General features: G+C 50.4%; 1 protein-coding gene and 1 long non-coding RNA gene across 11 annotated transcripts; one reads left to right on the forward strand and one right to left on the reverse strand.

Annotated features, from left to right (window-relative positions):
• Window positions 1–8888: 8888 nt before the first annotated feature.
• Window positions 8889–29999, reverse strand: LOC105494741 (uncharacterized). Its single transcript, XR_011622945.1, has 7 exons — window positions 29573–29999; window positions 28456–28545; window positions 17884–17987; window positions 17430–17565; window positions 16362–16441; window positions 15431–15619; window positions 8889–8957 (listed from the first exon to the last, which is right to left on the reverse strand). It is a non-coding gene; the product is annotated as an uncharacterized lncRNA (long non-coding RNA).
• On the forward strand, window positions 28968–51282 carry LOC105494742 (R-spondin 1). Of its 10 annotated transcripts, none has more exons than XM_071095923.1 (7): window positions 28968–29295; window positions 31437–31571; window positions 33904–34285; window positions 46822–47013; window positions 49151–49300; window positions 49592–49780; window positions 50562–51282. In XM_071095923.1, the coding sequence occupies exons 3-7, from the start codon at window positions 34192–34194 to the stop codon at window positions 50723–50725; spliced, it is 789 nt and encodes a 262-aa protein (XP_070952024.1). In that variant the 5' UTR covers window positions 28968–29295; window positions 31437–31571; window positions 33904–34191; the 3' UTR covers window positions 50726–51282. The 10 variants fall into 10 exon arrangements, with proteins under 10 accessions (XP_070952024.1, XP_070952033.1, XP_011761795.1 ...); XM_071095932.1 differs by having other exon boundaries at window positions 31505–31571; window positions 33709–34285; XM_011763493.2 differs by having other exon boundaries at window positions 31505–31571.
• Window positions 51283–64441: the final 13159 nt, after the last annotated feature.

A 64441-nucleotide genomic window follows, 5' to 3' on the forward strand; every position in this document is an offset into this window, starting at 1 on the left:
CCAGAATGAACCACCCATGTAGGGAGAGGTGAGGCCGGGGCCGGACTGAAGGATGCTGTGACTTGCTTTCTCCATCTTGGCCAATGCTGGCCCTCAAGGAGGCAGAGGCGGGAGGCCTGGTAACCTTCTCCCTCCTGGGATCCTGGGCTGTCTCTGGCTAGAAACCAATTAGGCACTTTGGCATCAGGTGCCTTTGCAAGCCAGGATGGGGGTGGGAAGGCCCAGCCCTCTCTGTACCGATGTTGGTAGGGGGCTGGGCACGGCCTCATGGGGAGCTGGCCTGGACACAGCAGAGGCAGGCGGCTGCACCGCCTGACCTCCTGTGAGTCCAGAGGCTACCATTCTGTGATTGATTCTCCCCTCGGAGCCTCTGGGCTGCTCTCCTGGGAAAGCCGCAGGTCTGGGTCAAGGGGAGGGAGTCTGGTATGGACCATATTCAGGGACGGATTAGCCGGGGGAACTGCTCCCACCAGCAGGGAGGGGAGAGAGAAAGCTTGTGAGCTGGAGAAGGGGGGCCCAGCACCGAGACACTCCCTCCATGACCCCAGGCCCGTGCAGAGCTGGTGTCTGTGGTGGGGGAGGGGGCCGCCCCTTTTCCCAGGGTACTGGCTGGCCGTGGAGCCCAGCACTTTCTCAGGCCCTTTATTAAATTTCTCAGGAGCAAGAGGGGAGGTTATCCCTCCCCTTCTTCCCCGGGCTCCCCTCCTTTTGTCTCCCTCCCCAGGAGGGTCGGGAAGGAGCTTTTCTCATTATTGTGGTTATTAAAAAATAAATGAGGCAGAGACAGAGACACAGAGGGAGAGACAGAGAGGCTGAGAGACAGAGGCAAGCAAAGAGAGACAAAGAAAGACAGACAGATAGAAGACGGAGCTAGGAAGACAGATGCAGAAGGAAGTAGACACAGAGAGACCAAGAGAAATGGGGGAGAGGTCCAGGGCAGCTTGGCATGGTGGGAAAAACAGGTTTGGGGACTTTGAGCTGCGTTTAAAGTCACACCTGGTACCCAGTCGTGTGGGCTTGGGCAAGCTACTTCATCTACTTGAGCCTCAGTTTCTCGTCTGCAAAATGGAATAATAATCCTTACTTTGTAGTATCAGAAGCATAGACAGAGAGACAGAAGGGAGAAGGGACAGAGAGAGCTCAGTGGTGCCTGGGAAGCCCCCACTGCCCATGAGCAGAACAGGACTCTGAGTTGCAGGACCTCTTCCCTGGAGATGACTGTTTCTGGGGTCCAGGCTCCTCTTCCTTATTCATCACCTCACTTCTATGAGCCAATTCATGGCTACTAAGTGGAAAACAAACTGGAGTCCTAGAATGTTCACCTTGACCAGGTGCTCACACCTGGAATCCCAGCACTTTGGGAGGCTGAGGCAGGCAGATCACTTGAGATCAGGAGTTTGAGACCAGCCTGGCCAATATGGTGAAACTCCGTCTCTACTAAAAATACAAAAATTAGTCAGGTGTGGTGGCATGTGCCTGTGGTCCCAGCTACTCGGGGAGCTGAGGCAGGAGAATCACTTGAACCTGGGAGGTAGAAGTTGCAGTGAGTTGAGATTGTGCCACTGCATTCCAGCTTGGGAGACAGAGTGAGACACCGTCTCAAAAAATTAAATTAAATTAAAGTTAGCCGGGCGTGGTGGCGTGCGTCTGTACTTCCAGCTGCTTGAGAGGCTGAGGTGGAGGTGGGAGGAGGGCTTGGGCGCGGGAGGTCGAGGCTGCAGTGAGCTGTGATTGCACCACTGCACTCCAGCCTGGACAACAGAGTGAGACGCTGTCTCAAAAAAAAAAAAAAAAAAAAAAAAGTTCACCTCACGTTGTTGTTTTTCCTTTTGTCTCCCAAACTAAAGAACCTGACCATGAGCTTTGGAGGCAAACAAACCTGGCACTGAATTCCAGAAACCTACTATGAAGTTTTTAAGGGCAAAGGGCTAATATATGTCGATCTCACAGCTTTTTTTTCTTAAATAACTTTCTTCAGGTATAAAATTCACAGGTAAAATGTACCCACTTTAAGTGCACAATTCAATGAAGTTTTCGTTTTTGATTTTGAGACGGAGTCTCACTCTGGCACCCAGGCTGGAGTGCAGTGGTGCAATCTCGGCTCACTGTAACCTCCGCCTCCCGGGTTCAAGCGATTCTCCTGCCTCAGGCTCCCAAGTAGCTGGGATTACAGACATGCACCACCACACTCGGCTAATTTTTCTTTTCTTTTCTTTTTTTTTTTTAGTAGAGATGGGGTTTCACCATGTTGGCCAGGCTGGTCTCAAACTACTGACCTCAAGTGATTAGCCTGTCTTGGCCTCCCAAAGTGCTGGGATTATAGGTGTGAGCCACCGCGCCCAGCCCTATTTTCTTTCTCTATAGATTTGTCTTTTCTGGACATTTCATTAAAATAAATCATGCAGCATGTGGTATTTTGTGTTTGGCTTCTCTCAGAATGCTTTGAGATTCCACCATGTGTGGCCCACTTCATCCTTTTTCACCGCTGAGTAGTAGTCCACAGTGTGGATGGCCGTGTACTATCCCTTCACCCACTGATGGACCTCTGGGTTGTTCATAGGGTATTTTAAGGGTAGAATAAGACACTGTGTGTAATGCAATTGGGTCAGTAAATAGGTCATCTTACATGGGTTGAGGAGAGAGAAGGAGGGGAGAAATTTCTTTGCAGACTAACTACGAGGCAGGCACAGATGGAAGCACACTATAGCCATTTCCTTCTTACACCACAACTTTGGGGTAGCAGTAAGTACTATAATCCTCTCCATTTTGCAAAGGAGGCACGCATGGCTTGGAGAGGGGATTGTGACTGTCTTGTCTGAGGTCACACCCAGTAAGTGAGGAGCTGGGAGCTGAGCCCAGGCGGTTGGCCCCCACCCTGCAGCTTCTCCTTGGCTCTGCCTGCCCCACACCCTAGGGAGCACCAGGGGAAGAGCTGGAATTCCCGCAGGCTTCCTGCACTCAGCACCCAGCTCTTGCCTCCACTCACACGGCCTGCTCCTTTGCCTTTGCTTTTCTTCCTCAGCATTGGCTAGGAAACTCCCCCGTGTCTTTTCCCTCCTCGACGTCCCTGTAGCACCTCCAAGTGTGGAGCACCTGTGATATGCCAGGCACTGCTTCCCAGGTGTGGCCTTAGGGATCTGCTGTCATCCTCAGGTCATCCTTGGAGGTGGTTGTGTTGGCACAAAGGCCCAGAAAGTTTCAGAAACTTGCCCAGGATCAGAGTTCGTGAGCAAGTTGTGGAGCCCGCATTCCAATGTCTACATCTGTTTGATTCCAAAGGCCACTCTCTCTCTCTCCCCTTCTGTGCTCCTCCCTCCCAGAGGCTGGAGCTCCACATCTGGCTCCCAAATGACCCCCCAGGAGGGAAGGCGAAAGGCTGGGGACCCTGTGGTAAGGGAAGACAGAGCAAGGGAGGGCGGGGGATACCAGAAGGGGTGGGCAGAAGGGCCAGCTGGCCTTCTTCCCTGTAGCTTGGAGGCCCTCCCTGGGATGGCAGAGTGCGGGAGCTGCCCTCTCCTCTCCTCCCAGCGTCTTCTGGGAGACAATGTGCTTCTCATTAGGCTGGCGTTGGGTTTTGCAAACCGGACCTCTAAGGGTGAAGGTTTGGGGGTGTGAGGAACTGCACATCTCTGCACCTCACATCTCCTGAAGGGGAGAGCAGTCAGGCCCCTCCTACTTCCTGGGTGGCTCTCAGCCACGGGAGATGGCTGTGCCCTCACCGGCACCGAGTGCTAGCCCGAGGGGAGAGGAGTCCTTGAGAGGAGGGGCTGATCGGCGCGGAGACAAGTGAGATGAGGCCATGCTGACGTTATCTGCTTCACAGGATGGACTGTCCACCTCTGGAATCCTCTAGGACCACCCACTCTTCTTATTAGGCCTCCCCCAAAGCAGAGTCATCTCTCTCCTGACACTGGGGTCCCTGAGGGCTGAGGGCTCTCCCTCAGTCTTCCCCACACCCCACGGGAGGGCTGCGGAGCTGCGGTGGAGGGGCGCATGCTGCACCCCACCCTGTGCCAGCAGCATTGGGCTCACAGTGGGGAAATTGAGTAATGAGCGTGTAACCGAGTTAGGCCCATGGGAGCCTCTGAAGGCTCCGGTTTCCAGTTTCCTCCCCACCCAGTGTGTCTGTCTGGGTGACTGCAAGGGGCCAGGATGCCACCTTCTCAAACCTTCCAAAATGCTCTCCGAGAGTCTGAGCCCTGCAAGGCAGGGCTGCCAGGGGCGGGCAGGGTGTGAATGTCAGGCTGCCGGAGCTCCCGGTCACATCTCACTGCACATAAACACGCCCCGTCACAGTCACGTAGGCACACGGAGACCCATGTGAGACCCTCCCTCCAGTTACTGACATGCACACACTTACACTCACACACACACGTGTGCCCCCCAGGTACTAACACATGGACACACAGAGAGAGCCACCCTAGGGAGGCACTTGAGAGTCTTACAGCCAGGTGCGGTGGCTCACGCCTGTAATCCCAGCACTTTGGGAGGCTGAGGCGGGAGGATCGTTTGAGGTCAGGAGTTTGAGACTAGCCTGGCCAACATGATGCAACTCCATCTCTATTAAACATACAAAAATTAGCCGGGTGTGGTGGCGCGCACCTGTAATCCCAGCTACTCAGAAGGCTGAGGCAGGAGAATTGCTTAAACCCAGGAGGTGGAGGTTGTAGTGAGCCAAGATCACACCACTGCACTGGGTGACAGAGTGAGACTCTGCCTCAAAAAAATAAAAATAGAGTCTCTTACACACTCACGCACACTTCTGTGGGCACACTCAGGCATGTATATGTCAACCCACAACTGGCACACACACACACACTGACACCTGTTCACAGTCCACATGGCTGGGGCACACCACTTCAGACACACTCGGGCGTGTCCTCAATCTCAGTGCAAGCTCAAGTGTGAAGAACCCTCAGGTTCCCGGCTGGGAGGAGTCTTGAAAGAGCACCATGCCCAGGCCCTGCCTGGCAGGCCCTCCCTCCAGGCCTTCCCAGCTGTTGTGACATCACCCAGGGAGAGACCTAGCCTAGTCCTGGCTCCAGCCTCTGGAAGTCCTCATGGCATCTGACTTTTGTCAGATGGGCCTTGTTGATCTGGTCCTTTGGGAACCACCTCTGGTGACTTGAAGTCTCAGGTGCTGGAGCCCAAGGCTGACTCTCAAAGGGAAGGGGCTCTGGGAAGGGGTGAGAGGGCAGGAAGACTCTCAGGGGTGGCGGGCAGGGGCCTTGCCAAAGAGAAGCATTGGCTTGGATTAGGGAGGACACCTTCTCCCATGCAAACTGAGAACCTTTGGTTTATTTGTTTACTTAAGCAGAAGGAGCAAGAAGCCCAGGCGCTCTGACCCCATGGTGTCTTCAGCAGACAAGGAAGGTGCAGGGGTAGAGACCAAGGCCACAGCAGGTTAGGGAATCCGAGCCCCAGGAAGGCTGATCTGAACCCCCTAGGCTGGGCAGGATGGCTTTTGGTTGGTGGCCGGGGAGGGGTCCTGGGTTTTGAGGGAGGGAAGAGAGCAGGAACCAGGGCAATGTGAAGAGGAGAGGCCCCATCATGTTCCTGGCTACAGGGACCAGAATGAGCAACTTGAGGAGGAGCCAGAACAGGATCTACCAGCTGTTGGGGCCTGGGGCCTGAGCTCTAGGCCACTCAGTCTCCATGAGTCTACCTTTCATTCAATCCTACGTTAGAGCTTTCCTCTGGCTCCCAGAGCTGCTGGGCTGCAACTCGTCTCTCTCTATCCTAACAACTACCTGTCTCCCTCACCAGGCGGTGACCTTATTTTATGCCATTCATTCATTCGTTATCAGCTAAATAACCTGAGGCCTAATTACCTTCTCTGAAACGTGGATAATAGTATCTTTCTCATAGGATTATTATTTTTTTCTTTTTTTTTGAGAAGGAGTTTCACTCTTGTCTCCAGGCTAGAGTGCAGGGGTGTGATCTCAGCTCACTGCAACCTCCGCTTCCCAGGTTTAAGCAATTCTCCTGCCTCAGTCCCCCAAGTAGCTGGGACTACAGGCACGCGCTACCACGCCCAGCTGATTTTTGTATTTTTAGTAGAGACAGGGTTTCACCATGTTGGCCAGGCTGGTCTCGAACTCTTGACCTCAGGTGATCTGCCCGCCTCGGCATCCCAACGTGCTGGGATTACAGGCATGAGCCACCGCACCCGGCCCCTCATAGGATTTTTAGATGGAATGAATTATTATGTAAATCTCATAGAATACCACCTTCACCAGGTGCAGTTGACTCACACCTATAATCCCATCACTTTGAGAGATCAAAGGAGGATTAGTTGAACCAAGGAGTTTGAGACCAGCCTGGGCAACATAGTGAGACCCCATTTCTACAAAAAAATTTAAAAATTAGCTGGCATGGTGGTGTGCACCTGTAGTCACAGCTACTCAGGAGGCTGAGGTGGGAGGGTGGCTTGTGCCTAGGAGTTCAATACTGCAGTGAGCCAAGAGTTATGCCACTGCACTACCTTCCAGCCTGGGTGAAAGAGCGAGACCCTGCTTCTAAAAAAAAAAAAAAAAGAAGAAAGAAAGAAAAAGATAAATCACCTCCTGGCCCAAAATTAATGCCACACATATATTAGCTTTAAAAACCTAACCAGCCCTATGCCAAACATTTGATAGGCACCGGGTATATGGCAGAGAATAAGGTAGACACAGTGCTGCCCTCAACAAGCTCAAAGTCTTAGGGCCTCGGGGACAGGGTGGGGAGTCATCCTTGACCAAGTGACTGAGATAATGTGTAATGACTATTGTAATGGGAGAAGCCAGGATTTTTACGGGAGCACAAGGCAGGAGGTCCTAGCCCAGGCAATGGGTTGGGAAAAGGCTTCCTGAGGCAGGAACTTTCAAGGTGAGACCTGCAGGGATGAGTAGAAGTAACCAGGTGAGGATGAGGAGGAAGGGGCTCCAGGCAGAAGGCACAGTGTGCACAAAGGCTTTGAGGTCATTATCAACTCCAGGGTCTAGCCTATGGCCTGGCCATACCAAACTGCCAGTCAGTATTTGTTTTTGTTTTTGTTTGTTTGTTTTGAGGCAGGGTCTGGCTCTGTCGCCCAGGCTGGAGTGCAATAGCATGATCTCACCTCACTGCAACCTCTGCCTCCCAGGCTCAAACTATCCTCCCATCTCGGCCTCCCAAGTAGCTGGGACTATGGGTGCACACAACCACACTCGGCTAATTTTTGTATTTTTGGTAGAGACAGGGTTTGGCCACGTGGAACTCCTGGGCTCAAGTGATCCTCCCGCCTCGGCCTCCTACAGTGCTGGGATTATAAGCTCTGCTGCGATACCAGACCAGTCAATATGTGTTGACTGGAGCATCGATTGCTTACCAGCTTCTGCATTTCATCGCATGGGATCTTTGTAGCAAAGATGGGAGTTAATGTACACCAATTTCACAGAGGTGATGCTCAGCAGCTTACAGAGGTGGCCAAGGTCACATAGCTCCGGGATCTGTAGTAAAGTCAGGACTGTCTACCTTCTGTCATCTGGCTTTGGGGGTTCAGGGGAATGTTTTCTTTGCTGCTACTGTAGAGAACCACTGAACAGAAAAGACCCGGGCAAGAACTGGCAGGCTAGGGACAGGCTCCCAAGGCTCTCTCCTTTGAAGCACAGCCCCTGGGGTCTCTGAGATCAAAATCCCTGGAGCCCAAGTTTCTGGAAGACCTTTGTCCATCCTGAGCCCTGTGGTCTGTCCTTCTCCCACACCAGTCTCTTGGGGGCCTGGACTAGAGACCCTGGTTCCCTGGGCTCACTTCTGCCCATCTCTCCCTCTCTGGGGTCCCTGGGTGATGCATCTGGCTCCTGTGAGAATAAAGCCTCTGGGTCACCACTTCCTGGGTAGTTCTTAGGAATGTGCCTCTGCAGCAGTGGCAGATGTGGGCTTGGGATGCAGTCGTGATGAGGGTGGCGGTGAGGCCTGGCAGAACACCCTCTGTCTGACACAGCTGAGCTCCCTTCTCCAGGCCCCTGCCTGCTTCCACCAGCCCCAGTTGTAATAGTCTCACCAAACCCTTCAAACCAACACATCTGGGGGAGGCGGACGAACAGTGCATCTCGCTTTGGAACATTTAAGGCAAGTAAGCTCTAGGGATCTAGGAGGCCCCATGTGTGCATTGAGAGGTGTGGGGGGTGGGGTGGGGCGGGCAGTGCAGACGCCAGGCCCAAGGAAAGACAGGGGCAGGGGGCAAGAGCCTGGTTTCTGACCCTCAGCCCCATTGTCTGGTTGACTGTCAGCCTGTTTCCAAGTTAAAAATGCTTCTTCCTGGCCTGGCGTGGTGGCTCACACCTGTAATTCCAGCACTTTGGGAGGCCGAGGCGGGTGGATTTCCCGAGGTCAGGAGTTCGAGACCAGCCTGGCCAACATGGTGAAACCCCATCTCTAAAAATACAAAAATAAGCCAGGTGTGGTGGCACGCACCTGTAGCCCCAGCTACTCGAGAGGCTGAGGCAGGAGAATTGCTTGAACTTGAGAGGCGGAGGTTGCAGTGAGCCAAGATTGTGCTATGGCACTTCAGCCTTCTCCCTTCAGAGGGAGATTCCATCTCAAAAACAAAACAAAACAAAACAACAAAAAAAAAAAACAACTTCTTCCTTAGGGGGCCAGGTCCCAGACCAGGCCGGCTACACAGACTGAACACCAAGCCCACTACACAGATAGGAAAACCAAGACCACGTATGCTAGGGGTGCTAAGGGCAGGTCTGTCTTCCCTTCCTCCCAGGGTAGTCTGCCCTCCCCGGGAAAGCGGAGACCAGTCTGTCTGTCCTTCCACTCACCCATCTTCGGGCCACTCTCAACCCCCAACCCCTCTAAACGCCCCCTGGAACCTGTCCCCAGCGACCCCCTTCTAGGGAATGTGATGAAAGGTCTATTTATTATACTTCAGCTCGGACAGTTGTTTCAGATGTTTCCAATTCGTCGGACTGCTCAGACATCTGTTCCTGGTTGAAGGCAGAGAAGAGAAAGAAAAAAGGAAAAAACTCGATGCGTTTCCCACACCCTCACTCAGATGCACACAGACTCGCACATCCCCTTGCTCTCTCTCCCTCCCCAAGACCCTTGCAGCAGGCTCCCTTGTCCTCACCCACACTCACAGCCTCACTCACTTTCACTGCAACCATAGCCTGTGCTCAATGCAGCTCCCAGGTTTGTGCCGAGACGCTGATGTGCCCACTTTCCACCCTCGCCTACCCCACGCAGCCTAGTGTGCACACTCACGCCTACACCTGTCCCCTCTCAGAGCCTCACACCCCCATTCCTAGGTCATGGTGAGGGTTCCTATGGTGGAGGGCCTGGACCGTGTCTCGAATTCCAGTCAAGACCCTATGAAGTGGGCTGTTATCTTCCCTACCTCCAAGGGCTATTGTGCTGGTTAAAATCTTGCATGTTAGGCGCCTGACCTGGCAGCAAGCTGGCACTCTGAGAGTGTCTGTCATGGCTCCTGGTGGCATTTCCCCCTTCCCCTATGTACAGACACACAGCCACACATGTATTTGCTCCTACAGTGGGGATTGAAAGATTCCAGGGTCCCAGGGAAACTTGAGGTTCTGTGATTCTTGCCCCTCACACACAGATGTATAAGCTGCACATGCATGTGTGCTCAGCAACCTGGTCTAACACATGCATGGAGGCAAACAAATGCACACATACACTCCTTAATGCACACACACTCATCTGCACACTTGCACACATGTACACTCTCTTGCACTTGCACTCTCCTCTCAGCTCACACATGCACACTCAGCTCCGCACATGGAACACCCAGCCAAGGGACCAGGGATCGGAGGGGTGGAGGGAGGCCTGAGTTCATGGGGACCAGGCTGGACTTGCTGAGGTGGGTCTGGGGGAGGAAGTCAACCACTCCCTGGCTCCTAGGCAGACTGGGTGCATTCTTGCAGTGGGGACCTGCCCCACCCGACTCTGGGGGCCAGGGGTGGAGAGGTGCGGATAGGAAACCCCTCTCCTAGTGCACTGCCATGTGCACTTTAGTCACCTCTGGAGGAACTCTGGAGCAGCAGGTAGAAGGGGAGGTTCTAGGGGGGTGGCAATCAGCGGGGGTGAATGGTCAGAGTGATGACTCCCCCATCTAGAATTCGTTGATTGACACCTCCTGTCTATGACCCCAATCCCCAGATCTGGGCTATGAGCCTGGAAACAAGAGCACCTCTCACTGCTCTCCCACCTCCTCCAGTTCCACCAGCCACAGGTGGCTTTGGTCAGACCAGCCCAGGACCTCCTCAGCCTGGGGCCTTCCAGGCAGGCTCAGCTGACCTCTCCACTAGGCCCCCTGGCCCTCCAGCATGGGCATCGTAGCAGACTGCTGTGAGGCTGAGGCACTCAGAACCAGAGAGCAGGAGGAGGGGCCTGTGGGGTCCACCATGCATCCTCCCACTTCTCCCAAGCTGCCCCTCCATCTATCTGGGAGTCGTAGTCCCTGCTCCCTCAACCCAGACCCCCAAAGCAGGTGGAGGAAGTATTGTCCTTGTGTTAGATTTCAATGACCCCAGAACAGCTGGGAAACCCCCTTCCCCGCCAGAACCAGCTCAGCTTTTGTGTGTTGGGGGCCTGAATCCGAGTCCCACTTGGGGAGGATCCCCTCTTCCCCAGCCCCGTCCCTCCCACTGCTGGTGCCTTGGGGCCTTGGGCCAACTGGGGCCTCCTCCTCCTTCTCTCCTCTGTCTTAGAGTCAATGCTGGCCTTAGAGTCGGACAGAAAAGACTTGGGCTCAGCTCCTCTCAGCTGCTGACCTGCTCTGTGATTTGCTGCCAAACACATAGCCCCTCCCAGCTTGGATGTGCTCCCCTGCAAAGCGGGTAGGGTAGACGCTTTATGGAGAAGACCCGTTTACATCATGGTCTCCAAAGGGCCTGGCGGTAGGTGCTCAGTGAGGGCTGGTTGACTGGATCCTGGAGCCAGGTAACCTGTCCCCACTCCAGGGCAGACTGCACCTCAGGAATTCCCTTCTCTGGCAAACACTCCCCTTTAGGCCTTCACCTCAGTGGGAGGAAGCCCTGCCTGGACAAGGAGGGGCAGAATCCCAGACACCACCCTTTTGCTTTACCAGCCTCCTTCAGTTTTCCTATCATCAAATCCCCAAGGCCAAGGGCAGCATTGCTACTACTATGCTTTTACCTATTGCTCAACTGCCGTGTTTGCAGCTGTCTGCCCACCCTCTTCCTACTCTTGAAACAGGAGCCAGAGGCTTCTGCAAGGTACTGGGGCTGGAGTCGAGAACTGCAGATGGAAGCGGGAGAGAAGAAAGAGGCTGCTGCCTGGCTTCTCACCCACGACATACTGCTGGGTGTGAGGAGATGGTGAGAAATAACCGTTTTTTGAGCACCTGCTGTGTGCCAGGCATAGAATCGGGGCCACATGTTAGTATGTATGTACCAGAATGTAAACTCCATGAGGGCAGAGATTATTCTGTTTTGTTCACTGTTGTAACCTTAGTGCCTAGCACATGGTAAGAACTCAATAAATATATGTGGAATAAATGAATTTGTACCTGTTATTCTCATCATAACTCTATGAGGCAGGTATAATTATTATCACCATGTTACATGATCTTCAGCTGAGACTCAGAGAGGTTAAGTGACTTGCTCAATGTCACACAGCCAGGTAAGTGGCAGAGCTGGGCCTGTCTGACTGTAAAGCCCTTGCTCTGCCCACTGCACTCTTGAGCAGGCCCAGATGACCACAGCTACTCCGTGTGTGTGTGTCTCTGTGTGTGTGTGTCTGTGTGTGTGTTTCTGTGTGTGTGTGTGTGTCTGTGTGTGTCTCTGTGTGTGTGTGTGGCTGTCCTGGCGTGGGAGTATCATATCTTGGAGGCTCATTGACTATACAAGTCCCATGGTCACACATAGAAGCTGTCATGTGTTCTTGTGCCTCAGTGTGCCCCCAAGGCTCCTGTGTAGATGCTGCACACGGAAACCTGCTCTCCACTAGGCCCACATCCGTTCACCTGCACAGTCCCTGGATACAGACCTGACACAGCATGCAGGGTGCAAGACATAGGACAGGGCACCCAGGCCTCTCTGGGGCACCTGTGCCCTAGTGGACCCTTTCTACCTCTCTTGGCCTAGTGCCCAGAGAACATGAAGGTGTATGCACATTTACACTCACACATGGCTTGCATGTGTGCACACATGTCTGTGCTAATGCACGTGTTGGGTATGCATGTGTATCCCTGTGAAACTGAGTCGCTTCTGCCTCAGAGATCCTGGCCTGCCCCACTTCAGGGTTCAACTCTTCACAGACAAATCAGGTACCTGGAAAAGCTGGACAAAGTTGCTGGAAGAAATCAGCTTTCAGCCTGGTGCAACTGGGAGGGTGCTTCACAGAGGGGCAGCTGGGGGTGGGGACAAGCCTGGTGAGTCCAGGCATGGAATGGAAGTAATGCCTTGGCTGGGAGTTAGCAAATCCCAACCCTCCTCATCCCCTTCCAGAAAAAGAGGAACACAGCAGAGTCAAAGTGAGATCACATACACACTCAGAACCATGCAGACACACATGCATAGACACAAGCACACACCCATGCTCATTGATTCACACACACACACAGATTTACATGTACAACCATGCACACTGCCTGGACGTACATACTGATGCAGGTTCATATTACTGATAGCAAGAGGATGCACACACACCTGACAAGTACTCACATCCACAGACACACACAGCATATGAACAGTCCCAGCATAGGAGCCCGGCCGGAGCCTGCTTGCTCCACCTCCTGCCAGTCACCCCGTCCTTCCACCACCACCTCCCTTTCCTTAAACCTGAGCTGGTTCAGGATGAACTGCACTAGAGGGCTGCACTGAGGCCTTACTCTGCAGGAGGGGGTGGGGATGGGGCTCTCCATTACCCACCCCTTCCCCACAGAGGCCAGGGGCCAGAACACCTGAACCTGGTTAGCTGTCCAGCCTACCCTGTGTAACTCATGTCTGGGGCAGGCTGGCAGGAGGAAGGGCTGGCACGAACACTTGGGGGACTTGGACTCAGTCACTCCCGCACTGCCAGGCCAGGCCAGCTCTCAGCTTGGTCTCCAGGGAACCCAGGACTGAGCCCCACCTCCCCCACTGCCCATGGCACCTGCCTGTCACTGACTTCCTTGCCTCTATGCCATTCTCCTCCAGTCTGCCCTCTACATGGCAATGGCAGTGACCTGTCTCTCCCAGAAACCAGATTGTGCAACACCCCTACTAATAAAAAGAATTTCTAATTGCCCTCTGGGTGAAGAAGTGACTCCTTAACGCGGCTCTCAGGGCCCTCCTTGGCCAGCCCCTGCTCACTGAGGCTTCACCTCTCCTTACTCCCACTCATGGCAGACACCCCATGGTCACCTGCTTCCTGTGGGTTTCTGATGACAACTTACCTGCAGCCTCCAGGCCTTCCCACAAGCACTGGGTCTCCATAGGAGGCTGTTCCCTTCTACTCTTGGCCTGACCAACTTGTGCCGTCTGATCCCAGCTGAGAGTCACTTTCTCCAGGAATATTGATTCCCCCTCCACTTCTGCTCAGGGCTCCCACTGCCTCCGACTTATCCCAAAGGGAGCAGTGTCTCTCAGAACTGTCTCTCCTGTATTACATGCTCCTCACCTCCTCTGCACTACCTCTGAGGGCAGGGACCATTTGTCTTATTTGTTTTCTAGCTTTAGTTTTGATTTAGTTTAGAACTTAAAATATAGTAAGTGCTTAATAAATATTAATTGAATAGTCACAGCTTCTCAGAGATGATGAAAAAGGAAGAAATACTAATTGAATAAATGAAATAAGTGGGTGAGAGAATAAGTGCTTCACGCTAGCTCACAGATACCCTGGTTGTGTTTAGAGGGGCTGAGTGATTAGAAGATAGGGTCTTCAGCTGGGCATTGGACACCTGGGTTCTAATCCCTAAGTTGTAGTGTGAGCTTGGCTGAGTCACCACCCCTCACTGGGCCTGGTTCCCTCCTCTGTGAGGTAGACGAGAGCTGATGGTCAGGTGTTTCTCAAGTGCCCAGGGTCTCAGGCTTCCCAGTTATGGGCTCCACAGTCAGGGTGGGGTTGGTTCTTGTTTTCTGGGAAGGGGAGAGGATGTGGTGGAGAATCTGACTATGCTTATTCTACGTATTCTACAGAATGAAATCTGACTCTCAGGCTCAGCCTCCAAGGCCTTCCACGATGCAGTCTCAGTCCAATTGCTTCCCCTCATCCTATGCAACACATAGACACACTTATTCTCTCTCTCTCTCTCTTAGACACTGGGCAGAACAACAGCTTAGCCAAGGCCATGAGTCCAACCCAGCAAGGAAAAGGGGCTTGGGACTTGTACCAGCTGCCTGTCGCTGACCTGGGCTTTACCCCCATCAACTGCACGTGATGGAGGAAGCACAGGATATAAATCCAGGCTTGACCACTACAATCAGTGTGCTCATGGGCAAGTCACTTAGCCTCTATGTGCCTCTGTTTTCTTATCAGCAAAATGGAAATGGTGATGCCTTCTATCTTGGGGAGCCTTGCTCAAAAGAAGTGACAGTGTCCATCAAGTGCACTTTTGCTGGGTGAGCCTGGAGAAAATTTTATTAGAAATCTACTTTGCGGCTGGGTGTGGTGGCTCACGGCCATGGTCCCAGAACTTTGAGAGGCTGAGGCAGGAGGATTGCCTGAGTCCAGGAGTTCGAGATCAGCCTGGGCAACATGGCAAAACCCTGTCTCTACAAAACATATAAAATTAGCCGGATGTGGTGGACTATAAGCCTGTAGTCCCAGCTACTTGAGAGGGTGAGGTGGGAGGATGGCTTGAGCCTGGAAGGTCGAGGCTGCAGTGAACTGTGATGACACCACTGCATTCCAGCCGGACCACAGAGCGAGACCCTGTCTCAAAAATCAAAACAAAACAGCCAGCATGGTGGCTCATGCCTGTAATCCCAGCACTTTGGGAGGCCAAGGCGGGTGGATTACCTGAGGTCGGGAGTTTGAGATCAGCCTAACCAACAGGGTGAAACCCGTCTCTACTAAAAATACAAAATTAGCCGGGCGTGGTGGCACACGCTTGTAATCCCAGCTACTTGGGAGGCTGAGGCAGGAGAATCGCTTGAACCCATGAGGCAGAGGTTGCAATGAGCCAAGATTGCGCCATTGCACTCCAGCCCGGGAAAACAAGAGCGAAACTCCGTCTCAAAAAAAGAAAAAGAAACAAAACAAAACAAAACAAAACAAAAATAAACAAAAAACACGACTTTGTGGTCAGACCCCTGACAAAGGTCTGAGAGAGGAAAAGTCCGAGATACAGTTGCTACCTACTTTTTTTTTTTTTTTTCTTGAGACAGGGTCTCGCTTTGTCACCCAGGCTGTGGATCTTCCTCTTCCTGGGTTCAAGTGGTCCTTCTACCTCAGCCTCCCAAGTAACTGGAACAACAGGTACACACCACCATACCTGGACAATTTATTTTATTTCTTATACAGATGGAGTCTTGCCATGTTGGTTTTGCACTCCTGGCCTCAAGCAACTTCCTGCCTTGGCCTCCCAAGGCCCGATGGGATTCCACACGTGTGCCACTGGGTCCAGTTTGCTGCCTACTTTTTGAGACTCATGGTTTACCCAGGAGATGCATACTCAGGAATTCTGTGGGACAGAATAATGTAATCTCAGATAAAAAGCAAACAACAGGTTGGAGGAAATAGTTACAATTAACGTGACAAGCAAATAGTTAATATTCTTGCCATATAATAATCTTACACAACTTAAGGGGTAAAAACCCCACAGAGACCCCAGTACATTAATGGGGTCTCATGATAGAGACAATGAGGGCAAATAATATGGATAGCAAAATCCACAAGCCAGAAATTATAAATATGTAGTGGTGGGTATTTGTAAAACACATTTCATCTCATCGATAATCAAAGAAGTGCAAATTATTATTATTATTATTATTATTATTGAGACAGAGTCTCACTCTGTTGCCCAGGCTGGAGTGCAGTGGCACAATCTCGGCTCACTGCAACCTCCGCCTCTCAGGTTCAAGTGATTCTCCTGTCTCAGCCTCCTGAGTAGCTGGGATTACAGGCACCCACCACCACGCCCGGCTAACTTTTGTGTTTTTAGTAGAGACAGAGTTTTGTCATGTTGGCCAGGCTGGTCTTGAACTTCAGGCCTGAAGTTATCCCCCCACCTTGGCCTCCCAAAGTGCATGGATTACAGGCGTGAGCCACCACACCCAGCAGAAGTGCAAATTAGAGTTACAATAACATTTCCGTCTTTTTTCTTTATTGAGAATCCCCAGTGTAGGTACTATCATAGTGAAAAAGGCAAGCTCGTATACTGCCACCGTTTTCAGTCATTAGTTTGATATTTATCAGGCACATACCACATGCCGGACACTGTTCTGGAGGCTGGAGAGCATGTTTGCAGTGTGGACAAAAAGCCTTGAAAGTACTCACAGCAGCACTGCAAAAATAAATCGAGTTTATAGCACTAACCATGGACAAGGTTGAGCCAGGTGGTATTAACAGTTCACAGAGGCCAGGCACGGCTCACACCTATTTAATCCCAGCACTTTGGGAGGCCAAGGCGGGCAGATCACGAGGACAGGAGATTGAGACCACCCTGGCTAACACGGTGAAACTCTGTCTCTACTAAAAATACAAAAAATCAGCTGGGCATGGTGGCGGGCGCCTGCAATCCCAGCTACTCGGGAGGCTGAGGCAGGAGAATGGCATGAACCCGGGAGGTGGAGCTTGCAGTGAGCTGAGATCAAGCCACTGCACTCTAGCCTGGGCGAGAGAGTGAGACTCCATTTCCAAAAAAAAAAACAAAACAGTTCACACAGACGTGGATCCAAACACAGAGGCTGCCACTGGGCCACCTTAGGGGAGCTGCCTAATTGGCCAAGCCCTCTATCTCCTTGTCTGTACAATGGGGATAATAATGTACCCCAATGCTCACAGAGTTGTCGTGAGCACAAAGTAAAACAACAGGTATAAAAGATCTGGACTAAAGTGAATCTTGGCCAGGTGTGGTGACTCACGCCTGTAATGCCAGCACTCTGGGAGGCCGAGGCAGGTGGATCACCTGAGGTCAGGAGTTCGAGACCAGCTGGGCCAACATGGGGAAACCCTGTCTCTACTAAAAATACAAAAATTAGCCAGGTGTGGTGGTGGGCGCCTGCAATTCCAGCTATTTGGGAGGCTGAGGCAGAAGGATAATGGCTTGAACCTGGGAGGTGGAGGTTGCAGTGAGCTGACATTTTGCCACTGCACTCCAGCTTGGACAACAGAGCAAGATAACATATCTAAAATAACAATAATAATAAAATAAATAAATAAAAAGTGAACCCCTGAATAATAATGTTTATTTTGCATTATTTATCACTGAGAGAAAAACCCACCCACATCTCTAATAATGGAGGAGAGGATAAATGTGTGTCGCTACTCACCATTTGCTGTGTCACCTAGAGAAGCCATTCAAAAGGGTTCTTGAAAGGATCTTTAATGCCATAGCTGAATACTTGCAAAGTAACACTTGATCCAGACGTATGTGACGTGTGATACAATTGTTGCCAAGCAGCATATCTGGAAGGAATGAATTCTACCACAATGGAGGGATTAGGGTAACTCTATCCCTCCCTTATGTTTTCTAAAAAATCACAAATTGCTCTTATAACTGGAGACTAGTTATATATAATTACATATTATGTATAATATACATTTACATATTATATATAATGTATACTTACATATAATTAATGTTATATAACACAGTTAACCATTAATTTTAATAATGTATTGCCAGAAGGGCCTTGTCAGGCAGGGAGTAAGAAAGGTATTACCATGTTTGACACAGACTTGTTAAGAAACTTCAGGTTTATTAAAACCAGGGACATATCTTACTTGTCTTTGTTTTCTTGGCACATTGCTGGAAACTAATCAATCAATCACTGAGAAAATGTGGATCTGCAGGCTTTACATGCATTATATCAGTTCTTACGACAACCCTGTAAGGTAGAAATTATAATTATCACCATTGGACACATGAGGACACTTAACCTATCAAGTTCAAGAGATTTGGCCAGGAGTAGTGGCTCACGCCTATAATCTCAGCACTTTGGGAGGCTGAGGCAGGTGGATCACCTGAGATCAAGAGTTTGAGAACAGCCTGGCCAATGTGGGGAAACCCTGTGTCTACTAAAAATACACACAAAAAAAATTAGCCGGGAGTGTTGGTGCATGCCTGTAGTCCCAGCTACTCGGGAAGCTGAGGCAGGAGAATTGCTTGAACTCGGGAGGTGGAGGTTGCAGTGAGCCAAGATCACGCCACTATACTCCAGCCTGGGCGACAGAGCAAGATTCAGTCTCAAAAAAAAAGAGAGAGAGAGAGAGAGAGACAGAGACAGAGAGAGAGAGATTTGCCAAGATCGCAAAATTAAAAGGAGCAGGGCACAGTGTCTCACACCTGTAATCACAGCACTTTGGGAGGCTGAGGAGGGAGGAGTGCTTGAGCCCAGGAGTTTGAGACCAGCCTAGGCAATATGAGACCCTGTCTTTCCAAAAAAAAAAAAAAAATAGACAAATTAACCAGATGTCACCACATCTGGTGGCATGTGTCTGTAGACCCACCTCCTTGGGAGGCCAAGGCGGGAGGATCATTTGAGCCCAGAAAGTCAAGGCTGCAGTGAGCCATGATGGTGACACTAAACTCCAGCCTGGGTGAAAGAGCGAGACCCTGTCTCAAAACAAACAAAAACAAACAAACAAAAACAAAACAAAACAAGATTAAGAGGTAGAGCTGGGATCGGACCCAGGTTTGTCTGACTCCAAAGTACCTCAGCTGTCTTGCTCTGCTGTGCCATGGGTTAACATGGAGACCGACAGTGGAGGGAGATGACAGGGAGGCAAAGACCTCTTCCCAAGGCGCTGAGATGGCCAATAGCAGATCCAAGGGCTCAGCGTGAGGCTGCCTGGAAGAGTCAGGCTGTGTCAGAGGCAGGAAATGGAGAGGAGCCAGTTTCTGGAGGAAGAGTAATCCAGCTTTTCTTAGGTTGAATTTGAAGAACTAGCAGGATACATGTGCTGGAAATAAGCCGCAGGCAACTTAAAGTATTGACTGGTGTGAAGATAAGAACCAAGCTGGAGATGTATTTATTAGGGAGCCAGAGGACTCTGAACTAGTAGCTGAAAAGGTGGTTGGAAAAGATGGAACTCATGTCAGTTGAGAGCTGAGCTGGAGTGTGTGCTCAGTGCTTTGCACTACTGCGGACATGTTTTGGGGTGCCTGCCCAGTCATATTTCTTTCTTTGGGATGGTGTCCCATCCACAGTCCCTTCTGAGGGCATATGCCCAGGCAGCCACACAGGGCTCATGACCTCATCATCTTGTCCACAGGTGATAGCACCAGGAGTCAACAAGGTGTTCAATCCAGGGCAACTGGACTCTCTCTCCCTGGAATGAGGTTTAGGCCTCTGAGAGACAGTAGCTACGAAGCAGCTACGCCATAAGCTCACAGAGAGTTGAGGCCATTTTGAGCCATAAGTGACCATGTGGAAGCAGAAGCAGCTAGTCTTCAGAGAGAAGGCCCAGCTGCACAGAAAAAAGTGGTGATAAGGGACCATGCTGCCCCCGGAAGGAGTGATGCAGGGTGATAAGCAGCCTGTCTCTCCCACATTTTACCCTCTCCTTGGATGTTTACCAGGTTGTCTGTTACAACCTTCCAATAAGCCTCCTTTTTCTTGAACTGGCTTGAGAGGGTTTCTGTTCCTTGCAACCACATGGCCCTGAACTAAGACATGAACAGTGCATCTTAAGTGTAAAGTTCCTGGTGCAGTGCTTAACTCATCATTGGCCACTAAAAACTGTAGCTATTTTTATTTCCTTTGCTCCTCAAAGAAACTTGATGAGTCAAAAGGTATTATTATACCCATAGTGAAAATGAGAAAACTGGGACTCATTGACATAGCAGCAAATACTGGTTGAGTTCCAGCGCTGGGGATTCAGGAAAGACAAGGTCCCAGCTTTTTTTTTTTTTTTTTTTTTTTTGAGACGGAGTCTCGCTCTGTCGCCCAGGCTGGAGTGCAGTGGCCGGATCTCAGCTCACTGCAAGCTCCGCCTCCCGGGTTCTCACCATTCTCCTGCCTCAGCCTCTGGAGTAGCTGGGACTATAGGTGCCCACCACCACGCCCGGCTAGTTTTTTGTATTTTTTAGTAGAGACGGGGTTTCACCACGTTAGCCAGGATGGTCTCAATCTCCTGAAGGTCCCAGCTTTGAAGATGCCTGCATTCTTATGTAGCAGGCAGACAACAAACAAATTTAGGTTGAGCATCACAAATTCAAAAATCCGAAATCCAAAATGCTGCAAAATCCAAAACTTTTTGAGCACAGACATGACATTCAAAGGAGATGCTCTTTGGAGCATTTTGGATTTTTGATTTCTGGATTTGGAATTCTGAATCAGCAAAATGCAAACATTCCAAAATCCAGACAAATCTGAAATCAGGAACACTTCTGGTCCCAAGCATTCTGGATAAGGGATGCTCAATCTACAGTGAACAAGAAAACGTCAAGCAGAGATAAGGTACTATGAAGGAAACAATATGAGATGATCTACTAGAGCTACTTTAGACAACAGAAAGCCTCTCTGAGGAGTGACTCTTGAGCTGAGACCTAAATGACAAGAAGGAGCAGGCCACGTGCAGGTCTGGGAGGGGGCACTCAGAGCAGAAGGAAAAGCAAAAGAAAGACTTTGGGGCAGAATTGGGTTTGGTGCACTCAAGGAACAGCAAGGAGGCCAAGGTGGGCAGAATGAGGTAGCAGGGGTAGGTTCCTGAGGGTTTTATAAGTCAGGTGAGATGTCTGGCTTTAATTCTAAGAGCAATGTGGAACCACTGGAAGGATTTAAGAGTACTGTGGTAGACAACTCTCCAAAGATGTCTCCATTCTAATCCCCCAAACCTGTGAATATGTTACCTCACATCACAAAGAGATTTGCAGATGCTATTAAGGCTTGAGATGGGGAGAATATCTTGGCTTATCTGGGTGGGCACTGTGGAAGCACAAGGGTCCTTATAAAAGGCGGGCAAGAGGGTCAGAGTCAGAGGAGATGTGAGAACAAAAGTGGAGGTCAAAGGGATGCAAGGAGGGGACTGTGAACCAGGGAATGCAAGTGGCTTCTAGAAGGTGGAAAAGGCAAGGAATCAGATCTTCCTAAGGTATCTGGAAGGAATGCAGCCCTAACAACCTATTTTAGACTTCTGGCTTCTAGAACTGTAAAATAATAAGCCTGTGTTATTTGGAGCCACTAAGTTATAATTTGTTATAGCAGCAATAGGAAACCAGTACAAGTGCTATGATCTGATCTATATTTCTAAAAAATCACCCTGGCTGCTGTGGATTGTGGGGGAAAAAGGGAAGCTGAGAGATAAGCAGCAGGTCTGAGGCATCACCCAAGCAGGTGACAGTGGTGCTTGGACCAGGTGATGGAGTCTGACACATGGATCCACTCTGGAGGTGGAAGTGAAACAATTTGCTGATGATCAGGAACGGGGAATAAAGGAAAGACAGCAATCTAGAAGAATGACTTCTTGGGGTTTTAATCTGATTATCTGGATAGCTGGAGGTGCTGTTGATGGAGGTGGGAAAGACTAAGGGACAGGCAGGTTTACAGACGTCGGGAGACTTGGATAAGATCATCCAGCCAGCAAGTGGCAAACCTGGAACTAGAACTTGGGTGTCCTGACTCTCAGACCTCATATTTGGATCTGTGAGAAAGATTTCACTAAGGAAAGAGTTTGGGATTTTTAAAGTTAAGATTTATTTAGCACCTACTCTATTAGTCAGGGTTCTCCAGAGAAACAGAGCCAATGAGAAAGAGAGACTGAATTTTAAGGACTGGCTCACATGAGTATAAAGGCTGGCAAATCCAAAATCTGCAAGGATGAGCTGGCAGGTTGGAGACCCAAGGAAGAGCTGGTATTGCAGTTCAAGTCCAAAGCCAGAATTTCTTCTCGCTCAGGGAAGTTCATTCTTTCCTCTTATGGCCTTCATCTGATTGGATAAGGCCCACCTACATTATGGAAGGTAATCTGCTTTACTCAAAGTCTACCGATTTCAGTATTATTCCCACTGAAAAAATACTTGCAGAGAAACAAAAAGTACAATGTTTTTCCCATGGCCTAGCCAACTTGACACTTACTTTTCTTACTATTGGGAATTGTGCTTTCTGCTATATTAGTTCATGGTTGACAAGAAAGGCAGATGGCCGGGAATCACCCTGGGTTTGTCCACAGTTAACGGCTGGGAGGGCAGGTGGACAGATATACAGGGAAACAGGAACCAGGACAGTGGAGAGAAGCATTCCAAGAAGGTGGAGGTGTCAAGAATTACACAGGGATAGAGAAGGAAGAAGACAAAGGAACCACAGACTGCGGTGATAAGGAGGTTGCTGCTGACCTTAGCCGTGGATCATGCCGGGAGAGTGAGAACTGTGGAAAGGAAGGGGACTCTTTCACATGGAAGGACTGGGAACTGGAGTCTAGCACAGGAACATGCGAGTAAATGGCTACAAAATGCAAAATAGGGCCAGGTATGGCGGCTCATGCCTGTCATCCCAGTGCCAAGGTGGGAGGATCACTTGAGGCCAGGAGTTCAAGACCAGCCTGAGCAACACAGTGAGACACCATCTTTACAAAAAAAAAAAAAAGTAAAAAGTTAGCTGGGCATTGTGACACGCACCTGTAGTCCCAGCTGCTTGGGAGGCTGAGGTGGACGAATGAGCTATGATTGTGCCACTACACTCCAGCCTCAGTAACAGAGTGAGACCCTGTCTCTAAAATCAAAATAAAACCAACAAACAAATACAACATATACTGCAACAGAAAGGAAGCTGTGATATGAAATAGTGGGGGAGCTACTCAGATGGAGAGGTCAGGGGAGGCCCTTCTAACAAAATATTTTTTAAGTGGAGATTGGAAGGAAGAAAAGAGGCTGGGCACAGCGGCTCATGCCCACTCCCAGTACTTTGGGAGGCCAAGGTGAGAGGATTGCTTGAGCCCAGGAGTTTGAGATCAGCCTGGGCAATATAGTGAGACCCCACCTCTATTAAAAAAATTTTTTTAATCAAAAAAAAAAAAAGGAAGAAAAGAAATGGCCCATATGAAGAGTTATGGGAAGGACAAGATGGCAGAGAACCCGTGCAAAGGCCCTGGGATGAGAAAGAGTCTGGAATTACCAAAGAACTGAAAGAAGCCTGATAGGGCTGAAGTAGAGAGAGAGGCGATGTATGAAGCTGGAGGGATGTAGCCTTATAAGGGATGGTGTTTGAATTTGGTTCTAAGTGTGATGGAAAATCACTGGAAGGTTTAAGCAGGGGAGAAAATGATGGGATCTGCTTTATAATTGTTAGTGTACTCTGGCTACTGCGTAAAGCCTGTGTTGGTGGGGGATAGAGTGGGAATGGGGCAACCTGGAAGGGACACTAACAATTGTCCAGGTAAGCAGCAAATTTGGCTTAAAGCAGGAAAGGTTCTGGGGGCAGATCCAACAGAATTTGCCAATAGAATGGATGTGGGAGGTGAGAGAGAGAAGAATGCAAAACAACTCCCAGTTTCCTGCTTTATCAGCTTCATCGCTGTTTCCAAGGAGAAAATCTGGGGAGAAAGAGGTTCTGTGCAGGGCTCAAGAGTTTAAGTTTAGGGGCAGGGAGTTGAAAGGGGTCAATCTTGGCCATCTTAGCTGCTTGATGATGAGGGCTAGGAGGGGGTGAGAGGCTGGGAGGGGCTGGAAGGGGAAGTCTGCATGGTCATCGTGGGCTTGCTGAAGCTCCAGTGGAGGCTGGCTGTGGATTTGCAGTGGCACTGTCCTAGATAGCTGGAGGACTGTCCAGAGGAGCTCAGCAGGAACTGGCAGGGGGTTTGTGGGGCAGTTAAGATGTGGAGGCAAGGCCAGTGCAGAAATCGTCATCGGGCAGGTGAAATGCCAAGAATCTGAATTAGAAGGAAGGGCATGAGAGATTGGGAGCAGAAGAAGGTTAGAGTTGGGGGTCTGAGGATCTTGAAGCCTATGATTTCAGGGATGGAGTAGTTTTGGTGAGGTCAAGAGGGGGTGGTCATGTGAATGGGAGACGAAAGTGGAGTGGACAAGAGTATCGACCTAGTCCAGGAGGTCCCAGAGGTGTTGGGAGTAGCACTGACATAGAGAATGAGGTCCCCAACGTGATGCTTGAGTCTGCCAGAGAGAAGAGGACCTCAAGACAGATGCCAAGGTCCTGTGTGAGCAAAGAAAGCACAGCAGGGCATGAGGGAAATAACCCAGGTGAGGAGAGCAGGAAGGTAGAACAGGAGGAACAGTTACAAAAGGGAGGGCAGGGGGGTGGTGTGGAATGAGGCAGATGCCACACCCTCGTGAGGGAGAATGAGTGGTTTTGCCAGACTTTGCTGGGCAAAGGGGGTGGCATCCCTGGTGTGTGTTAGAGGACCCCGAACTCACTCACAACAAGGTGGAGAATCTGATAGGTGTGTTTCTGCTGGTATGGGGCTCCAGAGGACACAGCAGGCCCCCTGGGAGGAAGGTGGAGAGAGAGGAAGGAGGAGGAGCTGGGCAGTGTTCTTGGGAATGATATACTTTATTACTGCTTACCGGGGCTCCTCATTCCCTTCAGTCTCACCTCTTCAAATTCAGCCTTCACCAGAGCTGCAAGACACTTCTAAAGCACAACTCTGGTCCTGCCTTTCTGCCTCAGTGACACTCAGGGGCTGCCCTTGCCCTCAGGGTAAAGTTCCTGCTCTTTGGCCTGGTACCATAAGGTCCTTTTGGAAAGGCCCCATCTGCTGCCCTCTTCCCCACCTCTCCACCTCTCTCATCCAAAATATCCACGATGCAGAACTACTTACAGCACTAAGGGCAACATGATGCAGCAGGCCTCCGGGCCCTTGCACCTGCCATTCCCTCTGCCTGGAACGCCTTTTGATCATGTGTGCCTAGAAAATGCCAATAAATCTTTCAAGCATTTCTTCCCTGAAGAAGCCTTCTCAGATTCCCTCAAGGAGTCGCGGTCACCCCTTACTTTGTCCCACCACTCTGCCTCATTTACCCTTTCACCAGGCTCTTGAGTCTGCCTTCCTCACTAAACCAGGAGTTCCTTAGGAAGACAGACAGTATGATACTCATTTCTCTAACCTCCATTTCCAGCCCTGTGCCTGGGATACAATAGTGCTCAGTTGATATCTAATAAAGGCACTAACCAAATTATAGCTAATAAGAAGAGCCAGCATGTACTAAGTACTTACTATAATTCCTAAGCTTGTGCTAAGCTCTTTAAATGCATTATCTTAGGTCATCCCTATAAGAACTGTGGTGGGTTAATATTGTTACTCTACCTATTTAACAGATGAAGAAACTGAGGCTCAGGGAGGTGAGGTGACTTGCCCAAGGACATTAAGCTAGTCAGTGGTAGAGATGGGCTTCAAACTCAGGGCCAATTCTAGTGTCCATGCATTTAGCCATTATACTATATTGCCTCCACGAAAGAAAGGATGACAAGATCTAGCCTGGGCAATGGCTCATGCCTGTAATCCCATCAATTTGAGAAGCTGAGGTGGGCAGATCATTTGAGATAAGGAGTTCGAAACTAGCCTGACCAACATGGTCTCTACTAAAAATACAAAAAAAAAAAAAAAATTAGTTGGGCATGGTGGCGTGCCTGTAATCTCAGCTACTTGGGAAGCTGAGGCAGGAGAATTGCTTGAACCTGGGAGGCTGAGGTTGCAGTGAGCCGAGATCGCATCATTGCACTTCAGCCCGGGCAACAGAGCAAGACTTCTTCTTCTTCTTCTTCTTCTTCTTCTTCTGAAAGAAAGAAAGAAAGAGAGAGAGAGAGAGGGAAGGAAGGAAGGAAGGAAGAAAGGAAGGAAGGAAGGAAGGAAAAAAGAAAGAAAGAGAGAAAGAAAAAAGAAAGAAAGAGAAAGAAAGAAAGAAAGAAAGAAAGAAAGAAAGAAAGAAAGAAAGAAAGAAAGAAAGAAAGAAAGAAAAGAAAGAAAGAAAGAGAAAGAAAGATTTCAGAGAACAACAGAGTTATGGAGACTAGAGTTTGCAGGGGAGCCTGTAAATTGACCATAACAAAGTCAACTTTTTCTAGAGTAACAGTAATGATCACAGATGCCATTAGTTTTCAATTCAAAAGCCTTCTTCAGTGCTGACAGAGTTCTGCTTTTGTCTGTGAAGACTCTTCCACAGGTAATTCAGGTAAATCCTTACTGGTCTAAACTAATTTTAGCAGCGTGATCCCTCTTGTCTGTGATTGGTTCATTGGTGGGCATGTAATCCCATTAACTATTAAAAAGAGACAGCTGGACTTAATTGCTGGACTTGGTGGGTGAAGATGTGGTGTCTGGAGCTCCTGCAGCCATCTTTTCTCATGAGGGCTGTGACCAGCACACTGAGGGTGCTAGAATGAAAATATGGGAAAGAACTTGATTCTTGATGGGGTTGTTGAGTTACTAGACCATTCCTATATCAGCCCTTCTTGATGCTCAAATAATAATTCACTCCTATTGTCTAAGCTAGTTTGAATTGGTCTTCTATTTCTTATAGCTGAAAGTATTGTGATACAGTGACAATGAAGGTGGTCAAATAATTCTTGTCTTGCAAAGTGACATAAAGTGTGAGGAACTTTCCTAATCTCTAGGAGCTACAACCCTGGCCCAGGTCCACTGACCTTTGGTCTCTAATGAGAATGATGATCTTGGCCTGGGTAATTACAGCTAGTGACCTGTAACATCATCTGAGTAAGCCTGCAGGACCTACAAAGGTACAGTCCTGGTCATCTGGAGGTTCAGTTTACTGAATGTTGGTTAAGTATGTCCATGGTGCTGGGATCATAAGGACAAATCAGACACAGTCCCTGACCTTAAGGAACTCACACTGCAGTGGAAGAGACCATCATTGACCAATGATGGGTGATGTACAGGTCTACACAAGGTTTGGAGGCTGACATTTGAGGTGGTCAGGCGAAATTTGGTACAGACCTTTTGAAGGATGGCACAAGAAGGATTAGAGAAAAAGACATTTCTAAGCAGAATGCACAGCATATGCAAATTTAGAGCAACACAACTTTCCCAGGGAAACTACTCATTTGGCATAACCTGAACGGGGCTGGTCACTTGCAGGTTGTGTGTCTCTGAGCAATTGACTTGTATCTGAGGCTCTGAATTTACATTTATGAGAAAAAATGGGGCGGGGGGGAAGAAAAATAAAAAAGAAAGGAATTACAATGGTTGCAAAATTAGGTAACAGAATATATATGCAAAACACAGAGCTTGGCATACATTAGATGCACAAGAAACATTCTTTCTTAGTCACCCATTATTGTCACATGGTTCTAATTCGTTATCTTCTGTGACCCAGGTGGCTTTCTTCCCTTTCTCACTCATTCCTGAGCCTAGTAGCTAGGCCCCCCAACTTCCACAGACTTTTCCTCAGGCAGGAAACCTGAGCCCACTGCCTGGCCTAGGACAGCTTCTAGGGCTGTGTGGTTTGTGTTATTTCTTCTCTTTTCTCTCTCTCTCTCTCTCTTTTTTCCTAAACGCAACAAAATAAAACCAAACAAAAAGCCCAATGCCTGGCGTGGCTTGTCAGAGAGTTATGCAAGTGTGTAAAAAAATAAAATAAAATAAACATTGAGTTTTCGGCATTTGGGGCTGTTTGATTAGACACGGAGCAGAGCCAAGGGCCGGTTAGATGCAGGGAAGGCTCAGGGCAGAGGGGAGAGGGGAGGGACTTGAGAGGGGGTTGGAGGTTGGAGGGGGCCCCTGGACCAACTCGGAAATGGCTGTTTGCCTCCTGCAAACTTGGCAATGCTCTGGCTGAATGAACCCAGACACTGGGCATTTCGAACCCAACTGCTCCACTTTTTCTGGCTACCCACCATCCCTGTTCCCTGGCCATCAGGACACTCTAGGGGTCATTACATCCATTCTCCTGTCATCGTAAATGACCCTGTGCCCTTAAACTCAATAGTCAGGGTCCCCCCTTCTCTCCTAAGAGGGAGATTCCACAGCCTGTCTTGATTACTCACCCCCCACACACACAATCAGTACATCTTTTCTGCTCTAGCTTAACTCCCACTAACTATAGTTTTAGCCCATTTTCCTTTCCCAATCTGAAGTGAAGCTGGAGAACAGCTGTTTGCCACTCTAAGAAGTGAGTCTCTTTCCCTCCCTTCTTCAGGCTTGACTTCAACATCATCTGGGTCACTGCAGGTGTCTGTAGCTGTTCAAGACTCATTCCACAAACATTTATGGAGTTCCTACCATTAACCAGGAGTTTGTAGCCTTCATTTCATTGAACCCTCAAAACAGATAAAACTTTGCGATTCAGAGAGGTTAAGTAACCTAGGCATGACCACACAGCTGGTAAGTGATAGAGCCAGACAAGAATCTAAGTGTTATTCCATGATCTCCCTCACTCTCACCTACCAGCTGCCTCTGGAGGTGTCCTCACCTCGGTGCCCAGGATCTGATAGCCTTGGTATTTCTTCTGTACTGGGAAGATGCACAGATTTGACCCTGAAGGGGGAGAGGGTGCGGTCAGGACCACCAGGCCCTGTTGAGCCTGTTCCTTGTCACTTTCCAGGTTCCTGATGGGGAAACTGGGGTTTTCACGAGGGTCTCCGGCCCCAGTTCTGACCCCAAGATGAGCGGAGTTGTTGCGGAAGCGGAGTTGTTGCGGGTTCTCTGGCTGCCTGGAATCCCCGGGGCGCGGGGCGTGGCAGGGGACAAAGACAGAGGGTCTGCCCCACGGTCCCGGGGACTTGCCCCTCTGCCAGTCCCGCGCTCGGAGCGCAGGGCGCCAGCTTCGGGCAAGGACGTGCGGACTCCCGGGCCGGCGCTCCAGTCCATTTTTTCTTGCGGATCCCTGGAAGGGGGGCCGGCTCGCGGGTGGGACTGCGAAGGGGGGGATTCCCTCCCTCGTGCTCGCAGAGGACTGGCCCCTCTCCGGGCTGGGAGCTCCGGCCGAGCGGAGGCGCGACGGAGAGCACCAGCGCAGGGCAGAGAGCCCGGAGCGACCGGCCAGAGTAGGGCATTCGATCGGGTACTGCAGAGAACCAGGGCCGCTCCGGGCCGCCCCGGAGGACCGATGCGCCGGGTGGGGCGCTGGCCCCGAGGGCGTGAGCCGTCCGCAGATTGAGCAACTTGGGAACGGGCGGGCGGAGCGCAGGCGAGCCGGGCGCCCAGGACAGTCCCGCAGCGGGCGGGTGAGCGGGCCGCGCCCTCGCCCCTCCCGGGCCTGCCCCCGCCGCGACTGGCAGCACGAAGGTGAGTCCCCTCGTAGCTGCCCCGTCCTCCTCCCCAGCGCCCCCTTCCCCGGGAGCTGGGGCGCGGCGGGCCCTCCCGTCGGGGCTGGTTCGAGCTGGGTGCGGGGGGGAGACAGCGAAAGGAAGGGGAATGTGGTCGCTCTCCGGTCGGTGATCGGGAGAGGGCACCTCCTGCACCCCTTCCTGTAAGTCTGTCGCCCCCGTCGGCCCTCAATCCAGCAGGCAGCCCCCTCCCCTCGAACTCCCCATCATCCCGCAGCCCGGGTGATCGTCCTCACTTGCAGTCCTGAATTCTCCAAGTCCACCAGCCCTGTTTACACCCCGCCTCCAATCCAGAAGTTCTTGATCCCGGGTCGCACTGGTTTGGGTTCCCCCAAGTTCCACGGTCTCTGGTAACCCCCACCCCAGTCCACAGCCTGGGCCTGGGTTCGACGTGGCAGGCGGCACGCGCTGTGGCCCCCGGTGCGCAGCGAAGTGGCGCGGCTCCCTGGCCCTCGGGGTCTGGCGCTCAGGAACCGAAGGTATCGCTTAGTTGGGGAGAGGTGGGAGCTGTGTTCGCCCGGGACTCGCAGGAGGGCCGGGACGGACTTGGGGTGAGGGTGCTTGGGGGCGGGAGTTTTCTTGTGAAACTGGCCTCTCAGACGTGGACAGCTCTCTTGGCTCTTGAGGGCCAGCCGGGGGACCTCAGGTCCGCGTCTCCCTCGGCACCTGTTGGGGCCTCTGGGGGATGGTGGGGGAGGGAATAAGAATGTGCGCGCTTGCGGGGGTGATGGAGGGTTGAAGAAGCCATCCTCCGCTGCCCTTGCTTTTGGGGGCCGGGGCACGGCCCCCGCACCTGGCTTGGCTCCGACCGACAGGCTAATCCCGACAGGTCGGACAGGCACATACTTGGTCCCGCCCCCCGCCCGCAATTCTTCTGCCCCCGCCTGCCAGCCTGCTAGGAGGCCAAAACTCTGCAGCCCGCAGCCCGCCCGGGGAGGACTAATGAGAAATTATCTGGATAGTTTACATTTTTGGGTCTGTATCGGACACCTGATGGAGTACCACTTTATTCTGAAGGTGTTGCAGGCAAGAAGGTGAAGGTGATTCCAGCCCCGTCCCTGGGCTGAGTTTCTGCCCTCAGCTCCACCTGCAGCTGTGTTCCCCTCCCCAACCTGTGTCCTCCCCTCTGAGGCCCATGTGGCCTCTCTCTTTGGTCTTCCGTCCCAGCTCTGCCTCTGCCCCCAGCCCCGTCCCCACTTTGCAGGTCCACCCCACAAGCTGGATTGTGCCTCACACTCCGCAGCTCCCTGCGGGTTGCCCTGCCCTCCCCACACCCAATCCTGGGTAGCAAACCCGAGGGCTGGTCCCTAACTAGGTCTGTAACCCCTGACCCTTAACCACTCAGGGCCAGGTCTCTTCCCCTGTAAAATGGAAATAATTCTACCTTCCTTCTTCCATTGTGAGGAGTAAAGGAAGACCTGGCACATGGCAGGTGGAGGGAGGCATCCAACGAGTGTGAATCCCTAACCCCCCACAGTGGCAGAGAGAAATACCCTTTCTTACCCCTACCAATACCTGAGGCACTACCAGCAGTCCCCATTCTATCTGTGTAGAGCGAGCCTCAAAACATAAACTGCCAGTGCCATATAACCCAAGGCCCAAAGGAAATCAGACAGAGGACTCTAAGAGAAATGAGGCAGGCTGCTTAAAAGGGAGTCGTCAGCTCCTATCTCCTCTCTCAGCCCTAGTCCATGCTATCCGTGTCTGCAAGTGTGCGTGCCTGTGTGTGCACATATGGGGTCAGGGACTAGATGCAGGAACATGGAGCCACTGAGGCAGGGACCTGTGGCCCTCTGGGGCTTGGTGCTGCAGGGTTCCTAGTCTAAGACCTGTCCAGCATTTCAAATCAGATTTCATATAAGATCCTGGATTTTCTACTCCTCTTTTGAAAAATCAGAAGATCTGTCAACAATCAGTCAGAGCTGAACGGCATATGCTCCCTTTAGATGGGTCATTTACCCTCTAGTTTACCCCCTCCACATCCAGCTTCAATCGTACATGTCATTTGTACCCCCTGGTGTAGAGGAACTCTTAGCCCCTTTACAGGGTTGATTCTATATGTACCTTTTCAAAAAGTGCTTGCAACTCTTCCCATCCCAGAGGTGAGGGAGGCCAGTGTCACTTGCTTCAGTGAAATTTACATCTGGATCCTCCTTACGATTTCCCAGCTGAGATTGTGGTTTCCTGGTGATTCAGGTGGGAGTGGGCCAGAAGATCAACGCTGGCAAGGACTGGGTGAGTGTGGCAGGGGTCAAGCTGAAACCTAGGACCTGGGAGGATGGAGAAGGAATTCAGAGGGAGAGGAGAGGGAGGAAAAAGAAGGGAGCTAACATTTGCTGAGCACTCACCCTCAATTGCCAGGCACCATGAAAGGTGGGCACAAGGAATGCAGAGATACATAAGGGAAATTCTGTGCCCCCAAAAAAATGCCAGGGATATTGATCACGCAGTGAGTCCAAAGTCTTTCAGATCCAGGGTTAACACCAAGTTTGTCTGATGCAGTGTTTGTCAACTGTAAGGATTCATGGAACAGATCTGCCAGGGATTCTCAGACCTTAGTGTGAGAAATGCTGCAATTAAAGGCAAATCCTATCACTTTGAGTGATCGCTTTGGTGTCAAGGCAATCAACCATAAAGATAAATGCCAATATGGAAATTGCATAATAGTGCCCAGTATTAAGGTTAGTATCCAGATGATACAGAGCATGTTCATATTGCCTTTTGAATGATCATTAGAATATAGACACAAAATGAAGCTTTGATCACAACAAATACAGCAAATATTATTGAGTCATCACTATGTGCCCAGCACCATTCTAAGCAGTTTTATGTATTAAGTTATAAACAGCAATAACCTTCTTTCAGATAAGAAAACAGGCTCAGACCAGCTAAGCAAGGTAACACAGCTAATAAGTAGCAGAGCCAATATTCAAAGCCAGGCAGTCTGACTCTGAAGTTTATGTCCGTGACTATCACGCTGTACAGCCAGCCTCTGAGACTACATTCTTGGGCCTGAAGACCCCAGTTTGATAAACTCAACTGGACATCTATAATTTGTGGGTGATAGAAGTGTGTAGTGGGGGCTGGGGAGGATACAAATACTTTGGTAAATCAGGCAGGGAGTACTGGAGGGGCGTGCAGAGGTTGGCAGCTGACGGGCATTTGGGGATGGCTGGGGGCATCTCCGCTGGCTCCGGCCACAGCACCAGGTGGGATCCATCAGCCTCATGTAAACACTTCTCACAGGCAGCTTAACCACTTGAGTGTGTCTGGCCTTCAAAGCCAGCGGGAGAGGCCAAGGAGGGAGGTACTGAACTCCCTTAGGGGATAATGATTTATCTCCCGTGCAGGTGGGCTTTGCTGGGGCCTCCCTGAGAGGTGAGGGGGTGGACTAGCACTGAAGAGCCTAGAGAGGAAAGGATTAGGATGGGGGTGGGAGGGGCATCTCCACTCCAGCACCTCAGATTTCTCATTCCTGAGCCTGAACTCTCTGACTCTCAGCTAGCCTGTGACATAGTCATGCTTGTCCCCATTCTATAGATGTGAAACTGAGGTTCAGCGAGGCTGCAGGACTTGTTCAAAGGCATCTAGCCAGTGGAGGGGAAGGTGATGGCTCCCTGGCATCTACAGAGCCTCTGTGCTATTGACCTGCATGCTCTGTTGTGCTGTGGGTGTGTGTGGGAGAGTGTGGGGTGTGCGTGGGCAGGTCGCTGCTATGAAAGAACCTCGGGAGCATTGGAGCATGAGTGTGTGATCCCGTGAGGGGGCAGCAGGGTTTTCATTCTCACTCCCAGGTTGGGCTCAGATGTCCAACTTCCCAGACACATCTGATTCAGGGGAGGGACCGGCTCCCCTGCCCCCATCACCCCAGCCAGCCAGCAGGTCCAGAGACCTGGCTCTCGCTGGGCTGGGGGATTATCCCCATTCTCTGTGTCTCTGGCCAGGGCGGGCATTGCTGCCTCTTTTATCCTCTCACAAAGGCCAGGCCCGCCGGGCCTGCTGTGTCAGAGTTTCTGTGGCCGGGGGAAGCCTTACTTCCTTTTCTCCCGCCAAGCCCAGAGGGCCACGCAGAGTCTGCCAGCTTGCCGGGGGCCACTGCTCTAGCTCCAGGACAGGTGAAAGGCACATGGGTGACTCAGCCCCAGGAACAAAAGGCTGAGGGGTCACTCATGGAAGGACAGAGAGAGAGAGCTCCTCTTCAAAAGAGAGGATATTACTGCAGCATGAGGTCTGTAGGGTAGACTTAAGGAAGGACTTCCAGTTAGAGCTGGACAACAGGAAGCAGGGGTGGGACCAACTGGCTCCCGTTATTGAGAAATCATCAGTGATCCACAAGTTTGGTTTGAATGTCCGCCATATTCTGGCTACACAGGTTGCCGGCTCCAGTCCCAGGTTAGGGAGTTCTGCAAGATAGGAAAAGGAGCGGATTTCTTCTAGAAAGGTGCTAGGTAGGTAACTCATAACGTCCAAACATTTTGAGCTCCCAGTCTTCTGGGTAGGGCAGGAGGCATAGGTGGGAGGGTTCATAGTACTACAGAATTAACCCTTCTTTCTCCTCCCCTCACAGGTTGGTTTTTGGAGTAGTCCCTGCTGATGTGACAAAAAGATCTCTCATGTGATATTCTGAGGTACCTTTGAGGAAGTCTCTCTTTGAGGACCTCCCTTTGACCTGATGGAGAACTGGGCGCCCCACACCCTCTCTGTCCCCAGCTGAGATTATGGTGGATTTGGGCTACGGCCCAGGCCTGGGCCTCCTGCTGCTGACCCAGCCCCGGAGGTGTTAGCAAAAGCCGTGTGCTGTCCACCCTCCCTGAGACCACCCCTCCGACCAGGGGCCTGGAGCTGGCGTGTGACTATGCGGCTTGGGCTGTGCGTGGTGGCCCTGGTTCTGAGCTGGACGCACCTCACCATCGGCAGCCGGGGGATCAAGGGGAAAAGGCAGAGGCGGAGTGAGTAATGGAGCGTGGTGGGCCACAGCTGGCCTTGGAAGTGGGAGGGGGCCACCTGGGAACTAGGGGTCTTCAGGAGTTTTATTCCATGATGACCCTTGCAGATTTCCACTCTGTCTATTACAGCTTTGTAGATTACTCAGTAGATGATCCTGTTTGTGGATTATTCAGTTGGTGGATTAATTCGCTGAGATTACCCACTCTGTAGATGACTCACTTTGTCTGTTTTCCCCTTTGTAGACTCTGCTTTCTAGATTAACCCCTCTCTTGTGAGGATCCAGTTTGTGGATTACGCCTTTGTGGATTATGTGCTTTGACATAACACCAGCTTTGTGTGGTATCCATGGAGATGCTTCCCCAAACCCCCTGCCCTGGGGCTCCTTTTTTGGCTAAAGTGCAGCCATCAACCCTTCTGGGTTAGGAGCTCTGCACAGCTTAGCACTGGGTAACAGGGCTTCCCCTGCCCAGATCATGGGGCAGGAACAGTGGAGTAGGGAGGATCAGGAGACTGTCCACTGCTGTGACTTTTAAACCACGCCCAGTGGGATTCAGGGAGCTACAGTGGCATCGAAGGGGAGACAAGCAGGCAGGGGTCTGGCCTGACCACCCTTCAAACCAGAGCAGTCTCACTTTTCCCTGCTTTTGGTAATGAGCATCCACATGAGATGTCGTTGGAAGAGAGGGTTCTCATAGCTTAAAAAGAAAACCAAAATCCTATCATTGTACAGATGCTAAGAAAGGGGAAGAAACAGGTCTAACGAAATACAGTTGATGTTGGAACCCAGGTCTCCTAATGCCTGTGGGCCCAGTCTTCTTGAAAGCCGAATTTGATGGAGTTCAAGGGTAATCTGTCCCCAGCCCCTTGATAGGCACTCCTCAACCTCTGCTTAAGGTCTCCAGTGATGGGACCCTAGTGCTGTAGGGGTGGCCACTGTGTGTGAGGGGCCCACACGAGGGAGAGGGTGGGGGACTCCAGAGTCCCAAGTCCTCATCTGTCTTTTGACATCTGCCATGAGAAGATGCCGTGCCCACAGGTAGGAGGTCTTCCTGAAGTCTAGCCCAGCCCCCTCTTGCTTCATGTTTCCCTGCAGACGGAGGCCCCCCAGTAAAGGTTGAAAAGCAGTGGGGTTTTGCCGGGGCTTCACGGGAGCAGCCAAGGCCAGGACTCAGCGCAGGGAGAGAAGCTCAGAGAACTGGTGAAGCTGAAAATCCCTGGCTTAACAAACAATTAGAGACAGTTAGGTTTAATCAGCAGCAAGGCCTTGATTTTCCTCCCTTCTCATCTGTTGTGGCCAGTATTTTGGACTCCATGGGCCAGATGCGGTTTAGCGGTTTATAATCAGTCTCCTCTATTTCCGAAATGAGAGAGAGAGAGACAGAGAGAGAGACAGAGAGAGAGAGAATGGGAGGAACCATTCACATTCAGGCAACGTGCACGTGTGCTTAACGCTGACCCTCACGCATGCAGAGCCTCATGCCCGGCTAAACCAGAGGTCACGGGACCTGAGTTCAAGTCTGTTGTATTGAAAAGGAAAGGAAGTACTAGACTTGGCATCAGAAAGGGCCTGGTCCTAGCGATGGTAAATCTCCTGCAGCAATTTTGATGTGCTTGCTCACTTTTCATACGGCCACATCTAACAGCCATGGCAGCACATGAGCCAGTTTTTATTACCCAGTGATGTAACAGACATCCTTGATGGTAAGAGGCAAGGGTTGGGAGAGGTGTGGAGACAGGCTCAGGGGTGCAGGGAGGGATGAAGGTTGTGCTGTTTGTCAATACTTGTCACATAACAGCCATAGTCATCGCAATCAGGAAGCTGAAATGTAATGTAAAGGAGGATAGTAAGGCTTACATGAGATTTTATATATATATATAGAGAGAGAGAGAGAGGAGAGAGAGAGAGAGTTTTGTTTTATTTTGTTTTGTTTTGTTTTGAGATGGAGTCTCGCTCTGTCACCCAGGCTGGAGTGCAGTGGCACCATCTTGGCTTACTGCAACCCCCGCGTCCCAGGTTCAAGCGATTCTCCTGCCTCAGCCTCCCAAGTAGCTGGGATTACAGGCACGTGTCACCATGCCTGGCTACTTTTTGTATTTTTAGTAGAGATAAAGTTTTGTCATGTTGGCCAGGCTGGTCTCGAACTCCTGACCTTAGGTGATCCACCCACCTCATTAGGTATATATTTTTAACACCTTTGTAAAACATCAAGTTCTGCGTAGACTCTGGGTGCAAATCATTATTATATAAACAATGTGTAGACCATTTTGCCTTAGGGATTCTGGGGAAGTAGAGAAGGGAAGAAAGAAGACCAAGACGCCTGTGTGTGCCTGGCCTCTCGACAAGACAAGCTTGGAAGGGCACTGGGTGGACCTGGGGATGGGGGTAGGTGTGCTATGTATGAGCCTCAGGGCTGTTGACTCTGGCTGACAGTCCTCAGCTTCAGGGTAGGAGGGCCACCAGAAGCCACTCAATCTATATCTCATTCTGAGCTATTATACACCAGTTTTGAAGCCAGACATGTCTGATCTCAGAGTCTGAGTGATGGTCTGCCTGCATGGAGCGAGAAAAATTGAGCAAAGAACTTCTCTTTAGCTGTGAGTGGTGAAGTCCCCTTGAAGTTCCCCGCCTCCATTCATTGAGGACCCTGCCCCTCCCTGAACTCCTGTTCACTAAGCCCCTTGTCTTCTTGCTAGCCCTCACCCCTGATCTGGGGTCCCTGCACCTTCCTGAGCCCTCATTCCCACTCATCCCTTGCACTGAGTGTGCTCCTTCCTGAGCCCCTTCTCCTCTCTGATTCTTGGGCCCCGTGTCTCAGTCCTGCCTCCTAGGAAGCCTCCATTCCTTCATTGAGCCCTGACTTCTCCAGAAGCCAGGAGCCCGCTTTGTGCCTCTTCTCACGGCCCCATCCTCCATCCAGAGCCTCTGCCCCTGCTGCACTGACGGCCTTACAGTCCCTCATCCCTCACTGAATCCCCGTTCCTTCCTTGGCTCATTCCACAAATGTTTATTGAGATCCTGCAAGCTGGCCCTGATCGCAGAGATGAATCTCGCGGGCGGAGGCTGCAAGCGAGTGGGGGAAGACAGAATGTCAGTCCAGTTCAGGAATGCTGCACGGGAGAAAACCTGAGGGCATGGAGAGCCCCGGGGAGTTGGGAGGAGGCACAGAGTGTTCCTTTAGGAAGTGGGGTGCAGCTAGGAGTAGCTGGGGAAATGAATTATCAAGGGGGTTCTGGGGAGCCCTAGGATTTCCACTGGGGAAGCTGTGCTCATATGTTTTCTGTTGGAAAGAAGGGTTCTGCTGCTAAACAAGCCATCCAGAACCCACTAGGACAGAACAAGGAAGCTGTCTGAGGCTGACGGGAGGGTCCAGGTAGAAGACACTGCAGGGTAGAGGTCAGGTCATTAAGCTCTTCACACCTGCCAGGCTGAGGAGTTTGGACGTGGCCTGACTCCAGCTACAGTGGGTAAGGAGCCACTGAGGCTTTCATCAGGGAGCCCAGAGCCCAGCTGCTGGGTGGGGGAGGTGGCTTGAGGTGGGAGGCAAACAGCCCAGGTAAGAAAAAGTGAGGATCTAAACTAAGCTCGCAGTTGAGAGCTTAGTTTAGAATCCTGGGTCTGGCTGGGCATGGTGGCTCACGCCTGTAATCCCAGCACTTTGGGAGGCTGAGGCAGGTGGATCGCCTGAGATCAGAAGTTCGAGACCAGCCTGCTCAACATGGCGAAAGCTTGTCTGTACTAAAAATACAAAAATTAGCCAGGAATGGTGGTGTGCACCTGTAGTCCTGGCTACTCGGGAGGCTGAGGCAGGAGAATGGCTTGAACCTGGGAGTCGGAGTTTGCAGTGCACTGAGATTGCACCATTGCACTCCAGCCTGGGTGCTAGAGCGAGACGGTTTCAAAAAAAAAAAAGAGAAGAATCCTGGGTCCTACCAGCAGGACATACCCAGGGCTTTCTGAACGTGCAGGTCTCAGAAAGCCACAGGGATAGATCCACCTCCTGGGACAGCGTGTGGCCTGAGAGGGGCCCTGGCCTACTCACTTCCTCAGTCTCCTGGCTGAGGCCCTGCTCCCTATCCTCTTGCCCTCGCCAACTGAACTCAGGTCTCTCTTACCAAACCCAGTTCCTCCAAGACTAGATTCCACCCCAAAACCAAGATCATCACTCTCTGGGTCATGGTGAGTTCTCTCCATCCACCACTGTCCCTGACCCATCTCACTTGAGTCCCTCATCCATGTTCCATCCTGGTCCCTCCACTGTAGTGAATCTTCATTAAGATCCATCCATACACCACCCTTCATCTCAAGCCTCTGTCTCACTCACCATATCCTCAACCTTATAACCTTGTGGAGCCTTATCCTTTACTGAGCTCCCATTCAGAAATGATGGGCTCTGCCTGCCGAAGCTCTTTCTAGTGAGAGAAAAAGACACATTAGCAGATAATATCAATACAAGGTGACGTTCGCCATGACAGATTCAAGTACTAGGGGTGTGGGAACACATAGAAATACTCCATTGAGACTCTGCAGGGAGGTGAGATCAGGAAGACTTCCTGAAGGAGGTGACTTTAGTTCTGAGGCTTGAGGGAGTTGGTCAGACTCAAAAGGAGGTGGAGAGTGTTCTGGGCAGAAGGACCAACTTGAACAAAGGCACACAGGTGTGAGATAGTGTGACATGTCCAGAGAAACAAAAATGGTTTGATATTGCTTAGGAGTGGTGCTGAGGGGTAACGTGGATGGGATGAGCCCACAAAAGCTTTTAAGGTCAGTCAAGGAGCTGGGTCTTAATTCTGTAGGTGATAGGGAGCTATTGATAGATAAGAGGAAGGAGTGTAAAACAATCAGATTTTTAGTTTAAGAAAGATTCCTGGGGATGAAGAAATTGGGAACTGGAAGAAATGAAGCCCCTAGGGAGGAGGAGCAGCGATCCAGAACCATTCTTCAAGGGGTGTGGGACTGAGCTGCCCTGGAGCATTGCCTCATCATAGCCACAGCAACTTAGAAGAGCTTTGCATAGGATGAAGGAGGCTAGGAGAGGGGGAATCGGGGGCACAGCCTTGCCCTGCTGGCTCAGTGAAGTGGGCTGGAGAGCAGGGTGCTTGGGAGCTGAGGGAGGTGGGGTTGGTGGGGGGCAGTGGTTGGTGGAGAGGGCAGAGCTGGGGGTGCTGAAGAAGCCAGGAAGGAGGCTCCCTTCCCTGCAAGCACCCCTCACCCTCAGAGTCCACCTGGCCTCCTCAGCCAGGCTTATAGCCCTGCAAGGCTGCTTCCCCTGCACAACCCCCATAACAGGCAGCAGCAGGAGGGAACTTTCTTGCTTTTGTTCCTTCTTTTCTTTTAGAGAGAGGGTCTTGATCTCGCTATGTTGTCCAGGCTGGTCTCAAACTTCTGGGCTCAAGGTATCCTCCTGCCTCAACCTCCTGAGTAGTTGGGACTACAGCGTGTGCCACTGTGCCCAGCTAGAGGGGAGCTTTCTAAACCACCAACCCAACGATGTCCTTCCATTGGTCGCTTCCCTCACCAAGAGAAAGAGAGAGAGAGAGAGAGAGAGAATATATAAAGCTCTATGTTCTTTTTTTTCCTTTTGAGGTGGGATCTTGCTATGTTGCACACGCTGGTCTGCAACTCCTAGACTCAAGTGATCCTGCCTCAGCTTCCCTAGTAGCTGGAATTACAGGCACGTGCTATATAAAGCCCTATTTTCCATGCCATGGTCGATCCAGGATACTCAGTGCCTCGGAAGCTTTGCGCTGGCTGTTCCTCCTGTGTGGAACGCCCTCCTCCCCTAGGCTTCTGGGTCGCGGAGTGCCCTCTGCCTCTCTACATCCAGATGTGTAACCAGCCCTGCCTCCCTTGTCCTTGGTGGGCCTTTGTGGCTATACCTCCACGTTCCGGCTCCTAGGAGCCCTGAGCACCTGTGAGGTGTGCACTAAACATCTGTGGAATAAATAAGCCTTGGTTTTCCTGCTCTGAATCATTATGCATTTCCCCCAAATATGAACCATCTTCCTTGGACCCTTCCTTCAAGGGCACATTCTCATTGTCGAGCCCCCTCTCTTGTTCCCCGATCCCTTCACTGCCTCTCTGAGCTGAGAACATCCTGTGCTTTCTGTCCCCCTTGATAAACATCCCTTTCCTTATTGAACTGACCCCACCTGTAACTGAGCCCCCATTCCTCTTCTGAGCCCCCAAACCCTCATGGAGCTCAGCTGCCTGACCCCCTTGTCCCTGACTGCAGCCCCTGGTCTCTCCCCCAGCCAAGGCCAGCCTCAGCGTCTGAGCCCTATGTCTTGATGCTCCCATTTCCTTGTGTCCTTGGGTCTCTACTCCATCAATGTCCCCTGCCTCTGAGTCTTGTAATCACATTCCCCACCCCCAGCCGTGCTCTCCCCTTCTCTGTCTGTGATCTCTGATTTTCTCTGTTGCCTTCCTGGCTTTATCTCCACTCCTTCCCTTCCACTCACTCCGAAGCCCACTGTGGTTTGGCTCTCATCTCCACCTCTCCACCAAAACTGCCCTTCTCAAGGTCACCTAATCAATGACCACTGAGAGTCAAGTCTTGTAGATTTGCTTCAGAGCTCACTGGCCTTGCTTCCTCCCAGCCCTGGTCCCTGAATATCTCTCCCTTTTCAACCTGATTCCTGGCACCTCTGTCTCTCAGTCTCCTCCCAGCTCTCCAAGGATCCTTCTCCACTTCTTTCCCGAGCCCCTCTTCCTCTTGCATAGCTGTTAAATGCAGGTGTTGCCTGAGGCACCACCCAGGCTCTTCTGCTCCCACAGATCTAACTATCAGCTTCTTTTTTTTGAGTCAGGGTCTTGCCCTGTCATCCAGGCTGGAGTGTGGTGGCTCAATCATAGCTCACTGCAGCCTCAAATTCCTGGACTCAATCAATCCTCCAGCCTCAGCCTCCCAAAGTGCTAGGATTACGGGTATGAGCCCCCATGCCAGCCAACAGCCAACTTCTTCAAAGAAGTTGAAGTTCCTGACCTTCCTTTCACTGCTGAACCACTGCCTCCTGCTGTCCACCCCACCACCCCACTGAGACTGCATTTACCAGGGCCGCCACCACCCGGTTGGGCTCACATGACATCTCAGAAGCAACTGTCTTATTGATGCCTCCCTCTTCTGAGTGCACTCTTCTCTCGGCTCCCACGATGCAATATACTTCCCAGTGTCCCCTGCCTGTCTGTTGGCTCCTCCTCTGCCTCTTAGTGTACTAAAGACTTATCTGTCCTTCTCTTCAGTGTCCAGTTCCTCTTCTCACTCCCCAGACCCACTCTTCTTGCCATCTCATGGACTGGCATGCCTTTGATGACTGTACGATGTTAAGAACTCCACTTCTCTTTAGCCAAGCATGGTGGCATGTGACTGTAGTCATAGCTACTTGGGAGGCTGAAGCAGGAGAACCACTTGAGCCCAGGAGTTTGAGGCTTCAATGAGCTATGTGTGTGACACTGCAATCCAGCCTGGGCAACAGAGTGAGATTTCATCTCTTAAAAAAAGAAAAAAACTCTTAAAAAAAAAAAAAAAGAAAGAAAAAAGAAAAAAATAACTCCGCGTCTCAATCTCCAGCCAAAATAGTTCTCTTGAGTTCCAGACCCACGTGTTCAATTGCCTAACAGACATCATTCCCTGGATGTTCCACAGGAACCGCAAACTCAACTTGTCTAATACTTAGCTACTCATCATTTTCCCACCCAAACCCCCTCCTCCTCCTGTGGTTCCTCTCCCGGGGAAGGGCTGTTATACAAGCCCAGCATCTCAAGGTCACCTTGCCCCTGCCCCTCACCCCCTCTTGTTGAATGCTTCGCCCTGTCTGGTTGACCCTGCCTGACCATCTCACGTGTGTCTACTCCCTCCCCTCTCCTTGGCTCAGCCCAGCTCTCCTGGACTGGAGTTCTAGCCTGGGAGTCTTCCTGTCTCCACTCTTGCCCTCGGACAATCCATTCTCGACTCTACCGAGTGATCTTTCTAAAATGGAATCCTGACTGTGTTTCCTGTTGTAAACCTCCCACTGATTCCTTCTGACCTTCAGGATAGGGTGTGAACTCCTTAATCCAGGCTCAGGATTCTTCCTCATCCAGCCCCTGCTTCCCTCTCCAGCTTCCTGCCTCATCACTCGCTCCACGTTCCCGCCATGCTGACCTGATTCCAGATTTCCTTCCCCGGGTATGCCACACTTTCTCTGCGGTGCCATTGACGGCGCTGAAGAAAAATGCACACAGGGACTTGTTGCTAGTGGAATGGAAGGTGGGCAGCAGACCTGAAAGGGCGCCTTTTGCAAACCTGTTCTTAGCACGGGTGATAATGAAGGAAGAAATGAGTATGGCAGCATCGCTCGAGAGGGCTGCAAATGGGACGCCGGGATAACTGCCGTTACTGAAACTAAGGCAGAAACCTAGAAGGCGCATTCACGTCAACAATGAATTAAATCAAAACAGTGCATCGTAGACGATTTAATATCTTTGAAGTGGAAGTGGTGCCTAAAATAGATAATGACTCGTAAATTTGTAACACAACTGAATAAAGGCCCAGAGTAGAAAAATAATCGGAAGTGCTCCCTCATAACTTCAATGTCGCATTTGGAGTATTTTTGCTCATACAATGATTCTACCAACAAGAATGATCGTGATTTTTATTTTTATCTTATATTATTATTATTTTGAGACAGAGTCTTGCTCATCACCTAGACTGGAGTGCAGAGGTAATCTTGGCTCACTGCAGCCTCTGCCTCCCGGGTTCAAGTGATTCTTATGCCTCAGCCTCCTGAGTAGCTGGGATTACAAGTGTGTGCCACCACGGTCAGCTAATGTTTGTATTTTTAGTAGAGACGGGGTTTCACCATATTGACCAGGCTGATCTTGAACTCCTGGCCTCAGCTTCTCAAACTGCTGGGATTACAGGTGAGAGCCACCTTGGCCAGTCTATTATTATTTTTTGTAATAGAGACGGGGTCTCCCTATGTTGCCCAGGCTGGTCTTGAACTCCTGGGCTGCAGCGATCTGCCCACCTCAGCCTCCCAAAGTGCGGGGATTACAGGCATGAGCCACCACGCCCGGCCCATAAATTCCATTTTCCAAAAATATATAGTTTCCGTGCCACCTCATATTGTCCTACCCTGGGCTCCCTAAACTTCATTCCTCTGCCTGAAACACATACTGGCCGAGAAATTTTGTTCAAGTAATTTACCTTTCCATTCCCTCATCTATAAAAATGTGCATAATAGGTCAAGTGGGGTGGCTCACGCCCGTAATCTCAGCACTGTGGGAGGTCCAGGCAGGTGGATCACCTGAGGTTGAGAGTTCAAGACCAATCTGACCAACATGGTGAAACCCCATCTCTAATAAAAATACAAAAAATTAACCAGGCATGGTGGCAGGTGCCTGTAATCCCAGCTACTCAGGAGGCTGAGGCAGGAGAATCACTTGAACCTGGGAGGCGGAGATTGAGCCACTGCACTCCAGCCTGGGTGACACAGCGAGACTCTATCTCAAAAAAAAAAAAAAAAAGATAATAAAATTTAAAAATAATAACAATAGTACCTACCTCATGGGTTGTTGTAAGGATTAAATGAGTTAATACTTGTCAAGCACTGAGAACATTGCTGCCACAGAGTAAGTGATCAACATTTAGTAACACACTGCCGCCACTGTGGTTATTGCTGTGTTGTTGTGATGATTTGGTGTTTGTTATCATCTTCCTTCCTTCGGTTGCTCTCCTTCCTAACTCCTCCATGTTCTCCTGTTCTGAAACCAGGAATGATTCCTGCATCATAGACTCACGCCAGCAGCTGCCCAGAGTGGACATCGTCATCTCTCCTTCTCAGGGAAACACATGACATTCAGTATTTTGCCCACCTTCCCAGACTGGGAATCTGGCTTTGGGTCCTGATGACTCTGAAGCCGGGGCTCTGGGTCCACTACCCTGTACCATCTCCCACCATCTCTATTCTGATTTTCCCAGCTCTCTGCCTTACGCCTGTATCTGCCGCTCCTCACTGCCTGGCTCTTGTTTTGTTTTGTTTTGTTTTGTTTTTTTGAGAAAGAGTCTTGCTCTGTCACCCAGGCTGGAGTGCAGTGGCATGATCTCAGCTCACTGCAGCCTGTACCTCCCAGGTTCAAGTGATTCTCCTGCCTCAGCCTCCTGAGTAGCTGGGATTACAGGCGCCCACCATCACATCCAGCTAATTTTGTGTATTTTTAGTAGAGATGGGGTTTTGCCATGTTGGCCAGGCTGGTCTTGAACTCCTGATCTCAGGTGATCTACCCACCTCAGCCTCCCAAAGTGCTGGGATTCTAGGAGTGAGCTACTGCACCCGGCCGCTGCCTGGCTCTTGTTGCCCTTCTTGATCAAGTTCAAGTTATAAAGACCGTTCACCACTCCACTCCCACTCCCATCTCCACCCCATGTAACTACTTTCCTTCCTCTCCTTCCCTCTCACCTTGCTTCTCTTGCCATGGGCTTCTTTTCATGTCTGGCCCCACGGCTCACCCACACCCCAGGTCAAACATCTGGGAATCACCCCAGGCTCCTCCCCACGCCTCTTTCCTCTCTGCCTGTTAGCCACGATGTCCTACGGGTTGCATTTCCCAAGCATCTCTCAAATCTGTCTTTTTTCCCTCTATCCCTGTGGAACAGAATTTTAAGACGTTCTCACTTTTCTCACCTGGATGATCTAGTCAGCTTCCTCCCAAACAGTTCTTCCGTCTCTGGTCTCCACCCTGGCTCCCAGAGACAATTTCCCAACATGTAAATTGGACTAGGTCTCATCCCTGCTTAACATGTTCTAATGGCTCCCTGATGTTTAAACAGTCTGAGAAGGTCCCAAAACAAGTGTTCTGTGGCCAACATGCTTGGGAAATGCAGTTCACTCTGTGCCCCGCTCAGAGAGTCACTGCACACGGGAGAGTAATAAAGCTTCCATTAGGCCTGCAGTAAAGAAATCTGTTTAGATTTGTTTGACCCACTGGTTCCTGGTCTTACCTGACACAGTAGCCTTTCTCCACATTTTCCTCTTCACGGTTGGGGGAATCAAGTTGTAAGGAGTACTTTTTGGGAAATGCCATCTGGCAGAATCAAGTTCAAGTTCCTTAGCATGATATAAAGATAGAAAACCTTACCTTTCACCACTCGCCTCCTATTCCCATCTCCACCCTAAGTTATCTGCAATTCCGCCTTTCCCTAGTTTTACACCTTTGTGGTCCTGCTCCCTGAGTGCCCTTAATTCTGCTTCCTAAAGGACACATCTGTACAAATTATCTAAGACGTGGCCTCAATGACACCTCCTTTGTGGCTTGTTTCCCTCCTTCTTTTTGGCTCCACTATTGCTTGGCCCTGTGACTGTCAGCATTCACCTATTTGTGGGTCTGTCTGCTCCACTGAAAGTTCAATTCCTCTACAGAGTGGCTTGTCTGCCTCTGTCCCCAGGGCTCACACTGTGCAAGGTCTATGGAAGGGGCTCCGTGAGTGAGATCAAAGATCCTGAGACTCAATGCTGGGATGGAAAACCACGAAGCCTCCAAGGATGGTTCTCTTTTTTGTTTGTTTGTTTGTTTTTTGAGACAGAGTCTTGCTCTGTCATCTAGGCTGGAGTGCAGTGGCACAATCTCAGCTCACTGCAACCTCCGCCTCCCAGGTTCAAACGATTCTCCTGCCTCAGCCTCTAGAGTAACTGGGATTACAGACGTGCGCCACCATGCCTGGCTAATTTTTGTATTTTTAGTAGAGATGGGGTTTCACCATGTTGGCCAGGCTGGTCTCGAACTCCTGACCTCAGGTGATCCGCCCGCCTCAGCCTCCCAAAGTGCTGGGATTACAGGCGTGAGCCACCACGCCCAGCTTCAAAGGATGATTCTGAGCCAGGGTTTCTCAGCCTCAGTGCCATTAACATTTTGGACCAAATGATTCTTTTCTGTGCCTGATGCATTATAGGATGATTAGCAGCATCCCTGGTCTCTACCCAATTGATGCCAGTAACAACCCCTTTCCCCAGGTGTGATCATCAAAAAGGTTTCCAGGCATTGCCAAGTGTTCCCTAGGGAGCAAAATCATCCGTGGTTGAGACCCCTGTTCTAGACATAGGTTATTCCAGTTGTCTTTGTGTTTCTGGGTAGGTGTTCCTTTTCTGTTTCACTCTTTATCCCTCTTGCCCTTAAAACTTTCTCGGAAATTTAAAAAACCCTCCTTCTATACCTAAGACTGACTCTTTTGTGCTCTGGGGAGAGTGGAGAAATTCCAGGAAGGGTGCAGCTTGGGTTGCTTCTCTGGAGATGGCGGAGCCGGCCTAGAGAGTGAGCTCATGTCGTGCCTGGAGCTAGGGAGGCACATGGGTCAGCATCTGTTGCTAGCTCTCTGGAGAAAAGCTACTGGGAAGGTGTATAAAGCAGCCTTGCAGACAGCTGCCTGCCTGGCCTGTGCTTTCTGAGAAGCATATTCCTTCTGTGGAAGGAAACGCCGATCTATTCACTTCCCATCCTTGTCAGAATCTGGATAGGTGAGGTTCTCTCCACAGCCGCCTTCTCATCCCTGCTCCACCTTTGCAGTCAGTGTCGAAGGGAGCCAGGCCTGTGCCAAAGGCTGTGAGCTCTGCTCTGAAGTCAACGGCTGCCTCAAGTGCTCGCCCAAGCTGTTCATCCTGCTGGAGAGGAACGACATCCGCCAGGTGGGCGTCTGCTTGCCGTCCTGCCCACCTGGATACTTCGACGCCCGAAACCCCGACATGAACAAGTGCATCAGTGAGTGTGGGCAGGGCTGTCGGGGGCAGGGGGCACTAGAAGCTCTGGACTGAGGGAGAGTGCTTTGAACCACTGGTGGCTGGTGAGAGGAGCAGAGGGGGCTCTGAGGAGAGGAGATGAGGCGCCGATTCAAGTATCCAGCCGCACACTTCCACCTTGGTGTGTAAATACTGGAACCCTGTCTCCTCCCTTCGCACCTGCCCCTACCTGTATTCCCACAGGTTACCCTCCATGTCCCAACCTGTCACCCAAGCCACAGCCCTGAGTGCCAACCTCTCCCACCCCATCCATCCAATCATCAGAGCCTGTCTGTCATCTCTTGTCTGTCCTCACTGCCACTGTCCTCCCCAGGCTCCCAGCACCTTGCTCCTGGATCATTGCAATAGCCTGTTCATCTGTCCTCCAGCCTTCATCTGGTTCCCTGAAACCCACCTTCTGCACTGCAGCCAGAAAGACGCTTCTGAGACACACACCCTACCCCATCACACTTCTGGGATACACAACCTATCTCATCACACTTCTGAGACACCGAACCTATTCCTATCCCATCACATTTCTGAGACATACAACCCATGCCATCACACTTCTGCTTAAAAACCATTGTTAGCTCCACATGGGCTGCAGGGGAATCCAAGCTCAGGCAGCCTGCTCTTCCACTCTCTTCGCTCCCTGGTCTTCTGGCTCCTCATTTCCACACCAGCTACAGCTCCACGTGCTCCAAGGCACACGCTGCCATATCTCCATCCCTTCTCTGTAGCTGCAGCTGCGGTGTGCTGGGGGACACGTGTGAACACACTCAGGGAGACAATGCCAGTGCCCCCACTACCTGTTCAGTGCCTTGCCATTTAGAATGCATTTGCAGGTCTCATATCAGTTGAGCTTCACAACAACACTGGAAGGGAGACAGGACACAATTGATGGTACCCTTTTCAGGGCTGACAACATTGAGGCCCGGAAGGTAAATGACTGGTCCAAGACTAGACTGGGTTCTGAGCTCAACTCTGCTACTTCTTCATTGTGTGACCTTGAGCACGTCTCCACCTCTCAATGCCTCATCTTTAAGGGTTCTTACCCCCTAGGGTTGTTGTGAGACACGCAGGTAAAGCCCTTAGTGTCTGGCACTCAACAAATGGTAGCTGCTATTGTTCTTATTTTTGTTCTTATTTGACTGGCAACCAAACCCAGGAATCAGAGCACCAGGGAGGGAAGGAAGAAGGGAAGGAGAGAGGTGAGGCTGAGATAAGCCTGGAGGATGGTGGGAGTTTGTGAGGATGCAGGTGGGACCCTGGGAGCTACCCTCTTGGTCCTCAGGGTCCTTGGGGTGGGGAGCTCCTGGCTACGCCAGCTCCTAGGAAACTGGCAGCGTGGGCTTCAGGTGCCAGAGCCTGGGAGGAAGTCAGCCCCGCCTGCACTCTGGGAAGGAGAGATTGTGAAAGACCCTGCCTGCTTTCAGCCAAGCCCTGGAGGACCCACCCTGCTCCCATTCCCCCAGAGGAGAGAACTGGCAGCAGGGAATCAGGGAGGGACCCAGGAGTCCTACCAAGGCGGTTCCTGGAACTCAGCCTTGCAGAGGGAGAGGAATTTGCCATAGGATGGCTTCCCCCTCCTCCGTGCTGATTCTTTCTGCCCCAGGCAGGAAGAGAACCACAGTTTGGGGTATTGTAGATGCCCAGCAATGAGGGAAGAGGAGATCACACAGCCACTCTCTGGGGGACCATTCTGCCCCTCAGTTCAGCTCTGTTTAGGGTGGCCCTGCAGATGCTGTGAGATGCTGAAACACTCCTGTCCCACCCCCACCAAGCCCAGAGGGCCCCACCCTCCTCCTCTGAAACTGCTCTCTTGAGCCTCACCTTGGGTTCCAGGGGCTGAGACTGGCTTCATGTTCAAGTTGGCTGACGGTGGCTAGAGTCCCAGCCAGCCCTCAGGAGCAGCCGCTTCAGCTTCTTCTTCCCTGGCCTGCCACTGCCCTTCCTTTCCCTTTCCTCCCGAGACTCCTCTGCAGTAACTGCAGCTCTAGGCCAGGGTCCTGCCCTCCATGTAGGTGGATGTAGACAGAAGGGAGGGTGTTGGGGCTGGGAATGAGGGAAAATGTTCCTTCTAGGTTGGGCCAGAAGCCCCCAATTTGTCCTCTCCTCAGAATGCAAGATCGAGCACTGTGAGGCCTGCTTCAGCCATAACTTCTGCACTAAGTGTAAGGAGGGATTGTACCTGCACAAGGGCCGCTGCTATCCAGCCTGTCCTGAGGGCTCCTCAGCTGCCAATGGCACCATGGAGTGCAGTAGTCCTGGTAAGCCATGGCAGGCACTGTGGGCAGAGGGTCCAGGACCCCAGGAGGAGGGGCTGGGTAAGGGTCTGGCCAGAGAGTGGGTGGGCTGGGGTACTGTGCAGGGAGAGCTTACCCTACCACTCTTTTCTGGGTCTCCAAGGACTCTTCTGCCCTCTGGACTAAAGATACCTGCAGCCTGAGGTCCAGGCAGAAGGCAGGTGGGAGATGCTCCCCTGGGCTATTCCGGACCAGGGGAGGAGATTTGATCCCCTCCTCCTTGTCCTACTCTCCCTTCCCTTCTATTCCTGCCAGCGCAATGTGAAATGAGCGAATGGTCCCCATGGGGGCCCTGCTCCAAGAAGAAGAAGCTCTGTGGTTTCCGGAGGGGCTCCGAGGAGCGGACACGCAGGGTTCTCAATGCCCCTGGAGGGGACTATGCTGCCTGCTCTGACACCAAGGAGACCCGGAGGTGCACAGTGAGGAGGGTGCCATGTCCTGAGGGTGAGCTGCAGCCTCTGCTCCCTTGGGGTCAGCGCTCAGGCACCAGCCATGGCAGGTCCCACCATCTCTGCTTCCTGCCCATGGTTCAGGAGAAAGCTTCAGGGCAAGGCCAGATGGGGCACCAACAACTCAAGACCTCATGCTGTCCAATCCAGATGCCATGTCCTGGCAGAGAACAGGGCCCCGGAACTCTGCATGGTGGAAGCTGGAAGCTTCTGTGGTCAATATCCTTCCAGTTTCCCCATTTCTTCTGAGCTAGTGGATGTTCATACTAGAAGGCCCCTCGGAGGCCGGATGGGTGGGCGAAAGAGGCACTAAGACCCAGAGAGCTGTAGTGATTCCACCAAAGTCACACAGCCTGCAGTTGGCAAGGAGGTGGCTGCTGCTCTTGCCTGGCCCCAGAGGTGGCTGGTGGCGGGGAGGGAATGGGGGCAGTCCTGCCTGTTCTGAGGGTTGCACTGAATACCTGGGAAGTGCTCTTGGTCCACTGGGATCCAAGATCTGGGGAACCCATGAGGAAGAGGATGATGTCTTGTGTGCCTTGAGGGTTGGGGAGTGAAAGGGCTCTTGGGCTGCCTCTCAGTGCTCATGCCTCAGGGTCCTCTGAAGTGGCTGCTGTCAGAGGAGGTCACCATGACCCAACTACCTACAGGCAGCATCTCCAGCCTCCTCCCTGCCTCCCCTTCCGGCTTCCTCACACTCCCCTCCTAGGGCCTATGGCCATGCCCAGGGGCTCCCTGCACATCCTTTGTTGATTCTTTCTGCTGTCTGGTTGTTTCAGGGCAGAAGAGGAGGAAGGGAGGCCAGGGCCGGCGGGAGAATGCCAACAGGAACCTGGCCAGGAAGGAGAGCAAGGAGGCGGGCACTGGCTCTCGAAGACGCAAGGGGCAGCAGCAGCAGCAGCAAGGGACGGTGGGGCCGCTCACATCTGCAGGGCCCGCCTAGGGACACTGTCCAGCCCCCAGGCCCATGCAGAAAGAGTTCAGTGCTGCTTTGTGTGATTAAAGCTTTCCTGAACTGGAACATCGGGGGCAAAGCATACACACACGCTCCAATCCATCCATGCATCCATAGACACAAGACACACACACTCAAACCCTTATCCACATATACAACCACACATACTTGCACACATGTGTGTGCATGTATACACACACAGATACCCCCCACACACACACACACATACACACCTGAGGCCACCAGAAGACACTTACATCCCTCAGGTCCTGCAGTACACTCTTGGTTTCTGGAGCTCGCCATGGCCGTGTCAGAGACAACACTTTCCAGCATCTGAGACCAAACTGCAGAGGGAAGCCTTCTGGAGAAGCTGCTGGGATTGGACTAGCTAGTGTGGCAGATGGGAGCCAAGCTTGAGGACTGCTGGTGACCTGGGGAGAAGCCTTCTTCCCATCCCGTTCAGCACTCCCAGCTGTGTGACTTTATCGTTGGAGAGTGTTGTTACTCTTCCATGATACGTATCAGGGCTAACCTGACTCTGAAAACTGCCTTAAAGGTTTATTTCAAATTAAAACAAAAAAAATCAACGACAGCAGTAGACACAGGCACCACATTCCTTTGCAGGGTGTGAGGGTTTGGCAAGGTATGCGTGGGAGCAAGAAGAGACAGGGAATTTCAAGAGACCCCAAATAGCCTGCTCAGCAGAGGGTCGTGCAGAGAAGGAAGAAAATGTAGGGGCTGCTCTGAGGGTGGTAAACAGGCAGTCTATATCCTTGTTACTCAGAGCATGGACCGGCAGCAGTGTCGTCACAGGGCAGCTTGTTAGGAAGAGAATCTCAGGTCTCATTCCAGACCTGGTGAGCCAGAGTCTGAATTTCAGCAAGATTCCTGATGATTGGCGTGTTATATAAATGTGAGAAGTGCTGCTCTAATTCTCCTTAAAGGATGGGAGAAAGGGCCCCGGCCATGTTGCAGCAGGAGGGATTCTGGTCATCTATAAAGGAGGACTTTCCATCTGGGAGAGGCAGAATCTATATACGGAAGGGCTAGTGGCACTGCCGGGGGAAGGGAGTGCATAGGCTTCCAGTGATGGTTGGGGACAGTCCTGCCCAAAGGCAGGGCAGTGGATGGAATAACTCCTTGTGGCATTCTGAAATGTGTGCCAGGCTCTGGACCAGGTCCTAGGTTTCCAGGGAGGAGCCAAACACAGGCCTTGCTCTTGTGGAGCTTAGAGGTTGGTGGGGAAGAAGATAGGCATGCATCGAGGAATCGTACAAACACATATGTAACTACAAAAGGATGGTGCCAAGGGCAGGCGACCACTGGCATCTGTGCATAGCTATGAAAGTTAATAAAACAGAATAAAAATAAAATACTTTCTCTCAGGGAGGTGTCTCAGAGGATGTGATATTTGAGCCTAACTCTGAAGGATGGGTAGAAGGATTTAAGACAGATTGCTGCTGTCCAATAGAAATATGTGAGCCACATATTTAATTTAACATTTTTGGGCCGGGCACGGTGGCTCATACCTGTAACCCCAGCATTTTGGGAGGCTGAGGCGGGCGGATCACGAGGTCAGGAGTTCAAGACCAGCCTGACCAACATGGTGAAATCCCATCTCTACTAAAAATACAAAAATTAGCCCGATGTGGTGGTGTGCATCTGTAATCCCAGCTACTCGGAGGCTGAGGCAGGAGAGTCGCTTGAACACGGGAGGTGGAGGTTGTAGTGAGCCGAGATCGCGCCACTGCACTCCAGCCTGGGCAACAGAGCGAGACTGCCTCAAAAAAAAAAAAAAAAAAAAAATGGCCAGGCAGGGTGGCTCACGCCTGTAATCCCAACACTTTGGGAGGCAAAGATAGGAGGATCACTTGAGCCCAGGAGTTTGAGACCAGGTTGGTGTGCAAAAAAAAAATTAAGTAATAAAAAAAGAAAATATTTCTCTAGTAGCCACAGTATAAAAAGGAAAAAGAGGTGAAATTAATTTTAATTACATCTGTTATTTAACTATATATATGCAAAGTATTATCTTTTTTTTTTTTTTCTCATAGAGATGATGTCTCACTATGCTGCCCAGTCTGGTCTTGAACTCCTGGGCTAAAGCGATCCTCTTGCCTCAGCTTCCCAAAGCGCTGGGATTATAGGCATGAGCCACTGCACCTGGCCCCAAAGTATTATCTTTTTAACATGCAATCAAGGTAAAAAAAAAATTATTAGTGAGATCTTTTACATTTTTAAAACCAAGTGTTCAATGTTCCGTGTGTATTTTTACACTCACAGCATATCTTAATTTGGATGCTAAATTTTCACTGGAAATACCTGATCTGTAATTACGCTGCATAAAAACTAAAGTTGAAAAAGAAGATACACATACCCAAGTTGTTTTGAGAACACTTAGCAGTTTTTCTGTAACTGAATGATGTATCTTTTTAAATTTTAATTTTAGGCAATTAAAATTAAATAACATTGGCAATTCAGTTCTTCAGTTGCACTAGCCATATTTCAAGTGCTCGATAACCACATGTGGCCAGTGGCTACCATGTTGGACAGCACAGTTCTACAGACACAGCATATGCAATTGTCCTGTAGCAGAAAGTAGTTTGGCCAAGGGACTGAAAGAAAGCCAGTATAGCTGGAAGGTCTCGAGGGCAAATGAGTTCAGATGATTCTAGAAAGATTGCCTGGAGTTGGTCCTTTATTCTCAGAGCCAAAGGAGGCTGCTGAAGGGTTTTAAGCAGTAGGCCAAAACAAGTAGATTCGCATTTTGCAAAGATCACTGTGTCTGTAGCTTGAAAGACAGATTAGGGAGAGGTTGGTTAGGAGGCTGTTGCTGTCATCTAGGTGAGAGATGTTGGAGATTTGAACTAGGGTGGAGGCAGTGGAAATGGAGAGAAGTGAGCAAAATCAAAAGGTATTTGGGGCATAAAGTTGACAGAGTTTGGTGATGCATTGGATGTAGAAGAAGGGAGAGACGGGGAGGGAGTTATCAAGGATGAAATCTCTGTTTCTGACTCAAACACCCAGACAGATGACAGTGCTGTGTTCTGAGATGGGAAACCTGCGAGGAAGACCAGTTTGGGAGAAGAAGGAAGAATATAAATGTGGTTTCGACCACGTTGAGTTTGTAGTACCTCTGAGACATCCTGGTAAAGATGGTGAGCAGACATTGCTTAGACATAAACACAGGTTTAGTTGTACAGGCAGAGTTCAAGCTGGAATGTAAACTGGTGTATGGAAGGCAGTCGAGGCTGTGGATTTGGAAGAGGTCAACTGAAAAGACAGCACTGGGTGAAGAGAGGAGTCTGGACCCATCTCTAATATAAAGACCCTCTAAATATAAAGATCAGATCACCAACGGTGAGTTAAAGGAGAAGCAGGCAAGAGGAAATCCAGGGGAATATCAGGCCCCAGAAGCTAGCAAGAAGGAGGGAGAGATCAAGCAAAAGAGGACTGGAAAGTGACCATCGGACTCAGCAACATGTGTGCCAACAGAAGCTTAGCAGCAGTGTTTGGGGAGGGTAATGGAAGCAGACAATTCCCTTAGCTGTGAAAAAGAGGAAGAGAAATACGACAGGAGCTAGAAAGAAATATGAGTCAAGAGAGACCTTTTTTCGTTCAATGGGAAAGACTTGATGGTGTTTAAAACCTTCTGGGAGGGCTGCACTTAAGAGAAAGCAGTTGAGTACACAGGCAAGAGAAGGGGAAATCAGTAGTGGAAGGTTCCATTGGGAGGGATTGCTCTGCAGGAGCAAGGAGAGAGTGATGCAGGTGTGGGAAGGCTGGGAGGTGAGGAAAGTGGGGGATTTCATGTCTGTGCATCTGCAGGTCTTGTCCCTTCTACACCTGTGATCTTCACTGCCAGTCACAGACTGCCCACAGCCAACAGCCCCTCTTCCCTCACTCTTTACCTTGTCTCCTCTCCTTGACCCTGGCTGTGTCTTTGCAAGTCTCTCTGTGTCATCCATCTTCCATCTCTGTGTTCTGTCTTTGCCCCTCTCTGCGTCTCTAACTCTGTCTTCTCAGTCCCTCTTTTTGTCACCCTGATCTTCTCTGTTCCCACTTCAGCCTCTGACTCTATTTTTGTGCACCATTGATTCTCTTTGTCCTTCTGTTTCTCACTTTGGGGCATCAATCCTCAGTCCCAGTATGTCTTGGCTGTCTTTGGCTCTGATGTGTCCCTGACCCTTAGGCTCTTGCTACCCAAAGTGTGGTCATGGACCAGCGACCTTGGCCTAAAGAATCTGCATCTGCCTTGTAGGAAGATCCCTTAGGAAATTTGTGCAGATATTTAACAATTTGAGAAGCATTATCATAAGCTTTCCTCTACACCAACATCAAAGCAGAAATTCAGAATCTCAGCAACATCAAAGAATGAGCTGAATCCTCCAGTTATCTCCTGCCATCAACTCTGTGATGCTCTGAGCCATCCCGCTTCTCTACATCACATCTTTGAGCCACCTAAAGCTGCTCTTGAAGTCCTAGGCAGCTAAGACAAGGTACATAGTATGCGTTTCAGGAAGTCCTGAATCCACTGATGTACACCCCACACTTGAGCTTCTACATCTGCAGAATTACTGGCAAGATCATCTGATACTGATACACTGGGTGCTTTCAGATGCGATCCCAGTACTTTCCAAAAAAACAATTAGCCCCACCTGGACCTACTCGTATCTGTCTCACCCTGTTTTGAGCTGGAGAGGGAATGTGTGTTTCAAAACCTGCTCACAACCTGAGAAGCAGCCCACCTGAGGCAGAGACCATAAGGGCTGAGAACAGCCCAGAGTTGGTCCAGACATCACACCCTGTGCTTTTTAGGATGAGTGAGTGCTGGAGAGAGGGAATCTATGTCAAGATGTAGAGCTGCCTAACCCTATTTCCAGGTTTAGGCAACAACAGCACATGATTGTATGTGGTTGTTACGTGCCCACATTGTTATTTGGAAAATGTTAGCTTTTTCCTCTACAGGGCCACAGATTTGCCCAGACTAACACATTTCTGGCCACCGTATGCAGTTCCAGCTCTGGTATGTTTCAGATCAAATCTCCAGAGTGTAGATTTGTTTTCCATTTCAATATTTTGGGTGATGGGGTTGTGTTTTCTGGATTTGTTTACTTAAGTGGGGATTTTTTTTTTCTTTCTGGTTTGTTTGGTTTGGTGTAGGAGGACTGAGAGGGAATTTAGGAAAAGGGTCAGCTTCTTGGGCTCTATTACAAGTCCCTGATGCAGGGCCAGCAACCCAGGTGCTGGCTTTTTGTATCTCACTTCTCCAGCTGTGGTCCAGACAAGATTTAAATGGGCAACAGGTGGAAACTCAAGTGAACGGTGATAAGGTAGGAGGAAAACAATCAGAGAGAACAGGTTTCATTTTTAAGGACTAAATGGATTCATTGCAAAAGGGCTGGAATACTGTCTAGTACTGCCAGTAAAAGTGAGCCAGAACAAAAGCCTAGTTATAGGGGAGTAGAGAAGATCTGAAGATTCGGTGCCTCAGGGGTTGCTGAGACGTGAGCATACCAGGGTTGGGTGCACCTGCTTTGGTGTGGCACACCTCCTGGCTCTCCCAAGAGAAAGCCACCACACGGGGAACAATAAACAGGTTTTGGCTGGAGGCTTGGTTGAAGCTCCTTTAGCATCAAGAATGTGAGGCCGGGCGTGGTGGCTCATACCTCTAATCCCAGCACTTTGGGAGGCTGAGGCAGGAGGACAGCTTGAGGCCAGGAGTTCAAGACCAGTCTGGGCAACATCCTGAGACCTTGTCCCTACAAAAAAGAGAGAGAGAGACCTGCACTAAATAGACCCTTGGGTGAGCTAGCATGGATGGGGACAGAGGGAGAGTTAGTAAATCTGGGCCCCTTCCTTTCTCTGTCACCGCTAGCCTACCAGGTTCATGGTGACAAGAGACAAGGCCAGTGGCTAGAGAAGGTGGCTTGGGTTCTGCCCCAGAGCCTTCCAGAACTTAAGTAGGAAATTGCGAAACAGGGCTACATTTTGAAAGAGAAAGTATGTGAAAAATGGTTCCTCCCTCGCTCGTTTGCTCTCCCGGAGCTTGGTGCAGGGAGGTGGGTGAGATAGATTCCTGGCTGGACTCAGTCTGGTGTGGGAAAGAGGCAGAGCTGAGTTCTTAGGGGCCCCTCAGGCCAGGTCTCTGCAGCTGTCAGCCTTTGGTTATTGATCCTTGTTATTGGGATGCACTTTTTCCATCTGTCGAGCATCGGCCTGGTCCATGGAGAAGGCCAGCTCCTTCTTCTGGCTGAGTTTTGTCTCCTAAAAGGCCGGCTTCTGAGGGCTTCCTCTGCAACCCAATATGTACCATGGACTGCTGATTAAATACTTGGAATGTCTTCAGGGTGAGCCAGGCCTGTCCATAAAATGGGAGGCATTTTGGCAGTTCCAAGGCCCCTGGCACCCAGTCTTGGCCCCGGCCTGGCTGTCTTCTTCAAGGAGCTGCGGTGGGCCTCCCGCCAGAATGCTTCCCTGGGAAACATCGAAGTGAGTTAAAGTCAACAATGAGTTCATCTCCAAAAGGAATAAACTGGCAGCCTTCAGGGCAGGAGAACAGAAGCAGGGGGTGGGGGAGGGACAGGGACTGGGGGACAGAGGAGGGGGATAGGTGATGCTGTAACAGCCAGGTCAGATCCAAGCCTGTCAAATGAGCTGGCAGCGCAAGGAACAAAGAGAGGTGCTTTCCCGGGCCAGTCCTGGAAGGCTCGCTTGGCAAAGGTGACGATGAGGGTGTCACAATCCCAGGGACCATGGAAAGTATTCTCCTAAGGATTTGGAGCTGGAGCAGGACACTGAGATGGAAAGAGGCTGTGGCGGTTGGGTGGGTGGGGCAGTGAGCTGTGGCCCTGCTGACCCAAGCCTGCCCCGGGGGGATGTGAGGATGGCCATTCAGGCAGTTGAACTCCACTGTCTCATCTTGGAGGACTTGAAGAGGGAGGACTCGATGCTGAGGCCAAGTGACTAGCAGGCTCACCATGACAGAACCCAACATTTTAATCTAATCATTGTTCCCATCAGATTTATCTCTGAGGGCTTTACATGTGGATGATAGTTCCTGATTTGAGCCAGAGTCTCGCTGCTACACTCTTCGCTGCCTGGGGCACAAGGAAACCACACCCGAAAGGGTATTGGACTGCCCTTGGCACACTTGGGCCTCAGGATCCAATGGCGTGGCAAGCTCAAAGTGAGCACTGCCCTGGGATGGGCCTGAAGCTGGAGCCACCTCTTTGTGGGCCCCAGAGTAGAATCCCAGCCTACCCAGCTACTTCCAGGCCTGGGCTCAGCGTGGAGGAGGGCAGCAGTACCTCCCTACTTTGGACAGAAAAGTCTGATAAAAAGCTGCCTGTTCCAGGTTGAGATACACATAACCCATCTGGCTCAGACTTCGGATATGCCCCAGGGGCTCACGGACTCTGGCAACAATTGCCTTGAGTATATACTTGGCCTTTCTCCCAAGGGCAGGACCATTGCCGATAGACTGTGCTTGATTTCTCTCATGCCCGCACATTCATTCTCACAAGGTATTTTATTGTACGAGGTATTTGCCTACCACGCATAGTTACAATTCTTTTCCCACCACCAAACCAACAAAACGTCCACAGACATTGCATCTCAATTTCTCACAAACACATTTTCATCGCATTCCCATGGTTTACCCTTCTGTTTCCCTCTTTTTTTTTTCTCCCACTTTTTTCAAACCTGTTTCACCCTCCTGATCCTCCTGATCCCTCTCCATGCTGGCTGACTGGCTTCTCTGCTCTCCCAGATGGCCTGTAGCACCCCATCCACTACTCTCCTTTGTCTTCCTTTTTTTGCTTTCCTTTGGCTGTGTGGCCACAGGTTCTTCACAGCCATGGCTTGCCTAGTCCATATTTCTCCTGTATATATGACCAATTGCATTTGTCTTTTGGTATCACAGGCTAGATGTTTGTCAAGTGAATGAATGGACCAATCCCTCTTGGATGGGAATGTTCTTATATTATCCCTGGAGATGATAGTTTTTGATGGTGCTTACTCCTTTTTCCTTCTAGAAGGAAAAATGAGGCCAGCATCAAAGCTCAGTGGGGCACCAGGCCAAAAGCAAAGCAATTTTGATCTTTCTGTCATTTGGCCACAACTGTTGATGGCAACCCAGATTTCTAGGCCCATCTCCTGCCACTCCCATCCCCTGCCCCATCTACTCTTCTACTCAGAATTACTCACTGGTGCCCAATAAAAATGCACTTTCAAGTTCCCATACCTTTGTCTATGCTGTTCCCTCCCCCCAAAATGTGTTTCTCCCTGCTTTCATCTGCAGACCTTCTACTCATATTTCTTACCTAGATGGAATTACCCTTCCTCTGTGAAGGAGGCCCCTCAGCAGTAGCTGCTCCTCCTATATGTTTTTACGGACTATTTCACCTTTATGACATCCATGTCTGCATCCCACGGCCTAAGATCAGCTCCTGAAAGCAGAGACTGTGCGATGTATTATTGCATTCCTGTTCTTTCCCAAGTCTCTTGAGGCTGTGGGTATAGTTGGAAATACTCTCATAGCGCTTACACTATGTGCATACATGTAGCGCTTACAGTACTACACATTGACACAGTGCTTACACTATTCTAAGCCTTTTACTCGCATTGCTTCATTTAATCCTCAACACAGGCCTGTGAGGTGGATACCATTATTAGGCCCATTTTACAGATGAGGAAACTGAGACACAAAGAGGTGAAAGGATGTGACCAAGGACACACAGCTAATAAATAGTGAGGTCAGAACTGGACCTCAGGTAGTCTGGCTCAGCTACCACTTGGCTATGTGAAAACTTGCATTTTCCATGTGCTTTTCCATACCTTGATACCATGATATGCAGCCTGGTGAGTGTCTCATTTATTGGCAGGAGGGGATTCTGAGGGTTGGATCATATATGCTTATAACTAACACTATAGGGCCTGCAAGGACATCCATCCGCCCCTGCCTCGCCTCTCGAGCCCCTCATCAGCATGCATTGCTCACAAAGCTATTCAGACTACCTGCCAGTATGTGCCCCTGTGCCATGCTGCAGGGGCTGCCTCCAACACGCCTGAAGCTGCTCGCACTTGGTGTAGCCCCTAAAGACCATGGTGCACCAGAACCATGCTGGGCAAGTGGACCATCTCCTCTACTTTCTGTTGTGCTTTGCTTCAAGGTCACCAAAGTTGCTTTCACAAAGACCGTGGACAAAGGAGCACTTTGGATTTCTGCCTGAAGTTCCCTTCAGGCAGAAAAAAAAATCCTGGGGCTCACCTAGGAGACTGACAGATCAGTGCTGCTCCCCTGAGACTTGCTTTTGTCCTCTAACACCGCCTCTCTCCCCATGAATTTTAAACCTCTGCAGAGAGCCCCCTGCTGGTCCATGAAAGTATGAGCTACATCAGGTGTGGAGTGGACCCCTCGTTTGAATGCCCAGGGTAGAAAAAATGAAATATACCTCTACAGTGGGATGGGCAATGTTCACTCTCAGAGAGCAATGGCAAATAGATAGTGAATGGTCAATTCCCTGTCTCTTCAATGATCAGAGCACACACCAGTGCCCTAGCACAGGCGGTTGTAGGCAAGTGTTTTCTGTAAAAGGCCAGGTAGTAAATATTTTAGGCTTCACAGGCCTTTTGTGGTCTGTCATGTCTACTCATCTCTGCCTTTGTAGTGCAAAAGCAGCCATAGACCATATGTAAACAAATGGTGTGGCTGTGAACCAATAAAACTTTATGAACCCAGAAGTTTGAATTTCATATAATTTTCACATGTTACAAAATATTATTCTTATTTTGAATTTGTTCAGCCATTTAAAAACATAAAGACCATTCTTAGCTTGTGGGCCACATAAAAACAGCAACTGGTGGGATTTGGCCTGTGGGCTGTAATCTGCCTACCCCTGCACTCAGAGATAAGCTACTTGGTTTGGTTCATGCCTTTTCTTGACGTAGGAGAGTGGGGAGTATACAGCAAAACCTGAGTCCCCAGGTCCTGGGCACAGTGACTGGGCATCTTGGGGATTTGCCCAGCTCTAGCTAGAAGCAAAACTGACAACTTTAAAGTCTCTCACATAGACTTTTAAAGCATCTAGAAGGGGCTGGGCGCAGTGATTCATGCCTGTAATCCCAGCACTTTGGGAAGCCGAGGTGGATGGATCGTTTGAGGTCAGGAATTTGAGACCAGCCTGGCCAACATGGTGAAACCCTGTCACTACTGAAAATATAAAACTCGTCTGGGCATGGTGAGCCAAGATTGTACCACTGTGCTCCAGCCTGGATGACAGAGTGAGACTCCATCTCAAAACAAACAAACAAACAAACAAAACCATCTAGAAGATTCCTCCAACCTGGGTTGCACAGTGAGTAGGAAGGATTGCTTTTCCCAAAGATGAGGAAGTGGTAGACTTATCTTTTTCTAATCGGAGTTCTAAAAAAGGAAACACAGCTAAAGGTTTTGACCAGTTCTTCCTCTGCTGCTTAAGAAGATATTCACCCTGACTTTCTTCCATACCTTTGCCTGAATCTCTATTTTAGAAATAAGATTTTGTTCCTAGTCTAGACTAAACCAGACAGAAGAGCAAGAGGGATGGAGGAGGTCAATGAAAATCTCAGTGTCTTGCTGGGCAGAGGATGCCCTTAGGGCAAGACTGACCATCTGACAGACAGAGCTCCACTGATCTGTTGGTTTTAGAAGGGAAGTTAACTTTTCAGATTCTTTAACGTGACATTATTCCACTGGAAACAAACCAAGGGACCTGGATAAAATTTTTAAAAAGTGTTTTCTTAAAGAAAAAGGAGGGAGGTGGGCAGGAGACAAGGAGGTAAAGAATTATACAAAGATTTGGTCTAATGGCTTCAAAATCAAAAGGATCCCTGGACAGATAGGTATCAAGTGTAATAGGAAACACACTGATCCTGGGGAGATGACTTAATATAGGCCCTCCAACCTCCTCAGAGCTTAAACAATTATCTACAATTTGGAATTATATTTTAAATTCCCACATCAGTGTGTGTTCTGGATCCACTTCTCAGGACAGAGCCACCAGTCTTGAGTTATCTAAGCCAGGCTGAAAATTAGAGGCCATTAATAGTATCTCATAAAAGGGCTTCTCAGATTTTCTTGAGCAGAATATGCTGAAGACCACAAGGGATTTGGTGATAGGAAGGAGTGAAATGCTTCTAGTTATTTTTCCAAAGCTTAATCTGGGGATCTTTTTGAAGAACTCCTACCCAGCAGTGAGATGCATGCCAAGACTAATACAGACTGTTTTTCCCACTTAGAAGTGGTGACCATAAAGATAAGTTTCTCGGGGTTCCCAGAGGTGAGTCACCTAGCCATTTTTACAGCTAGCAAGCCCACCAGTTTGCTATATCCTTGTCCAAGAATTTCCCAGGTATCCTAGACTGAAAACTGAGGGTAACTTGGCCTATGAAGCTCCAAGTTAATACACTTTACTTTTCTTTTTTATTATTATTATTTATTTATTTGTGGCAGGGTCTCACTGTGTCGCCCAGGCTGGTGTACACTGGTGTAAATCTTGGCTCACTGCAACCTCTGCCTCTCGGGCTCAAGCAATTCTTGTGCCTCAGCCTCCCTAGTAGCTGGGATTACAGGCATGCGCCAACACGCCCAGTTAATTTTTGTATTTTTAGTAGAGACAGGGTTTCACCATGTTGGCTAGACCTATCTCGACCTCCTGACCTCAGATGATCTGCCTTCCTTGGCCTCCCAAAGTGCTGAGATTACAGGCATGAGCCACCACACCCGGCCGAACTTTACTTTTCTTATACTTGAATTTGCTTGTAGAACTGTTGAGGTTGTATAACCAAGGACTCACTTTTTTGTTTTCTATCAATGAAACAAAACAACAAAACCCTGTAGATATATATTCTGAGCCTTTCTCTGTTCTTCCAGAGTCCCAGAACCTAGCACTTGGGGACTAGGACTGTTTCATATTGGGCAGCGGTCATTCCAGGGGCCCAACTCTTGGCCTCAGCAGGCAGGGGTCAATGCATCATGGACTTGCCAGAGGAGAGACACAAGAGGCCTGAAAAGAGCAGCTTCTGCTAGCAGTTCAATTGGGAAGTATAACCCAACAAGCTGACACTAATTAAGAGCTAATGGCCTTACAATGGAGCATTGCCAAAGGGTAACCCTCCAGCTGCAGCATAAATATCAAGGCATTTGGGGCAGAGCCAAGACATATATTTTCAGAGTACATTAGACACTGCAGCAGCCTTCCTCACCCTGGCTCTGCTAAGAACAAGATGATTTAAGATAGGTAGGAAAGAAGCTGAATCTTCCAGGGCTGTCTTCTGGTCACCTGGCCAGAAAGCCTCCGAGTGACTCTTGGAAAACACTTCACTTTTGTATATACAAGAATCACTTGAGGAGCTTGCCAAAATGCAGATTATCTTGGCCCCACCCCCAAGATGGTCTGATTTTGGAAGCTCTGGGATAAAACCCAGGAATCTGCATTTTTATTTTATTTTATTTTATTTTTGAGACAGGATCTCACTCTGTCGCCCAGGCTAGAGTGCAGTGGCGCAATCTCACTGCAGCCTCCACTTCCCAGGCTCAAACGATTCTCCACCCTCAGCCTCCCAAGTACCTGGGACTACAGGTTTGAGCCACCACGCCTGGCTAATTTTTGCATGTTTTGTAGAAACAAGGTTTTGCCATGTCACCCAGGCTGGTCTCAAACTCCTGAGCTCAAGCGATCCACCTGCCTCTGCTTCCCAAAGTGCTGGGATTCCAGGCATGAGCCACCACGCCCAGCATTTTTAAACAAATCCCCCAAGTGATTCTGATGCTTGTGGTTCTCAGACCACACTTTGAAAAACGCTGCTTTAGAAGCTGCTGCTATTTGCCCATTAGACCCCAGTGACAAACTTTTTACAGAATGAAGATAAAGTGAGGTCAGGGCCGGGTGCAGTGGCTCATGCCTATAATCCCAGCACTTTGGGAGACTGAGGCAAGGGGATCACCTGAGGTCAGGAGTTCAAGACCAGCCTGGCCAACATGGCGAAACCCCACCTCTACTAAAAATACAAAAATTAGCTGGGTGTCCTGGCGGGTGCCTGCAATCCCAGCTACTCAGGAGGATGAGGCAGGAGAATTGCTTGAACCAAGGAGGCAGAGGTTGCAGTGAGCTGAGATCGCGCCATTGCACTCCAGCCTGGGTGACAGAGCAAGACTCTGTCTGGAAAAAAAAAAAAAAGTAAGGTCAGGATTGTCTGCTTCCTGTGAAGACCCCAGTCCAGGACATGGCATTTCCAGCCAGTCTCCATTAAGGTCTTCTCATTCACACAAACCTGTGGTTACCAGGAGCAAGATTTGAGGGGATGAGTAGCTAATCCTGGATTTTGAGAAAAATAGAAAGCATCCCTGGCCAGTGCAGTGGCTTACGCCTGTAATCCCAGCACTTTGGGAGGCCAAGGCGGGCAGATCTCGAGGTCAGGAAATCGAGACCAGCCTGGCCAACATGGTGAAACCCCGTCTCTACTAAAAATACAAAAATTAGCCAGGTGTGGTGGCACATGCCTGTAATTCCAGCTACTCGGGAGGCTGAGGCATGAGAATTGCTTGAACCCGGGAGGCAGAGTTTGCAGTGAGCTGAGATCACGCCACTGCACTCCAGCCTGGTGACAGAGCAAGACTCCATCTCAAAAAAAAAAAAAAAAGCATCCCATCTGCATGATGTGTAC

The sequence above is a fragment of the Macaca nemestrina genome, chromosome 1, assembly GCF_043159975.1.
Source record: "Macaca nemestrina isolate mMacNem1 chromosome 1, mMacNem.hap1, whole genome shotgun sequence".
NCBI classification, from domain to species: Eukaryota; Metazoa; Chordata; class Mammalia; order Primates; family Cercopithecidae; genus Macaca; species Macaca nemestrina.

Bases quoted from the DNA above. Each gene is read 5' to 3' on its own strand.
- LOC105494742 (XM_071095923.1), top strand. From the start codon at position 34,192: ATGCGGCTTGGGCTGTGCGTGGTGGCCCTGGTTCTGAGCTGGACGCAC. The intron at 34,286-46,821 runs GTGAGTAATGGA...CCACCTTTGCAG, and splicing joins GGGGAAAAGGCAGAGGCGGA to TCAGTGTCGAAGGGAGCCAG. The intron at 47,014-49,150 runs GTGAGTGTGGGC...TCCTCTCCTCAG, and splicing joins CGACATGAACAAGTGCATCA to AATGCAAGATCGAGCACTGT.